The sequence below is a fragment of the Ammodytes marinus genome, assembly GCF_949987685.1.
Source record: "Ammodytes marinus genome assembly, chromosome: 1".
NCBI classification, from domain to species: domain Eukaryota; kingdom Metazoa; phylum Chordata; class Actinopteri; order Uranoscopiformes; family Ammodytidae; genus Ammodytes; species Ammodytes marinus.
In genome coordinates this window covers 28,025,239-28,096,148 of record NC_137230.1, presented here as the reverse complement: position 1 = coordinate 28,096,148, position 70,910 = coordinate 28,025,239, and the positions used below count along the sequence as shown (strand labels likewise).

At 40.9% G+C, this 70,910-nt stretch overlaps 3 protein-coding genes across 3 annotated transcripts; all 3 read left to right on the top strand.

Annotated features, from left to right (window-relative positions):
• Positions 1–13,795: 13,795 nt before the first annotated feature.
• Positions 13,796–28,272, top strand: LOC307251455 (aggrecan core protein-like; the record flags this gene model as incomplete). The annotated part of the gene is made up of 18 exons (XM_080028826.1): positions 13,796–13,886; positions 14,083–14,174; positions 15,858–16,149; positions 16,315–16,489; positions 18,639–18,766; positions 18,870–19,163; positions 19,749–20,051; positions 20,179–20,353; positions 20,441–20,568; positions 20,693–20,986; positions 21,076–21,165; positions 21,271–23,031; positions 24,097–24,210; positions 26,165–26,323; positions 26,440–26,522; positions 27,501–27,645; positions 27,913–28,095; positions 28,205–28,272. 18 exons carry the CDS (start codon positions 13,796–13,798, stop codon positions 28,270–28,272), a joined length of 4,575 nt encoding a protein of 1,524 aa, XP_079884952.1.
• Positions 28,273–32,469: 4,197 nt separating this feature from the next.
• Positions 32,470–50,156, top strand: znf408 (zinc finger protein 408; the record flags this gene model as incomplete). Its single annotated transcript, XM_080028816.1, has 9 exons — positions 32,470–32,580; positions 33,732–34,020; positions 35,534–35,592; positions 36,896–37,104; positions 39,183–39,928; positions 40,130–40,339; positions 44,134–44,257; positions 45,819–46,052; positions 49,477–50,156. The coding sequence occupies exons 2-9, from the start codon at positions 33,736–33,738 to the stop codon at positions 50,154–50,156; spliced, it is 2,547 nt and encodes an 848-aa protein (XP_079884942.1). The 5' UTR covers positions 32,470–32,580; positions 33,732–33,735.
• A 10,833-nt stretch (positions 50,157–60,989) lies between these two features.
• On the top strand, positions 60,990–65,467 carry LOC307251434 (alpha-2Db adrenergic receptor-like; the record flags this gene model as incomplete). Its single annotated transcript, XM_080028805.1, has 2 exons — positions 60,990–61,316; positions 64,319–65,467. The coding sequence occupies 2 exons, from the start codon at positions 60,990–60,992 to the stop codon at positions 65,465–65,467; spliced, it is 1,476 nt and encodes a 491-aa protein (XP_079884931.1).
• Positions 65,468–70,910: the final 5,443 nt, after the last annotated feature.

Genomic DNA, 70,910 nt, shown 5'->3' with positions numbered 1-70,910 from the left:
CACTTCACAGTTAAATTACCAAACCAAACAGAGATTGCATAGCGAATTATACTTTCGATCACCGAACGATAGAAAAGCAGCATCACCTTCCTTTGGACACCAAACACCCTGAGCCTTCGTAAAAAGTGAAGTCGCTGCTGGATCCTAGAGCACACACTATTTACATGGACACTCCAGGATAAGTTATTGTCAATATGCACGCCCAAGTATTTGTACGAATCAACCTGAGCAATGTTAGCATCATAACAGAGTGTGGTCCCCCACATGACCTGGGTCAAACACCATTTCTTCAGTTTTTTTTTTGTGTTAACTGTGAGGTGATGGTCCTCACACCACCGTACAAAGTTGTTTACCTCCTGCTTATAAACAAGGGTGTTCGTATCATTATCCATAAGACACAGAATGGCAGTGTCATCCGAGAATTTAATAAAAGAGACACTAGGATGCCTACTGATAACACTCTATTTTGAACATGTAGATTTGTTATGTTTAATTTCTCTTTTGTACCTTTGAAAATGTAAACCTGGTGCAGACCATTTTGTCTGTATTGATACTGCATATAGCCTAGGGTATTTAGCCTATATATACGGTGGCCCTGAGAACTCACAGCACTGCAACATCAGAAAACACATGCAAGAAGACAAAACGCAAGCCAATTAAGAAAACATCTTCATCAATTTGACAACACATGCGCACCATTTAGAAAACACATGCAAGAAGACAAAATGCAAGCAAATTAATAAAACATCTTCATCAATTTGACAACACATGCGCAGCATTTAGAAAACCCGCAGCAAAGTTCACAACAAAACACATTAGAAAAACGCGCTTCAAAGTTCACAACAAAACACATTAGAAAAACGCTGCAAATAGGCCGAAACACAACGGAAGTGCTCCTGTAAGTGTTTCAAGGGGACACTTAAAAGTGATGCACACGTCCAGACAGGCTTGTTGCAAGCACCGGATTTCGGATTTCAGTCAGTGGTGTTGGAAAGTGTTTTTGATTTATTTTAACATTGTGATCGCATGATTCCAATATTAGCCCATTGAAGTGATCTGCGGTAGGACATGTGCATCACTTTTAAGTGTCCTCTGGAAACAGTTACGGTAGCACTTCCGTTGTGTTTGGGCCTATTTGCAGCGTTTTTCTAATGTGTTTTTTTGTGAACTTTGCTGCGGGTTTTTCTAATGTGTTTTGTTGTGAACTTTGCTGCGCGTTTTTGTAATGTGTTGTGTTGTGGTCTTTGCTGCGCGTTTTCTAAATGGTGCGCATGTGTTGACAAATTGATGAAGATGTTTTCTAAATTTGCTTGCGTTTTGTCTTCTTGCATGTGTTTTCCAAATGGTGCGCATGTGTTGTCAAATTGATGAAGATGTTTTCTTAATGTGTTTTCTGATGTTGCAGTGCAGTGAGCTCTCAGGGCCACCGTATAGGCCTACAATTCTGTATAAACACCAAATCTCAGAAAGGAGGAGGAGAAGAGCGTCAGCAGCCTCTAGCGGTGAAACCCAGACTAATCAACCATCAGTGAGGGCTCACTGAAACGCCCAATTAGAACAGTAGGCTAATTTGTTTCAACTAAATGTTAAGGGTCCAGATACTTATTTAAAAGGCACACTAGGTAAGATTTTTTTCTCAGCTATGTAAACGGGTATGTAAACAATTGGGACCGGCCTGCTTTGTTTACATTCCTTCGTTTACATACCAGTTTACAGAGCCTAGGCATTGTATTAACACCGCCATTCTTTTTCACGGTAAGGACAGGTAGCAGATTGTGAGGAGAAATTCACTTATTTTGACAAAAACTGATTTGTCATCAAACATTCTCCTGAATGACCAAGTATGCCTTTAAGATCATTACTTTTATGTAGGTAGGCCTAACTGGTTTGAATATGTCTTCAACCACTGGACAACTATGGACATTACTTATTATTATAGAATTGTATGCCTACATATTTTGGTATCTATGCAGCCTACTAAGCTATAGCTGTCTTATTTAAAAATATACAATAAAAAGTATTTACATTTGTTTTGTTTGAGAATATAACTAAACCAAATAATCGTTATTATTATTATTATTATTATTATTATTATTATTATTATTATTATTATTATTATTATTATTATTAGTAGTAGTAGTAGTAGTAGTAGTAGTAGTAGTAGTATTATTATTATTATTATTATTATTATTATTATTATTATTATTATTATTATTATTATTATTATTATTGTTGCCATGTTATTATTGGTGGTGGTAGTTATAGTTGTAGTAAGACACCTGAGGGTGTCGCTCTCTTTTTTTGATCTGGTTCAACATAACACATACCCTCGCTCAGAACTAACCGGTATCACGAAGGAAGTTATCAACCTCTTATGTTGAACGAGGGTTTCGGCTTCAGGCTCTGTGCGCGTCCCCATGAAAGGGGGCGTTTGACCCGTCCTTTGACTCTGCATCCGCACAGACTGGACTGATCTTGTGCCGCTAACTTTACACAAACGGACTGATTGCGAGCAGCTGAGTAAAAAAAAAAAAAAAAAAAAGGTGCGTCGCTAACTTCACTTAAGAGGAAGAGTATGTCAGTCTGAATGATCACAGAACAGCAGAAAACAGAGAGCCGAAAAAAAACTCTTACTGCAAATAAGGAGAGAGTGGAATGTTTTCAGAAAATTGGGATTCATTTATTTTACAGATGTTCTCGCAGTGCGTAACGTGACATTATAAAGCAATTAAAGGTTGAACTCGGATTTAAACAGTACACCATTTAGCCTAGTTGATAATCCTACACTTAAGAATCTGATTTAAATCTGACATTGTCCCCTAATGAATAGCATAGCCTATGTGGAAAATCACTTTAGTTTTGGGCCACTGTCCACATCAACATTTATAAAAAATGTATTTTGATTTAGGCTATAGCCCTTTATTTGCATCTTATACACTCAACAAAAATATAAACGCAACACTTTTGTTTTTGCTCCCATTTTTCATGAGATGGACTTAAAGATCTAAAATTCATTCGAGATACACAATTGTACCATTTCTCTCAAACATTGTTCACAAATCTGTCTAAATGTGTGATAGTGAGCACTTCTGCTTTGCTGAGATAATCCATCCCACCTCGCAGGTGTGCCACATCAAGATGCTGATCTGACATCATGATTAGTGCACAGGTGTGCCTTAGACTGTCCACAATAAAAGGCCACTCTGAAATGTTAATTTTTTTGCTTTATTGGGGGTCTGGGGACTCAGAACCAGTCAGTATCTGGTGTGACCACCATTTGCCTCATGCAGTGCAACACATCTTCTTCGCATAGAGTTTATCAGATTGTCAATTGTGGCCTGTGGAATGTTGGTCCACTCCTCTTCAATGGCTGTGCGAAGTTGCTGGAGACGGCTTATGGTGGAGAAATGAACATTCAATGCATGAGCAACAGATCTGGTTGACATTCCTGCTGTCAGCATGCCAATTGCACGCTCCCTCAATGCTTGTGGCATCTGTGGCATTTTGCTGTGAGACAAAACTGCACATTTCAGGGTGGCCTTTTATTGTGGACAGTCTAAGGCACACCTGTGCACTAATCATGATGTCAGATCAGCATCTTGATGTGGCACACCTGTGAGGTGGGATGGATTATCTCAGCAAAGCAGAAGTGCTCACTATCACACATTTAGACAGATTTGTGAACAATGTTTGAGAGAAATGGTACAACTGTGTATCTGGAATGAATTTTAGATCTTTAAGTCCATCTCATGAAAAATGGGAGCAAAAACAAAAGTGTTGCGTTTATATTTTTGTTGAGTGTAAATACCATTAAAATAAATAGCCTATATACAAAACTTGTAGTCTGTATTTTCCGGACAAATATGAATCTACTGTGAGAAGCTTAACCTGCGAGTCTGCAGCGATGTCCGAACTGTGACAGCTGTCACCTGTCACGTCCCAACTGTAATCGCTACTGATGAAAAGAAAGAAGCCCACAGTGAAATAATGTTGCAACCTGTGATTTTATAGAACGCTTCATTAAAGCTCCCATATTATACACTTTTCGGTACTATTATACACCATATTATATGGTCTTAGTGGTCACTAATACGTTTTTCTTTAATTGTTTGCTGAAAAAAACTTTCAGATAATTTATTGTACTATGCTGAAGTTCAGCTAATCTCACAATGGCCTATTTTTTTAAAAGAGCTGCAGCTCCCCTCGTAAATATACAATCTTTGCGCTGCCCCCGCTCCCTGTCCGGAAGCGAAGCCAGATACGCCTCGCCCTCTGTCTGTCAGGGCCGTGGACCAATAAGAAATAGGGGTGTGGGCTGCACAGTGGAAGCTTCTGGCTTTCCAGTTTGTGAGGTCAGAAAAGGGGAAAATTCTGACTGGAGTATATTGGGTGGGGGAGGGGTGGTGGTTTCAGAAAGGGGGATTGTGAGAAAAGGAGAGTGTTATTTAAAAAAATATTTTGGCAGTCTCTAGGCACACTGTGGACCCATGGATATGTTAGAACACATTTAAAAAGTGCATTTAGCATAATATGTGACCTTTAAGAGCCAGTGTGTGTAGATCGCCAGGTAGAATCATTTGAGGTGAGAGCATAGAGTGGCTCTGCATACAGTAGGTCTAGGCTATTTTACATTTTCTGCATCAATAACTATGCATGTGGCAAAAAGCCGCAGCGCGATGTTACAGTTCACTCTGCTGTAAGCCTTATGTCACGGCTTCGTTTCATTCATTAACTTGCTGATCAATAAGTTTACTGATTTAACTAGTTTACTCAGTGAAAAGTATCGCTCAGACATTATAGTCAGGTCCGCGGGATTTCAAAAGGTGTAGTTTCCTTAAAGGGCAGCGCTCTAAGAGCCGAATTTAAGCTCAAACTCTGAAACAAAAACTGGTCTGGGCAGGTTAGCCGTGCAGCCTCTGTTACCACGGTGATCTAGCCAGGTAGAAAGAGAGCCACCTTTCGTGATACTGAAAACTCTGGCTTTAGACTCAACAGACCTCGCTCAGCCCTTAATCTCGCTTCGTAGTATACCCCTCTGTATGTGTGTCATCCTCATACAAGTGTTGTAGTTTGTTGTAGTAACAAAATGCACTTGTATTTTTTAAGCGAAAGTGTTAAAAAAAAGGACTTAAAGTATTCATGGAATAAAAGGAATATACTGATGATCTAACACATGAGCAGAATTTAAATGTCACTGCGTGTGGAGATGGAGCTCATTTTAACTTCTTAAAATACTGTTGCATAGTTTAATGTTTAACACAGTGTAACATTCCACTCACTGATATGTTTTATTTGTAAAATCTCAATCTGTAAGATTATCAGAAATCAATTGTAAGTATGCCTAATGGAATAGAAGTATAAACTTGCTTTATAAATTACTCAAGTAAAGAAGAAGTTCATCAAAATTGTAAAATAAAGAACTTGAGTAAATGTTCTTACTTTCCTCCGCCAACATCAACAAAACAGTGGACAAAGAATTCTTTAATGCTTGATTCAATTTGTGTCTAAACTTATGAACTGAAAGTAATAATCGTATAACCAGAACTGTTTAATTTGTTGTTGTTCTACAACAAATCCCCACTGCTACAGTTATAAACACGCAACCCCTAGTAACAAGCATTATGCTACAGCAACTTTTGCCACTAATACTGGTGGTACACTTCAATGATTGTTTTGTATAAAGCATCCATAAATCCAACAACAGGAAGTTCTGTGGTGGGTTTTCCTACCCAAACTCAGCACTTCTTTAAAGGTGACCTTGCCCTTGTTCAATAGAGAGTCAGCAGAGCAAACAGCTTGCCTACTGCTGCTTCAGAGGTAGGAGCCAACATTGACGTCAGCGTGTCTCTGAGCTTCTCTGTGCAGACCAGAGTCTGTTTGGCCACCCGTACCGTTACATACCTGTGAGCAGGACGGCCTGGGCTGCTGCTGCTGCTGACGTGAACTCTCTGTGGTCATAGTGGGCCGCTGGTAATGCTTATGAAAAGAGCATTTTATAAACAGCAGGGTGACCAGTGTGCAAACAAGGCTCTTCTATAATCAAACTGAACACAGAGGGTAAAAGGTACACCCACTTGCACAAATAGTCTGTACAGAATGAAAATATAACTTTTCCATGTTGGCAAATGATTATTTTTTTAATAAGTTTCAGTTGACATTGAACTCAAATATGGCGTCATCATGTGTGCACTTGAAACAGAATATTGCCACATATCTGAACTATCCCCGTCTTCTCCTTTACTACCTACAGCTCCTGTCACAAAGACCCTCTGTGAGGAGGCCCTCCACTCTCATATGGCTTCCATTTGCCTAAGTCAGGGGTGTTACACTCTCGGTGACTTACAGCAACAGTTCAGACTAGGACAAGGAGTCTACTTATGAATGCAGCTCCAGTCTCTGTACCTCTGGTCTCTGCTGCTACTGCTGCTGTTGGCGGCTCATGTCTCTGGGCCCCTTCAGGAGCTGGTGGGTTTCCAGTAAATGCTATCAGCGACTTATCCCACCTTTGGCTGGATAATACCAACAAGTTGTTCCTTAAACTGCCCAACTGATTAATTCTGACGGCGAAACCAAATGGATTAGGCAATCCTCATCTCATGGGTTAGGGTGTGTGATGGCATGTGGAAATGTTCTCCTAAGAGTTGGATGGGTAATTGCAAGCAACTAAAAAGTATTTGTTGTGTTTCAAAGCTTCATTAATATTACCCACTATGTGTCACTGTTGTCCAAAAACACATTAATAATAAGCCACATGGTTGCACTTATTTATAAGTGGATGGAGAGCTTCATTCCACCATTTAATATTACAGTACTACTACTAGTATTGCAGTGGCTTTAAGTTATTTTAGCACTACATGTGAACATGTCTTGTTTGACCCTGTGCAGTGTGTATGGTGTCAGAAAGCCTTATAAAACATGTACAAGACTTCTTTTATAAGCTGCAGGCACGTGTCACAATCACAACACCCGTGCAGTTATGCGAGAAACGCGGAGCTCAATGACTCTGGGTGTGGAGTAAATGCAGGTGGGCAGTGGTCTGGTTTGCCGTTAGAGATCGTCTTTTAAGTCTCTCAGATGAAGTTTTTATTGTAATTCTGACAGAGGAAAGTTAACACGTGCGTCACAAGATCAGCATAACTGCAACAGTACTTTCAGAAGCTTACATTTTTTCAAGTCACCTTAAAAACTACAGCTTTCAAACCCTGTTAAGAAAACAAGAAATGCTTAGGCATCAATTTAAACAACAAAAAGATTTTCCTTGTTTCTTGTAGAATTTAGAAACATTAAGCATTTACAATAACAAACACTGATGTAATGCCAAAACTAAGATAAACTGCAATTTATCTCAAGAAGTTACTTTATAGACAGTTGATTTGCATCTAAACTATAAGCTGAACAAAATGTCATTGCTAGCAGACAAAGTTGATTTTTTTCCAGATGGGCAAGCAGAATATGATATTTAATGACAGCATCACCAAACTTTTTACTGTTTATCTTGACACGTCTGTCTGTATCGAATGTAATGGCATCCAATAATAATCAATAACTTCTACTTTGTTCCAAAGCTGTATGAAGAACGACTATCCAACAACATGTAGTTTATTTTTTATTTTTTAGATTAACACAAGATGAGATATAATTCTTGTGCTTTTTAATTGTATACATTTCTTTGTTCGGGCAACTTGCATTTTTTCCTAATTCCTATAAATAGATATGCATCGATTAAACATTTCTTGACTACAGCTTAAAGTTTGTGTTTTAATAGGCTATAATCTACTCAGTCAAAGTGCATATAAGTGGGTATTTGTTTTAAATCAAAGATGCCTCCACTACTATGAAAAACCCCTTTCTACTAAACAAACACCATGCAGGAAGTTTGTTTGGTTTTTAGACCCAGGAGACTTGTTGTAGACGTGCAGCAGGAATCCGGAGCTCATTTCTGATCTGATGAAGCTGCAGTCCTAGTGCAGGTAAAGAGAGAGCTGCACACAGCGGCCATTCATATATGTACAGGGCAAGAAAAAATAAACACACTCCGCTTTCAACAAACGTTCTCCTGAGAGGTTTCAAACAAAATCCTTTCAGCAGTGGAAAGCAGACTTCCCGACTGCAGGGAGGCATCTCAGGTAAAAAGTTCCTAGAAGTCCATTAGCGTGGAAAGTCTCAGTCTATAGACAGCAGACAGAACACTGAGAACAAGGGTGGGCTTATCTGTTGTAGCTGTAACAGCCAGTCCAAGAGTGTGAATTCAAAACCACAACCAAATAATTTTGTTGCACGGTAAACAGTTAAGCATTTATCATTTTTCAGTTCTCGCTTTATAAAGTACTTCGGAAAAAGACGAGAGCAGTAACTCAGATGGTTCAGAGTTAATGAAGATGTCAGTATGTTGATTCACAGCAGCTTCTACTTGTGCTTTAATATCATTTTATGATTTCTTAAAAGTTTACTTTTAATGTTACTTTTTTACATGATAATGTATGATGTATCTGTGTCTATTGTTTTACTCGTTGTAATGTACAGCACTTTGGTCTGCCTCTGCAGTTATAAATGTGCTATATAAATAAAGTTGACTTGACTTGACTTGACAGATAATTATGAGCTAATCCCTGTATCCCTGTACTCTGACATCGTCTCTGCTGTTACTTCTTTGAATATATTGTACTGCCTCAGTCAGACACATGAATAACTTACAGTTTACCGTTATTCTTATGTCATTGCAAAACAGTCTGACTTTGTTGACGGGTTGAGGTGGGGCTTGAGTGAAAATTTGTTCAGTTAGTCTAACAATTTAGTCATTTCACCCGACCCTGTGTCCAGTATAAATATCTCAGCTTGTAGGCACACCCTGATCCAAAATATCTGGACAAATATTCCAAACGTGGAGAAACCTAAACATTGCAGAGGAAATATGGGACAATGGCTGACACAGTGAGCATAGCCAGTCTCTCCCCTCCTCTGTGAAGCCTGGTCCAGGTGATTCAGTTACTGTACACTATTCACATTTAAATCCAGTGAGACCAACACACAGAGAACCTTACTAACTGTATACCTTTGAGCTGCCTTCAACTCCTACTCTCTCCCAGACAGAGAGCAGACACTCTGCAGCAGGACCCATATCTACACTGTATCTTCTGCTGCATAACTCCCATGGCTCACCCTGCTGGCTTGATAGACAGTATCATCTTATTGCCATGACTCTCTAAGAAGTCCAGCCTTCATCCCCACGCAGCTTAACATAGTGTTACAAATAGTTACTAGTTGTATCAGAAAACTTTTCACTCCATTTTCTGAACGACTGTATCTACACTGTATCGGTTTAGGTTAAACTACAGTGGTTGTCCCCCACTTAAACCAAAATGGAAGGAACCTCAAGAGCATCATAGGATGATCCTTCCCCTAGGTTGGATAGAAGAGCAGAATTGTGTGTATAGAGAAGACCAACGTACAATTCCGGAATGGATCATTAAGATGACAATATTATAGGTATACTTATGGATCCAAGAGAATTTGCCTCCACACAGACAACTGTGAAAGTGTACACGTTGCCATGATACATATCCATAACTGTTGCTATGGTGTAGTCAACTCTGCAGTTGTGAAACGTATAACATGCCCTGAAAATTACCTAGTTACTTTGCCTAGGTATAGGAACAAAATTGTGCTACAACATAAGTGGAATGTGTGTTGACATGAGAATATAGCGTTAATGTCATTATGTCCCACTTAAACTGCACCTACTAGACTCCCATTATAAGTTAAGTGGGGTTAATTTGTATCCATAGCAACAACAATTTTAGGCTTGTGAACACTGTTTAATTGCACATGCTGCTGTTTTCTGTCAATGTGCACTCATGCGGAACCTAACTGAAAGAGCAGCTTTGTCTCTAGTTTGGAGGGTTTCTTTTTTTCTTCTCCTTTTCATGAGTGAGAGCAGGCGGGTGGAGAGAAGTTAAACGGGCGAGGCGTGATACTCTCAAATGGTACAGGAGCCCATTAAAGAGCCTAAAGGTGACAGCAGGACAACACAGCAGAGGATCATGTGGGATCTAATGCAGTTTTATTGAATATTATCATTATGTGATCAAATATTTTTATCATAATCTTGTTGTTCTGTCACTTTCTTGTAGAAACAGATTGGGATCACTGTAGATGTGATGATAGATTAAAAATACTACACAGAACAATACAGTTGTATGAGCTCTGTACTGAGAAGAATACATTAGTTGAGTCCTTAGTATATTTGGTCAACACTGATTCTGATTGACACGTCTGATCTGATTATTTAAAAAACAACATTGGCTGATCCCCAGAGGAGAAAGGATAATTTCCTCATTTCTGCCAAGTAGGTGGAACAGTACACACCCATTTACATCCACCGCTCTTTCCTCCCTCACCCCCCCCCCCCCATCATGTTTTCTTCAAAATAAAAGCATAACAAATTACAGAACCTACAAGCAGGGGACCAAAACAATACTGATTCTTCTACTACTATACCACAAACAATAATAATATTAATTAACAGAGCACTTTTAAAAACACAGTTTGCAAAGTGATCCACACACGGCAGCAAATAAAATCCAACAATACCTATTGTTTAGCTAATAAAAGTTCAATGAAATAAAAAAATACGATTTAATTATATCAAGTTTAAATTAAGATAAGCTCTCAAACAAAAGTCCTACTAAGACATTCTCACAGAAACCGAATACAAAAAGTGAAATCCCAGAAGCCTGAAAACATGGGCTTTTTTTTTAAATTAATTTTAAATACATTTGTCCATAAGTTTTCAAAGATTTGTGGGATATTTTATAAGTGGTCACTGAGTATTTTAAGACAAAAATGGCAAAATTATCTTACATTTACAATGAATCAACTCTAGTAATGTGAGTAAACTGGATGTGTTTACTCAGCCACCCGTGGAGCAGCTCTGCTTTTATTTTGAAAGCAACAGTCAGAGCACCTCAAACTTCACTATGAAAAGCTAGACTGCCGTGTTTCCCTCTGAGGTTTGAAGCCAGACCTGGTCCCAGCCTCCTTCCTCTGCACACACACGAGCATCCTGCGCTGTCTGCTACTGTTGCTGCTCACTGGGACTTTTAAACTCACCATCTGGAGCTCAGCGGACCCAAAAATACACCACAGAAGAAGAGTTTGACCCTCAACAGGAGTGATCGATTTCTACAAAAGGTGGGCTATATATCTTTTTTTACTGTTTGGCTTGTTTTTGGCTAATTTTATGAGAAAATGTGGGAGTGATGTAGCCTGGATATCAGGGTCTGGATGTTCAGGCTAGGAGTGATGTAGATATATGTAGATATATTTGCACCTATGGGCTTTAGATTAATTAACCACATTGTCACAAAATAAATGAATGTCCTCTTTTAGGATACTATATGCCCTTTAGGAAATAAACAAGTACATTGTTAAGATGCACCTGATTCTAAAAGCTGGATTAAGTGAGTATGAAAGACGAGTTTAAACTCCACTGCTCCTACCTAAGTCTACCTGTGGATTCATATTCCATCCCTGGTCTTTGTGTTTATTATGACATTTCTTCCCTGACAGAGGAAACACATTGTTAAAAAGGAAATTTCATGTGAACTGTATGTTAAACAAGACATACTGATTTAGTCACCATCACTGATTCAGTTTCATATCTGCATACTTTTTGAACAGCAATGACAGAACTGAAATTAAATAGAATCAAATAACATCGAAAAAAGAAACAAAGAAATAAAACCAACTAAAACAACATTTGTGAACTAGACAAACAACAGGCCACAATTCTATCTCAAACATAATACATGATATATTTTCTGATCTTGCCTTAGATATAAAGCACCCCAAAATCATTAGGCCTATAACTAATTTCTTGATATCTTTTATCTCTCTTATGTGGAGGTTGAGAATATTTGTAAACAGATTAAAAAAACAGTTGGTGCTGATTAAGATAATGCAGGAAGTGACTACAGTAGTTCACCAGAATATTTTAAATCCACGTGAGAGTCTTATGGGAGTATAACTACTTCTTTCCATTAGGGAGGTGCTCCCATTATACGGTGCAAGGTTTCTGTATTGTAAATGCCCATATTTGGCTAACCTGTAGCATTTAAACCTGGTTGGTCATATGATAAATGTGCTTCATGCAGAAAAAAACTGATGGACAGGTGAGGATTAAAGCTCCATTATGGCCACACCTTTGGCCGTCAGATCCTCCCATCATGTCCAACACTTTTTCCGAGTGTTGGGCCTGAATGTCCGCAGTGTTGAGACTCTGAAACATACAGCGGGATGTTTACATAGGCCCTGGTGTCGTCAGCCCTTCCATAATACGGGCTTCAGGGGGAACAGATCTGGTGTTATGGGCCTTGGTCTCTCTGGGAGTGGACCTCACCAGCATCTGAATGAGCTCAGTGTGAAGCCGACCACCAGCACGGCTCACACAAAACTCAGCTGCAAATGCACTGTCACTTAGTTCAAACACCACATGTCAGACACTCCCTCCGAGTTTCAGCCTGGTTTGAAGAGGGTTCATCCCTTCCATGACAGATTTGAACGACAAAATCAAATTTTGAAATTCTGTATATCTAGCAGAAGAAGACCGACAGAAACAGAAATTTGTGTAAAATTCTGATGTCCAGTTAGAGATCGTGTAATTAGAACCCGTTGAACTTAGGGGTCAAGTTAAATTCTTTGTCACTGTTCACAATACAAACAAGACAACTAAACCAACAAAAAGCTAGTGAGCAGTGCAGGTAGAAGAATCAAGATATTTTGCTTAAGTCTAAGCAAAAATAGTTTAGACAGTTTAATCCATTACTCTATTGCATGTACATTCCCACATTCAAAATCGTACTCAAGTACAAATTATTTCGCAAAGTGTTTCAAAAGCATTTGCTTATTAGAGCATGTTAGGGTCCACCCTTAAACCATTGGCACTTCCCTGTTAATATAACAAGATTAATAGTTTACGTTGAAAATGACTGTTATTAATGAGGTTTTGCTTGCAGCTATATGCCATTGTAAGATAATTGGCATAACAATGTAACAATGATGGTGATCCATGTTTGGCAGTGCATTCTGGCAGTGCATTCTAATTATTTGCCCTCACTCTGTTTGTAGGGCAAGGTGTGCACTGGGTGTGTGAATACGATATTGCTGAGGTACTCATGCTGAATGGCATGTGTCAGTGTGTGAAAATGAGGGACACACTATTTGCCTGTATTTGAAATGTGAATGTTGCAAATCATAGAGCTTGTTCAAGTCAAGAGAATATCTCCTTACCGACTGCTACCTTTCTGTACTGTGTGTGTGCGCTGAAAAAGTCCAGTGTTTATACACAGCCCAGGCTCTGTAAATGGGTATGGTTTATGCTCCGATTTGATTGACAGTGACAAGACAACCCAGCCAGCACCTAATTGGATTTTAATTCAAGTGTGACATTATCTTTTTCCAACAGAGTCCGCACAAATAAAGAAATCTATCCTATACAAATTGAATTCGGGAAGTTTCAGTCTTTCAGGAAGGAGCAGAAAGTGTTACTCAGGTGAAATAAACAGCCAACATTTGCTTTTGAAAGAGCTGAAGCTCCTTGTTTTCCTGTGAGAGAATAAAAGAGAGATGTGTGGTTATGCTGAAATCCTGTGGGTAATGTAGAAAGGTGGAGTTATGGACTTAATTTGGGTCAAATGAGGACACATTTTGACTTTACATTACTTATGTTCTCTTTTGGATTTTAGTGTTAGGACTCAGAATATTGACCCCCTCTTCTTTTTTAAATTTCAGGTAAAACATGCTTAGGTGGACGGTGTCGCTGTCTCTGTTTCTACATGTCATCTCAGCATCATCATTTGATTACGTTTATGAAGAGCACTCATTCATGGGTAAGAAAGCCTATTCATGAGATGGATCTAAATAATTTCATGGATATATTAAATGAACAACTGTGGACGAAACCTCAGTAATAAAATAACTGGCACTTAGTGTGTAGTCATATATGACACTGCCATAACAGACACCTATGGTCCTTGTGTATTGTGCTCTCACCATTCACCAACAACTCTTGATTCTCTTTCACAGACCCGGAGGATGTGCTGAGTGTGAGCATTCCTCTGGAGGAGCCACAGCGTCCCTTACTAGGTGGAACGTTGGTGATACCGTGTTACTTCGAGGTCTGTAATTATGAGCTTTGACTAAATGGCAGTTTGTTTTGAATACCAGTATGTTTTTCACCATGTTTTTATTATATAATATATTCAGAGAGGGTTTGTGTTTGTCATTAGCTAATATTGTGGACAAAGCCACCATTCACATAATTTACGGATGAATTTAGAATTTGTATGTCTTATATTAAAGCTTCAGTGTGTAGAATTGATTGGCATTTTTTCAGCAAAGACTGGAATATAATATTCATAAGTATGTTTTAATTAGTGTATATAATTACTTAAAACTATTTTTTTTTAAATTACCTTAGAATGAGCGTTTAATGTCTACATAGGAGTGGGGCGGGCCACTATGTTCCACCACCATGTTTCTACAGGAGCACAGTGGCGAAGTGGTAGGGAGACGGGGCGGCAGTGGCGAAGTGGTAGGGAGTTCACCTCTGGTGTGCAGGGTCGGAGGTTCGATCCCCCGTCTCCCCGCCACATGTCGAAGTGTCCCTGGGCAAGACACTGAACCCCGAATTGCTCCCGATAGGTAGCTTAGTTAACTTAGCACCCTAGTGCTAAGCCTACCCTGCGTGGTAGCTGCTGCTATCGGTGTATGAATGTGTGTGTGACTGGGTGAATGTGTACAAAACAATGTAAAGCGCTTTGGGTCTGTGAAAAACGGAGATAAAGCGCTATATAAGTCCATTTACCAACAGACAAACGTAACGGCCTTAAGGCCAGGACACACCAGTCCGACATGTTCCGACTACGCAAAAAATGGAGTCGGCCGTTTCAGGAAGCTCCAGTCTTCCCGTCGCGGCCAAAGAACACACCGAGACGACTGTTTATTTTCCGTACGCTCGCGGGACGTAATGTCTCCACAACAGCAGGCGGCGCTAATCTGTATTGTGGCCCGAAAAAATACGAAAGCCGGAAATGATTGGACATCTCTCTAGAGCATAAACATAGATAGAAATACGTATTTATATTTATGGACCATAAGAGCACAATTTTTAGCAGAGCGTGTCGAGCATGGTGTCGAGCAGTCAACAAGGGTTGATGCATGTGAGTACTCTCAAAACGAAACGAACAAACACATTAAAACGATGGCTAGCTGTTGTTAGCTGTTTGTGCTACCCGCCTCACTTCCGGGCTTCACTGATTCGCTAGCCCTCCACCAATCAAATTGCTCCAAATGAAAGACGGTCGGCCGCCGATTGAACATGTTCAATCGGCGGCCGACAGGCTCAAAACAAGCCCGACGACCTCTACGTCGGCCGACGACCTCTACGTCGGCCGACGTCACGGCACACACCAAACAGATTCGTCTTTTTTTTTGACGACGGCGATTATCGGGCTGGTGTGTCCTGGCCTTTACACGTTTTTTTACATACAGTGGATGTCCACTGGAAATGCACCTGTGGGAGTGTTGCAATCTAGAATCTCACCACTAGATGCTGCTAAATACTCCAATATTACAACATTTAAAACTAAATCAATTTACTATGAAATGTGAAAGACACTGCTCAAAGCTTTAAATGTACAGGTAATTATCGCCTTACTCTGAAGCTCATTGTTTTGGTTATTCAGTCACATCGTTGACATTTATTTAAATTTCTAGCTGCAGGCAGCTGTTTTGAGCAAACAAGCTCTGTTAAACCTAGTGAAAGAAATTTGTGGTGAACAGTGTTGTTTCCTTTGTAGGACCACACTGTTCCAGATCCTGGAGCTCCCACCATCGCTCCCCTTTCTCATCGCATCAAATGGAGCCACGTCACCAAAGACACAGTCACGACTATCTTAGTGGCCTTGGAAGGACAGGTGCATATCAGCAAGGCTTACCTGGACAGAGTTCATCTGGTGGACCACCCCATGACGCCGACAGATGCCACCATCAAGATATCTGGGCTTCGGTCCAGTGACACAGGAGTCTACCGCTGTGAGGTTCAGCATGGCATTGAGGACAGCCACGACATAGTCCATGTGCAGGTTCAAGGTATGCGAATGAGCTTCCAGAAGTGTCACATAACCTCAGAGAGCTCATTGGTGGCCAACTCCTTATTAGTGGACTATTTGACACAAACCCTCTGTTTTGAATTGAACATTACTTTTTTTTTTTTATTCCTTCTCAATTACACAAAATACGTTTACATCTCCTTAGGTATGGTGTTCCACTACCGGGCCATCATGGGCCGTTATACTTTGACTTTTGAAAAGGCAACTGCAGCATGCTCCCAGAACAATGCGGTCATGGCTTCACCGGAACAGCTTCAAGCGGCCTTCGATGATGGATTCCATCAGTGTGATGCTGGCTGGCTTTCTGACCAGACAGTCAGGTCAGTTTGTCGTACAGAGGGTAGAACAATATGAGCAAACAGGGTTGGAACTTGACTTCCAAACATTACAATGTAGTCTGAGCTGATGAAAGCTAAAACGAAACACAAACATAATTGCCATTTGGGTGGCAGTTAAAGCTGCCACCCAAATGGCAATTATATGCTTGATTTATTTACTTTAAGCTCTCATATTATACACTTTTCTGTCAATATTATATGGTCTTAGAGGTCCCTAATACGTTTTTCTTTAGTTGTTTGCTGAAAAAACCATTCAGATAATTTATTGTAGTATGCCTCTATACCCTGATTTTCAGCTAATCTCACGATGGCCTATTTTTGAAACCGAGCTGCAGCTCCCCTCGTAAATATACAATCTATGAGCTCCCCCCGCCCCTGTCTGGAAGCGAAGCCATTGGCGTCTACCCATAGGTCCATAGCTTGCCGTGCCGGCACTGCATGTTACCACGGTTAGGTTTAGCCTAAGAAGAACCATGGTTGCGTTCCGAATCGCATACTCTTTCTTTTTTCTATTCTACATACTACATCCGACAATAAAAATAATCTAGTTAGGATGCAGTAGGAAAACTATTGGGACATACTTTACTCTCTTATTTCATCATAACATTGCGCCTTGATCTTGCCTCTTGCTTTTATATTCGTCGCATGCCTGTTTGTTTTCATATGGAGGCTTCGTTGATGTGACGTCACTTCACGTGCGCAATGGATTGTGGGTCAGAATCACCCAAATAGGATGCAGTTTTCAACACTAACAATCTTGGCCGCATGAAGTAGGACATCCGGGTACTTCTAACCATCCTAAATCTTGCCACAAGAATCGGGACATCCTAAATCTTTTTTCTACATACTATATAGTAGAAAGAATGCGATTCGGAACGCAACCCCAGTCTAGTGCTAGTAACGCAGGAGCTCACCCGCACTTTGAACAGTTTGACATGACCGATCCTTGTCTACATGAAATACTATGTTCATACAGATGCACTGACAGCCACAAGCCAATGGAAACGGCATGTTCACAATAAAAATACAGCAAAAGATAGAGGCTACTGTGAAGCTGGCTCGGAAGCTAACGGCTAAAAATATCACTAAAATCAGTGAAAAAATTAGCTTCAATGTTAGACTTCGACTCTATTACCTTCCAATGCTTTGTCTTGCTAAAAACGAGGCATTTTCAGACTGCTGTGGGGAATATAAACAGCATGTTATGAGCAAAAGCTGGTTGCTTGTCCCAAAGCTAATAGCTATACACCAGTCAGGCAAAAATACCAATAAAAACAATTATTTTAGTTTCACCGTTTAAAAAAAAGCACAATTAGCTTCCTATCCGTTGTGTTATTAAAAACGAGGCATTAATAGACTGCTGTGGTTAAGATAAATTAGTGGGGTATGAGCAAAAGCATTCTGTGTTGGTGTAGCCTATGTAACATTCAGCATGGTTTGCTGTACTACGGGCATCTTGTCGCTTAGCGGGGAAAACAACATGGCTGTCGCTCGGAAAATTTTCCATCGGATCTCGGGGCCTCGGACCAATAAGAAATGGGAGGGTGGGGTTATCATAGACTACTGCACGGTGGAAGTTTCTGGTTACTAATGTGGGGGGGAAGCATGGACATATAAAGAAAATATGGGGAAGTGGCTGTGCCGACTGTGACGTTATAGTCGGCGAGAATTCTGACTGGAGTATTTTGGAGAGGTTTTCAGAAAGGGGGAGGGTTGAGGAAGGGAGAGATTTTTTTATTTATTTTTTTTGGCAGTCCCTAGGCACACCGTGGACCCATAGTTATGTTCCAACACATTTAAAAAGTGTGTTTTGCATAATATGTGACCTTTAATACACTTAAAAAGTGCTGAAATACTTTGATACGTTTTTAGTTAACACTGCAACATTCCCAAACTCAAAGCCAGAGGACAAACAAACAAACAATTTGTTGTTTAAATAAGGCGTTTAAGTTTTTTGTAGGGTTGCTGTATATATTATCAGCACATTTTTTTATTTCAGTGTGTGCTTGAGAGCAAAATATCCCTGTTTGTAGGTTCATATTTTATGTTTGATATGGAAGACATACAGTATATACATATCTATATAGTATTTTATATGGACGCCACCAAAGTTAATTTTCTTTTTTCAAAGGTACCCAATCCATTGTCCTCGTTTGAAATGCTATGGTGACAAAGAGGAGCTGCCTGGGGTCCGCACATATGGAGTGAGAGACCTTAATGAGACTTATGATGTCTACTGCTTCACTGAGAAGATGAAGGGTACACTGCAATCAATTCTGCAATGTCTCTTTTGTTGAATTTTGGGTGTTGGGTATTATAACCTCATTATTTGACTTTAATGAACTTATCTTATCTGATACAGGCAGAGTTTTCTACACCGCTTCTGCAGAAAAGTTTACATACTCAGAGGCTGTGGTTGCATGCTCTAATAAGGGAGCTCAGTTGGCCACTACTGGCCAGCTCTACATGGCCTGGCAGGGAGGGATGGATGTCTGTAACGCTGGCTGGCTAGGAGACAGGAGCGTCCGCTACCCCATCAACATTCGTCGACCACAGTGTGGAGGGGGTCTGCTGGGGGTGCGAACTGTCTGGCTCCATGCAAACCAGACTGGATACCCACTTACTGAGTCCCGCTACGATGCCTTCTGCTACACAGGTAGGCCATCATTTACTGTAGACAAAATTATACTTTAATCATGGTTCCTCTCATAATTACGTACACCATTATTTTCATTGTCAGGATTTTTTTTTGCTAATGGATTGATTGAATATATTGATCTGCATCTATCTAGTTGAAGTGTAAATATGCAGCTGATTGCTAAAATGTTCACCAAAGCAACTCTTTATGTGATACCATGTCAATGTTGTCAAAGTTGTTTGCACTGTCCCCAAGTGACCAACAATTTGTGCATGTATAAACATTGTGAAGTTGAAAACTTTACTTGAATGGTTGGCCAAGCTTGTTAGAAACTACATTTTAATTTAACTTGATGGAACTTTAATATAATCACAATGGCATGTAACATTATAATAATAGAATAGAATATACAGTACGTATTAATATTTGATCATTACAGGAAAATAAAAATCTTGATTTTTGCACCTGTTTTCAATACTGTAAGTGCAGCTTCATTCTATGAAACAGCTTATTAAAAAAATCTGAAGAAATCCCAATTATGAACCACAGCTCCTACAAAACTTTAGCATTCACTGACAAATCTCTCATCTCAATCCCCTCCAGAGTCTCCTGATGAGGAAGGATCAGCCATCATAGAGGAGGGAAGTGGTGTGCTGAGTGTTACCGCAGTGACACAGAGCCCAGAGGTGTTTTTCAGAGGGATTACCACAGAGAGTGAGGCGGTCGGAGAGGTTGTGACTCAGCAGCCTACCGTTGTGGACTTCACCTACACAGAGAGCCCTACCGAGCTGCCACTGCCTCAACCGCCAAACATCACTGAGTTTGACACTGACCTGATAAAGTCAGCCACAGCCCGGCCCAACACAGGCAGTCAGCCTAGCAAAGGCTTTGTAATACCTCCAACTGGTCAGTGATATAGCTGCTGATGAATGCTATGATAACTGTGACATCACACAGAAAGTCAATGAGCATCCCTAATTATAAGGAAAAAAATATTTTGCCACACAATAATTCCCATTGTTTCTCTGTGCAGGTGTTGTCTTCCATTATAGCTCAGGCTCTGCCCACTATGCCTTCACATTTGTTGAGGCCCAGCAGGCATGCCACAGTGTCGGAGCCTCCATCGCCACGCCACGCCATCTTCAGGCAGCATATGAGGCTGGATTAAACCGGTGTGATGCAGGATGGTTAATTGACCAGACTGTAAGGTAATTAAAAATTTATTTTCAGATCAGGTAGAGCTTCGTGTCCAAAACAAATGTGACAAATGTGTTATGATGTTTGCTCTTTTCTAGGTATCCCATAGTTTCCCCTCGAGATAAGTGTGCCGGAGATCTGGGAAATCAACCTGGAGTTCGGTCCTATGGTTTAAGGCCAGCAGATGAGAGATATGATGTGTACTGCTACATTGATGGTCTCAAAGGTAAAATGACCCACTTTTCCATTTTTTACAAAGGTACTCTGTAAAGACATTACAATAAACTAATAGAAAAGGAATTGTTTAAAAAAAATTCTCTCTACCATCATTCTCCTCATCTTCTCCACAGGAGAGGTTTTCCATGTGAGTTCAGCTGAGGGTTTCACCTATGATGAAGCTGCCTTTAGTTGTCAAGAGCAGAACGCCACACTGGCCTCCACCGGTGAGCTCTACTTAGCCTGGAAAATGGGTTTTGACAAGTGCCGTGCTGGCTGGCTCATAGATCGTTGTGTCCGCTATCCCATCAACAACCCTCGCGCCGAGTGTGGAGCTTGGAAATCAGGAGTACACACTGTGTATGCTAACTCTAACCAGACAGGCTACCCTGAACTTGATGCCAAATTTGATGCATACTGTTTTAGAGGTAAATGTTTGACTGTTATTTAATAGGTCCATTCTGCATTTTTATCATTCATTCATTTGTAATTTTCTCATACTGTTGAATTCTTATAGCGGATATTCAGCTTATTACAAATGAAACTGGACCGCACATCCAGGAGGCCCTACTCAACGTAACATCAATTACTGATTTGTTGAGGCCAGGTAAGCTACTGTATATCTAAATCATGAACAAATTACTTTTTTACTTGTGCGGTTGTCCCTTTTTTCTCATGTTATTCACTCATATTTTTCTATGTGCCTCTTTAGCAGCTCCTTCAATCATCCCTCCCATCCATGTGGAGACTTCGGGCTCTGGCTCTGGCTTCGGCTCAGCGGACTTCGGCTCAGGGTCTGCAGTTGATAGTGTCTCTGGGGGTCACTCTGGGGACCTGTCTGGTTCTGGAGACATGTCTGCCTCAGGACACATGTCCGGTTCTGGAGAAATTTCTGGGTCTGGGGCCCTGTCCGGTTCTGGAGAACTTTCTGGGTCTGGGGCCCTGTCTGGTTCTGGAGAACTTTCTGGGTCTGGGGCCCTGTCTGGTTCTGGAGAACTTTCTGGGTCTGGGGCCCTGTCCGGTTCTGGAAAACTTTCTGGGTCTGGGGCCCTGTCTGGTTCTGGAGAACTTTCTGGGTCTGGGGCCCTGTCCGGTTCTGGAGAACTTTCTGGGTCTGAAACTCTTGCCACTGCCGGATATCAATCTGGTTCTGGAGACCAGTCGGCCTCAGGACACCTTTCCGGTTCTGGAGAACTGTCTGCGTCTGGAGACCTGGTCAGTAGTACTGGTGCTGGGCTGCCAAGTGGAGCATCAGGATTCAACAGTGCAGATGGTTCCGGATCAGCTTTTAGTGGAGAAGGATCTGACATCAACGTTGCTTTTTCAGGCACTGACAGCAGCCTTTTCTCTGGAGAGGGTTCAATTTCAGGAGGACTACAAGAAGCTGGAGAGGGAAGCACAGGGATCCTCATCTTCCCTTCATCTGAAGCCAGCTCTGGCATGGTCAGTGGTAGTGGGGACCTGTCCGGAGCTAGTTCTGGATCAGATAGTGGCTCTTCCATGAATAGCTCTGGGGAAAGTGGACAATTTTCCGGAATGCCATCCGGTTTTATCACCACTCAGGACTTTTCTGGATTCAGTGGTTTCCCATCAGGATTCTCCTCTGGAAGTGCTAGTGGACAGTCAGGAGAGCTTTCGGGAAGTGGAGATGCTCAGATTTTACTGATAGACAATGAACTGATCGATGCGTCTACTCGTATTACCCACAAGGAATATGAGCTTGGTGGAGGCCTACTGATATTCGGTAGCTCTGGAGACATTTCAGGATCTGGGATTCTCAGTGGCGATCTCAGTGGCTCAGCCTCTGGAAGTGGCTCTGAGTTTTTCTCAAGCGTGACCTTTGTGGGGTCAGGGTTGACTGAACTTACAGTGTCATCCTCAGGAGAGCAGGAAGCCTCTGGGTATTTATACCACAGCTCTGGACAAGGAAGTGGTGAACATGTGTCTGGATTTGGAAGCTTAAATTTCTTCTCTGGGTCTGGATCAGGAATGCCTGGGTCAGGAATATCTGGATCCGGGTCCTCAACAAGTGGAGAAGAAGGCAGTGTTACATTCTTGAGTGGGGATTTAATGACAGAGGTATCAGGGGATTCTCCACTGCCTATGGAGCTCGGACAGGGATCAGTGGATTACAGTGGAGAAGGAAGCAGTAGCAGCAGTGGAAGCAGTGGCTACTACTCTGCCAGCGGAGACACCCGCTTGTCCACAGCTATTGGAATTTCTTCAGGTGAACCCTCTGGAGATCTGCCACAAGTGGTGCTTGCCACTCCATCCAGTGAGTGGGCACTGACAGAGAACACCACAGGACCCGAGGAGGCCCTTCATGGGTCTGTACAGACCCAGAGCCCGGGTGATGTATTTGGAACTCCGGGCCCTGTGCTGGCCCCTGCAGGCCTGGCTGCTCCTCCCACCGCAGCTGCTCCAGCCTTTGTGCAGACACCAGGCATTGTTGAAGAAACAGGTTCAGTGGAAGGTAGGTCAACCAATTCGTTAATATGAATTATGTATTTGCTGACTTTGGTTTTAAATTAATCTTATCTTTCCGACACTGTGTTGTCCTGTTGTCTGTAAGATTGAAGGATGGAGTGTGTGTTTGGGGCTTTGATTGCCTTTTTTTAGGACCATCATATTTGATGATGCTGTCAGGTAATACAAACACTACGTTGATATGATCATAATTCAGATTCAGAAAGTGCACAACTTCTACAGCACCACTCCAGTTCAGATAAAACATGGAAGACTGAGGCATCTCTCTTTTGAAAGTAGTAGTATTTTCTGATAATTATTTAACAGATTGTGATTATATTTACATTTTATGAATCCGTATCACTAAACTTACAAAATATCTTTCTCTCTCTGCTGTCCTTTCCTGATTTTTTTTCATCATATGTCTTGTGTTCCTTTGATTTCCTTGTGTTCATTTTGTCTGTGTCTGCCTGTGGGTCTCTGTGTTTGTGTTGTAGACTGAATGTAACGGTACTTGTCAAATATGTATCAACTCTGCTCTGAGGTTGTACAGCCTTCTCTGTGTCACACGTGTTATCACACATGTTTCAGTCTATATGTTGTTTTTTGTTTGCTTTGCCAGTATACCGCCTCAGCTCTGCTGTATGCATGCTAGAACCAGGACAGCATATATGCTTTTTGGCATCATATGGGTGCTCTCATCCTGCTGGAATTTAAATACTGACCTTTTGCTGCAACTAACCACAGATTTAAACATACACTTTTGCAGATAATACAATCAATGGATTTGAAATAAACACAGATTTAGCATATTTCAGTATGTTACCATCATTTAGGCTAAATTACCACAGATGTAATATTGATCAAAAACAAAGACAGATAAATTATGTTTAGGTGTGCAGTAAGTCTAATCTGGGTCACTGGTTGCAGCAACATCAGTATTGTTTACTAACTTCTTAGTCCTGATATGTGATAATCTTTTTATCACAGCATCACCTTCCTCCCCCTGCTAGCCACCTCCCATCCCCACCCCATGCTAAAACAGTAGTGTCACCCACCCCCTTTTTTGCAGAGGTAGATGTGTGCCATTCCAACCCTTGTGCCAATGGAGCCACCTGTGTGGAGAGTGCAGACTCTTACAAATGCTTATGCCTGCCCAGCTACGGAGGGGAACGCTGTGAGATCGGTATGGGATCAGCTTCAGCTAATAACTACTAACTACAGCCTCTCAAAATCAACTGAAGAGAGGGAGGTTGTGAAACATGACAAATCACCAGTTGATAACATCATTACTCACCATGGCTGTGCGATGGTACACGTACAAAGTCATGAGAAGTCCTGGTGGCCCAGCGGTTGAAGTTGCACAACATGTAGCTGTGATATACAGTATATGGTTTGCCATTGGACCCTGTTTCCTATACGTGAAAAAAGGTCATAAAATTAACTAAAGGGTCAGTTCACCCCAATAACAAAAAAATATATTTCTCTGACCAGGAGTAGCATCTAATAATGCAGTTTTGTTCAGCATTTAATTCTTCAAAACACAGAATAATTGACCCATTGTTAAACCCATACATACAACCATACCCACATTGCAGGTCTATCAAGTTTGTAATCTTTTCAAGTTATTAGTGATGTGCACGGACTTGCCTACCTGGGGAAAGCCATGAAACAGACCATAAACAATTAATTAGGAACAAACCAGCTTTTACAAAGTCCTTCCAATGGCAAATGGCCTGTTCAGACAGAAAGCAAAGCAAATGTTTACCTTTCATCGTCTGCTTGAATTGATGCTGGTTCATTTGTGTTTATTTGCCCCAAACAAAAATCTTTCAGGTCAAGAAAATACAAGCTTTAGGGCTTTCAACCTTCTCTCAGGGTCTTCATCAGTGCATGGAACTGGTTCAAGTGTCATCACGTGACCTGAGTACTGAAAGTTGTAACACTTTGATGGTGCATCTTTTGCATCAGATGGAAAGTGCTTCCTTGATCTTTCTCCAGATTTCACTGACTCTTTGGGAATGAGGTTTGACAAGTTCATAGTCAATGGTGTAGCCAGTTTTGGTTCGGTTTTCACAAACAGCTGACATTGTGTTGATTCAGTCTCTTTTTCAGGCTTCTTGCTATTTCCCTGGTGTAGTGTAATGTGGTGTGACTCCTATAGTGACTTGTTACTTTCCACTGCCCACTTATGTGAGGGTGTCTCACACTCGTGGTCCCCATTGAGTTACATTTTACATATTCGTCTTATGCTGGGGAAAGAGAGAACTTGCTTTCTTTGTAACCGCATTTAGTTCATAAAAATTCACCTAAGGCGATTCCATTTGCTGATGAAGAGAAAATGCAATACAGGTAAAAATGTTGGAAAAGTTGGTTAGTAGACCTTGAGTTGAGATTTTGTCACACATACTGACCCTAAAGTAAAGGATGGACTTCATGAGAAACAGGCATTGTTAGACATGTTGAGACACCGGCATTGTTGATGAAAGACATCCTGTATCTGAGCAGTGTCAGAAATGAGGGTGAGTGAAGGTGGACATTTCAAGAACAAATAAAGCCAAAGCTTTCTGCCCAGGTATTGTCCCTTGGGGTAAGTGGAACAATATAAAAATATGTTTTTATGTTATTTGGGTGAACCAACACTTTTAATAAAGTCAGTTAGGTGTGTAGCACGAGAATGAATAGAACCTTTCAATGTTACAGACATGGGGGAAAAATAGACATTCACAGGAACATTACTGTTGGGCAGGGCCTGCCCAGCTGAAGTGAAGCATTATGTGTAATTTTCCATTCTGTATTGGGACGTTTGTTTTGTACGTCAGAATGGAAACACAGTCCATCATCAGATTTGTTTTGGATGCAAGAAAAAATATGCTCCACGTTAACTTACAAGACGAGTACAGTATACATCAAACTGAAACACTACATGGGTTGTGAACAATATCAAGCATCGTATCAGCTGCTCAAAAACTAATACCATACCGACAGCAGAAATAATGATAAGAATACAGAAGTGCTTATCATCATCAGTTGCTGTGCATTAGTTTTGCAACCCATTTGTAGTTGTTGATGGTAATTTCAAGTGCATTCAAAATAGCATACTTTAAATGTATGTTGACTCTTTTGTGTCGCGGCTGCAGATGAGCAGACGTGTGAAGACGGCTGGACTAAGTTTCAGGGGAACTGCTACCTACACTTCTCTGAAAGGGAGACGTGGGTAGACGCAGAGCAGCACTGCCGGGACCTAAATGCCCATCTGGTCAGCGTCATCACCCCAGAGGAGCAAGAATTTGTCAACTGTGAGTTTGCTATGGTTTATGTTTGTATCAGTAGAGATAAAGACAGATATAGAAATAAATAAAGGTATATATACTGTATATATTTCTAAGTCTTAACCATTTTATTTCTCACACAGCAAATGCACAAGACTACCAATGGATCGGGCTGAATGACAAGACAGTAGAGAATGACTTCCGCTGGACAGATGGCACTCCACTGGTAAGTGTGTTGCTCCTGTTTTATGTTTTAGACGGAGCATAGTAAGATATAGTATGGTGGTGTGAAGTGATTGGTTTATAACACCTCGAAATATAGTCTACTTGCAACCCCTGAACAGGTAAGGCACAAATGCAATGTCATGGCAAAACAAGCACCAAATTAGAACTGCATCATCCCATCTGCATAAACACAAACTCAGCTGCACCACTCCACCCACATCCACAAAAGTGGGTTTGTTTAAAGGAACAAACTAAGCCAACAGGTGCAAGCACAACAAAAACACTTGACATCCTTGCAGGTGTTAAGATGAAAAACACGCTGTGGTTAAAGAACGTGGTTGCGTTGGTGAAAGCTGGTTCCGTCAAGTACCGGTGTGATGATACACGCCCTGTGTTCTTTATCAGAAGTTATACACGTTGCACAACAGTTTCTGAAACTATGAGACCAAAAAGTTCAAAAGGCAAAAGTTGAGCCAGGATTAACTTTATTGGGTGACCTTGTGTTTATAGCCCGATGCTAACGTCTGTTTCTTAGGAATGTCTACTTATACGAATAATAAGATAAGTTTAAATTCTACTTTCTTTCTTACCCCCCAATTGTTTTTGTAGTTTCAGATGCTGCTTGATGTTCAACTAGACTTTTGCAGCATACTGACACCTTTAGTACTACTGTCAGTTTTGCATCGTGAGGTGTAACATTCTGAAGTCCTGCTGGCCAGTAGAGACTATATGTTCATTACACACCAGTGTGAGGTATTTGTTGTAGATGTGCTAAAACCTTCGCCAGATATACCGGCTGACAACAACTTAAACAACAAAATTCCTAGTGTTGTATGGTATATCACATACTTTAATACTCCAAAATATATCATGTAACATAAAAAAGTGCGGAATGATGAACAGTAAAAGGGATTCCAATGAAAATGTAACTACCTTTACCTTGTGGTAAAGTATATTTCCACCTTCTCCTCCTCTTAAGCAATACGTGAACTGGAGGCCCAACCAGCCAGATAACTACTTTAACTCTGGAGAAGACTGTGTGGTGATGATCTGGCATGAGAACGGCCAGTGGAATGACGTGCCTTGCAACTACCACCTGCCATTTACCTGCAAGAAAGGCCCAGGTATATTGGTTCACACACCTAACATCTGATTCTGTTCAGGTCTGTCACAAAGGATTAAAACCTGTGGTAATTTGGATTTTGGTGTGTGCTGCTAGAGTAACATAAAGGTTTTATCAAAGCTTGTTGAAAATATCTCTGCCTGCTGCTGGGAAGAAGGTCAAACCAATTAAAAGGGCTGCTAATGGTTACAACTTTTCACACAAAATCAATGCAAAAGACACATACAAGTGTGTTTTGATGTGAAGACGTGTCTGGTTCTGTCCTTAGTGTCCTGTGGTGCCCCTCCAGAGGTGGAGAACGCTCACATGTTTGGTAACAGGAGGACGGAATACCCTGTCAACTCCATCATCCGGTATCAGTGCAACCCAGGGTTCAAACAGCGCCATCCACCGGTGGTTCGCTGCAGAGCAGACGGACAGTGGGAGATACCCCAAGTGGAATGTACTGATGGTGAGTGCTCTATGCGTGGACACTGAGTGTGTAGGAAAAACAGGTAGGCACAAGTGTCTTGTTTTTTATTTATCAATAACTCACACTTGTGTTTCTCCCTTGGCTGCAGTGAAATCCAGAAAAACAATACAGCGGAGGAGCAGCAGGAGTGTGGCAGCCAGAAGCAAGCTTCACTAAAAAGGAAACAAAGGAATTTGTTATTTTAAAAGAACATTTGTAGCCCACGAAAAATCTATTTTCCATTTTAGTGAAGATGATTCGAAGGGTTAAGTTGTCAGAAGGGACACATGAAGGGTGCTACATCATGGTAATGTGATATTTGTCTGTTCTATCCCCCTAATATATAATTAATTACATATAATAATGTTATTGCGCTGAGTTTATTTTATTTGTGTGTAATGTAATATAAGTTTGTTTGGTGAAATCGTTCTACTTTGTTCCTTGTGAGTTTTACATTTAGAGAACACAGAATATGTTTGGTTCCCCTGTAGTTTGCCGTTGGTAGATGTTGGCAAGTTGGGATTAGCTGTAAAACAGGTTTGTTGTGTAATGTACCAAAAATTTAGCCTGGCTCCGCCCGCCTACCTTCTTCCGCCCAAATTTAATTTCCCCCTTCTGCACAAGTGAAATGAAGTACGATGGTCTGGTAGCACCAGGCTACCAAAAACTCATATGTCTGTGGATCCATTTGGATAGAAGAATATCTGTCAGAAGACTATCTGCACTCAGTTGGTCAAAAGGACCAGTTTGCCGGAGTTCCTTACTGTGATACAGTGTGAAAAAATAATATATACTGTATAGATAGATATAGATATAAAACATGAAGATACTTACCCCATATTTATAATTACATTGTTCCAGGATCACTTTTAGAAAATGATCTGTGCAAAAATTCACCATGACTCTCTATAGTAGGCCATATTTATGCTATGATATCAGAAAATAAATTATCCACCTGCAAAAGCTGATGTGAAAGCAACAGGGGAATAATTAAACTAAAAGTTAAATTTGGTCTGTGTAGGGTGGCATGAATCATTCAGGTCTGTTGGTTGTGTTGGGAAATTGTAGAATTCCTCTAAAGTGGTTTTATTGGACATGATATCTGATCAGAATAACTTCCCTAGACCAAGTGGAAACAAGAAAAAGACTTTAAAGGCGCTCCGAGGAACTTTTAGTTTGTGTTCATTCTTGTATCCCCTTTGGAAAAAAGCGGTAGAGTTTTACGACAGCTGTTTTTCTTGGGTGAGCCATGACAAAGGCATTAAGAAAAACTATATAAAAATAGCTTTCTTTGCACTGATGGTCTTGTTTGCTGTTAGATGTAATGTTATGATCATCAAAGGAAAAATTTGACTGTTTCAGAAATAGTCAAAGTTAAAAGTTCCTTGTTGCACCTTTAAGTATTTGATATTCAGACTATACACAGTGAAAGAGAGAACGCAAATAAATCCAACAAACATTTGACTTTTATTTATTAGCTTAAGACAGTGAAAGAGTCTCTGCTGGACTGAGCCAGTGAGTGTTACACAAGAGATATTCAGAACTTTTAAGAGACTATAGCAGCATTAGCAACCCTCAGAGCTCCATATGTAATAAGGTTTTTCGTGTTGACTGGTTTCAGTGTTTTGTTTTCTGTGTATAGTTGTCATCATTTCCACGAGGCTGTGCGGTGCATAGTGTTTGTGTGGGAGCAAGTGTCAGTATAATGAACTTGTTAATCTGTTAAATATATTTAATGTAAACTCAGAGGAATATGACATCACTGTAAGCATTACAGTGTAAACTGCCTGTTGACTTCTGACTGCTTTCATTTGTGCACTTGAATTGTTTCATTGTTGCTGTATGGGGGGAGGGGGGGGGGGGGTGAAAGCAGGTGAAAGTCTGCTGCATGACCAAAGACTGAGTATTCAAGTTTTCCAAGCTGTACATGTGTCTGCTGTAGTCCTATATATTCACTCATTTACAGGATAGCTCTGTTAGTATTGTTCCACTTGTATTATTGTCAACAAATCACTTTAATAGACCAAAACCAACACTGAATGTATCCACTACTGTGTATATATCACGGCCAGCTTTATCTTCCTTCTCTGTGCCATAGAGCTCCATTGTTGTTCAGAAATGATTACATAGAAACTACACACATGTAAATGAGCCACATTGTTGTAACGGGTGATATTCATTACCGTGAACACACAATGGAGGCAATAATGAAGAACTAAATACCAGAATCCAAAATAGCGCCCATTCACTTGAATGAAAATTGCTCGCCCAGCACAACTATTAGCCCAAATTGTTTTCCTGCTACCTAATTTGCTTCTGCGTTTTGAAGCCCCTTTCGACTTTCTTGCCAATGGGCTAATTTCGTGGAAAAGTTGAGTGGCCATACCCAGCTTTCTTAATACACCATGTAACACACACACTACAGTTTGTCTAGAATCAACATTACATAAACCATCCTGCTGAAGTCTTCACAGCAACATATTTGTTTTAATCTAACGCAGAAAATAATACAAAAACAAATGCACTATTTCCCTTCAGTTTGAGTAACGTTTGCGAGACTCTTTTTTTTTTTAATCCAATTGTTTGTGAGAAATGGGCTGACACATTGTTTGTTCTGGTCTTTTAACTGTTATTTCTTGTTGACAATAACAAACACATAGATTAACATTAGTATTACCCTTTAAATCGTATCAGTTCAATTTAAAAAATAACATAAAGGACCAAAGCAGTGGTGTTTAAATTCTACTATGGAACATCAGCACTTTCATCATGGGGCAGACAAATGTGAGGAGCAGGTGTAAGAAAAACAAATACATTGGATTAAAATTGGAGAAAACATATATTTGCCTCACATCACAAGGTCTTTTGACTTTTTATTGTTTAATGTTCAATGAAAGTAAAGTGGTGCAGAATTAACTCATGTGTTTGATTGTTATGATTCACATCAAATAATGCCAAATAAAAACACTTTGGTTGTTACCTTCTTTTAGGTTTCCGTCATGACTCTCATTTCTGTTTTTAGAGCACAACTCCCTAGATACATTGAGTTTACTAATGTAATAAACAGGCTACAGAGATCAGTCAACCCTCCATCATTCCAGGAGGGTCAACGCCCAGTATTTTCTAGGTACAGACAACAAACACGTCTTTCACCTTCCGTCTGCCTCTCAGTGAACTCAGTGTTTTTGTGGCAGCGAGGTAAATAGGATACGGCACTGACTCACAGGAATAATACAATTACGGTAAATTTCTTATTTGCCCAAATGGGTGGGTTGCACATGGCGTCAGCATTCCCTTATGACTGAATAGGGTCCTTTTAAGAATCATATGCACCCCACCCTACACACACACACACACTCCTCTCTGCCAGAGTTCTGCTCGCATCATGTTTTCCATTGGGTGCTAAGTGGAAAACAGAACATATTTGGAGCCTGAAAAAGGTTCCTAAACACCTGCTGCTGTGAGCAAATTCACAATTTCAAACTACAGCAAATAAAAAAAACAGAGGTGATATTTTGCAGGTTGAGATCTGAACCTAAAGGACCTTATAATAAAATATAATACCTATGCTATTTCAGAAAATTGTTTTACAAATAACTGAATGAAATAATGGCACTATGGAAAGCTGCTGGATATTGAAGAATATTTTAAGGATAAGGGGTAAACTTGATGAACTTGGAGTCATTAGAGAGCCAAAGTTCGTCTCCACAAAATAAACCACTTTATTACCTGCGTATCTGATCCAAACACACATATTTTGATCCATGATGATCCTTGATCTTATGAGGTAAAACGTGGTTTTATATAAGGGAAGTGGGTAACTGGTCAGCCCAAGTCGCATTTGCTTGGACACATTTATGCATATACATTTGTCCTAGGATAAGGATCCCTCCACTCTTGCTCTTTCTGATGTTCCGGACATTTTTATCTCCATTAATGGGATTTTTGAGGAGTTATTCCTTATCCTGAATGAAGGGGCAGTATATTCTCTAATGATTCTTATAATCCCCTTGTATTGACTTGACTTGCATATGATTGAAGATATACCCAAATGTACTTTCATGATGTAAAACCCATTTTGGCTAACAGGGTTAGACCTTGTGAAATCTGTGTTTAATTAAGATGTGGAAAGGATTAGCCTATTTAGACTTATTTACATTATCACCAGCGTGATGGCCTTTGGACAGAAGATATAGGCTACACTCAATCTACAATTATATATTTTGAATAATTATGATTCATATGAGGTACTGTCATGATAATAGGTAGGCCTACTCTATCATTTCCATGTTATGTCTGGCTCTGCCATTATCTATGAGTGTTTGCGGAACTAAATGCGCAACAACTCTCTTCTCGGTCGGACCATAAACAGCGGGGACTTCCGCCTGTAAGAATTGTACTCGCTGGATAACGATAGCTTTCACAGAGTTAACATCTGAATAGTGAAACTGATATTGTAATCCATAACCACCGGCAACATCCGAAGTACGTACAGAGTTATTATGATTGTTTTAAAAAAAAATTAAGTCGCAGACTTTTGCAAACCGAGGCCACTAGCTAACTCGTGCTAAGTTACGCACTGTTCCCGTTAGCTTTGTCAAACCGTATAAAGGTGTTTTAAACTTTAAATTTAGCATCGTTTTGAACTAAGTCAAAAAGAGGCTAGTTATCCACGTAAGGTTCAATAGGCGTCCTTCAGTTTAAGTGACCAAAACCGTTTAAAGGTAACGAAGCAGCGCTGCTGTGTTGACTGTTGTTGGCCAGAAATACATGTTCCCTGCGTTAAGACAGACAGGAGACAGCTTCTTAAATTGGATGAATCGGGTGGAAAGAGTAAAACAATAGTCTACCCGATTAGAACTAACTAGTGCTGGACTTTAAAAAAATACGTTTGATTAGTGAAAACCTAGTTAATTGAAACGCACTACAAAACGACTAAACCAAAAAAAAAAAAATTGTCTAATTTGACATTTTCATAATGGAAACACTTGAGTGTGTTTCAGAGTCAATGCACATCTGTAGATTTAATTGGAGATAATAGGCACTTCTACTTTTTACATCTTTGGTGAAGGAGGTTTGTGGCCGTAGGCTATGTTTCCACTGCCTCATTAAAGGACAATGGACAATACCTGTTCAGTAGTGTATGGACTTTTGTCACAGCAGATAGTTCCACATGTTGTAGCAGGAAAAAAACAAGTTCCTTTGAAGTCTCACTGTGCACTATACCAGAGCTGGTAAAATGACACCTGTCCAAATGTCTGCTGTGATAAAAGTCTATTCCTACTTTTTACAAAACTTGATACTGTACATGTTACCTCTCATAATTTAAAAACAAACAAATGAATCCACTTCATTGTGAAGATGTATCTACATAGACTAGTGAGAGTATAATAACAGCATAAAATGGAAGATTAAAAAGAAGAACAAAGTGTCTAAGGTATAAAAAAAAAAGATATTAAATTTGACATTTCATATTTAAAAATATTAAGTCAAAGTTAATTTGAAACCTTCATATTCAAGGTGAGTCTAGGCCCTCGTTGTTAATATACAATGAAGCATATACCTGTTGAAAGTAACTTCATCTGGTTAAGTGTTAGTTCTGCATTTAACCTGCTTTTTAAAACTTTTCTATACAGGTCTATGATGGCCAGTCTTGCTCCTCCTGTCCCGTCAGCTCTCGCCTCGTTTCTGGCCGCGTTGATTCCCCATGGTTTGGCCGTGGGGCCGTCGAGGCTCTGCGAGGGCCGGCTGGGGCTGTGGTGGGTCGGCCGCTCGCTGGAGGCCGGGTCCCTGCTGGGAAGGGAGGGGGAAACCGATTGGGCCTCCAGCTATCACACTGACCCAGTGAGTCACAGCCAGGACGGGGAACCTGCAATGAACCATGAGTCCAAAACAGCTCAGACCCACAGCACAGCAGCAGAGAAGGTACTTTTTTTATATACTGTATACTTCATGTCCATATTCTACTATCAAAAGGTGTGTTGGAAATTTGTTTTGTACGGGTGATGTACGGTTTTGTCTATTCAAGTTTGTCTTGAAAAGCTTGTTTTTTCAGTTCACTTCAAATCTTTATTGTTCCACGAAAAGGAAATTCCTTTTGAAATGACGCAGCAAAAAACAAATGATAAAAACACTCATACAATAAAACCATTAGACAGTTGAAGAAAGAGCTGGTACTCACCTTTTTTGTGCCTTGATTCTTTAAGTCTGAGCATTGTATGCCCGTAAACACCCCTGTGTTTCTCCACACAATGCAGATGCCACTCAGGGGGCCATTAAGTGCATGCACTTACATCTCTTAATGGTGTTTTTCTCTGCTTGCTTTGTTTGTAAGTACCTATAATTGTGCGCTTTTCAGGGAGCTGACAAGGAATGATGCATATGTTTGGGACTGAATCATGACCTCACCTGAACACTAATGCAGTACAGAAACATAGCAGCTACCAGCCAACTTCAAAGATATTGTCATATAAATTAGCATCTCAGTTTCAAACTGTAAAAATCCAATGTATTACAGTGCAGTTTCATGCTGTTGTTTTCCCTAATTAGTTTCAAAATGTCTCAACAGAGGCCTTGACAAAAAAGAGGTCTTGCAATTATGATTTCCTATCCTAAAGGCAGTAAGTTAGATATCAATGCACCAGAATAAGGTCCCCGACATGAATCCATCCTGGCTAACTGATGCAAAGACATGTCATTGTTCAGTCTTGGGATTTTTCACGAGTCACCAGCAGCAAAGTCACATATTGTAACATACTTTTGTCTCGGTTTCAGACAGATGGCGTGGGATAAATGAAAGCATCTCTGCTTAATTAAGTGTGACCCTGTTGTAACATAATGAATCAGTCCTCATCATTTCCTCTAGGCTCTCTATAGAAGAAAACATGTATCAGATGAGTAAGAGCTGCTCCACAGATGAATAGATACTGATAAATTACAAGGGCACTGCAATCAATACACATTCAAAGCACACTCTGCCTACCAGTTTATATATGTGCTAAGTGTGACTGAGTCAGACAGGGACAGTAATAATCACTATTATGAACATTCATATGAAAGAACATATTGCTCTGAGGTCGCGCAGACAGAATCTATCTATCTATCTATCTATCTATCTATCTATCTATCTATCTATCTATCTATCTATCTATCTATCTATCTATCTATCTATCTGTCTGTCTATCTATCTATCTATCTATCTGTCTGTCTGTCTATCTGTCTGTCTGTCTGTCTGTCTGTCTGTCTGTCTGTCCGTCTGTCCGTCCGTCCGTCCGTCCGTCCGTCCGTCCGTCCGTCCGTCCGTCCGTCTGTCTGTCTGTCGGTCTGTCTGTCTCTATCAATCAATCCGTTTTGCTTTCTTTCTGTGAATATGAGCCCTGATTATTTAGAAGCATCATAATATATTTTCTAATGTTAACTTCTATTTTATGTTTTGTAGGCACTGATGGAGATAACAGTAAATAAAGAAGCTTTATTACAAGGCGCCATCTGGATCAAGTAAGTCAACACATTTCTTTGAATAATGTTGAAAATCTAGGACGAAGCAAAATGATGAGTTGATAAAAAGTTAAAGGATCCCAGAAGTGATTTGGATTCATCCTTTGAATAACAGTAATACTTTTACCGAATTTCATGGCAATCGCTTTAATATTTGATGGGATATTTTAATCTGCACCACGGTAATGCACTGTGGAGCCATGCCACTAGTGTGTCTAAAAACTTGGAAACCTAATCATTTATAGATAATGAATACATTTCTTAAAGATCTTCTATTATACTACTTTTCTTGTCTTAATTTCTCATTAATGACTCCTATAGAGCAACCTGACACGAATAGCAGCACAAAAAACTATGTAGATTTTCGGGAAATGCTTCCCCTCATCTGGGGCTTTCAGCATTCTCTGTCAACACTCGGCTTTGTCCTTCTCCGTTATATCTGTCAAGGTGGGAGGGTTTGACAGTTTATCCATATGATGGCATTAGAAAACAGTCTTTATCCATGCTTCATTAAAAAGTAATTTCAAATCTTGACATTATAAATGCTTATCTCACCATTTCAAACTGACTTAATACCTTCTCCCAACCACTTCTCCTTTCTTTCCCCCCATATTTGAGATTTATGATAATTAAGGCTGTCACGTTTTGTCAGCGCTGTGATATATGTGTTCGTCTGGCTGCGTGTAGTGCCAAGACTTCTACTGCTCCAGGCTGTGTGCCGGGTCGTGCCTATTTGTTCTCTCCTAGAGAGTGTACCTGTTTGTATACGCTACCAAGACCCATAGGGGACCGTTTTTGCATTTATTGCAACTGGTAAATGGTAAATGGACTTATATATCGCTATATCTCCGTTTATCACAGACCCAAAGCGCTTTACATTGTTTTTGTACACCTTCACCCAGTCACACACACATTCATACACCGATAGCAGCAGCTACCACGCAGGGTAGGCTTAGCACTAGGGTGCTAAGCTAACTAAGCTAACTATCGGGAGCAATTCGGGGTTCAGTGTCTTTCCCAGGGACACTTCGACATGTGGCGGGGAGACGGGAGATCGAACCTCCGACCCTGCACACCAGAGGCGAACTCCCTACCCACTTCGCCACTGCCGCCCCCAAAACAAGCTGTTATGTATCCCACATTTTTATTATATGTATTAGACCTTGAGTGGATTATATGCATTATGAAGGTACTTTATAAACCTCTGCAAAGCAAGAAAAGTAAGCGTGTAATTGAGTGCAACACATTTAGATTCACTATAAAATCTGTCTCTTTGCATTCATTTGTGTTTATTTCCACACAGATTTGCCTGTCAGGTGCACAGCAGGGCGCAGCAGAACGTGGCAGTGCAGTGTGCTTGTGGAGAGGTGTGTGTGGTAGAGTGTGTGGATGCGTGTCTGCATGTGTGTCGGGACATCCAGCCAGGAACAGAGCTGCTGTTGTACACTGACACTGTGGGAAAAAGTCAGACAACAGACAAACCTGACAGATACAACTCCGCCGAACAAACAGGTAATGGCTGTAGACAAGCAATGGAGTGGTTATAGGCAGATTAGCCAAACAGGTAAATACACAGGGTTAGGGTAGTAGTTACACTAAAATCTGATTAATTAATAATTAATCAGTTAACCTGGTTGAACCCCCAGAAAGGTGATGGGATTAGGCAAATTTTGCCATATCTGGGTATCAAAATCAGTCATGTAGTTTAAATTAAAAGAAAAGAACAAGTTTTCTCATGATACAATCAAGACTGAAGAATAAAATCCCTACAATGTACGTGAGCTGAAAGATGCTTTAACAATTAGTTGAGGAAAACTGCAGTCTGGTGAAGATTCTCCTTTTACGTCCCACATAGTCATTTTAATCACTGTTTATATACAAACGTTAACTAATGCTGCTTTCATATTCTTAATCTGAACATAAGTTTTATTATTTTAGTTTGAATAAATTATCGATATCAAGAAAGTGTTGTAATAATTTTATTAGCTTCAATCTACTTCCTGTTCATTCATTGTCTCCACCTGGCGGAGCTAGAGGAACATTTAACTCCAGTGGATTGGGGAAAAAAGGTAAAATTGACCCCAGAAAACCTTATTTATTTACCATCCACTATTACAATGACAGTTAAAGTTATGGTCAAACTAGACAGCGTGTATGTACCATAGACTGTATATGAAAAAGGTATATAAACAGAAAAGTCTGATGAATGGGCGTAAAGTTCCCTGATCAGCTCAATGATCAGGGATCCACGACATAATTATTCATTGTTAGTTTCAGCTGAGAGCTTTGTGAACAAAAACCTCTCTAGTCAGCTGAAATACATTGAGAATGAGGATGAAAACGGCTGGAGAATAATTAGAGGATGAATCATTTCTGGCAAACACACAATACATCAGATGAATGAAAACACCAAGCAAGAAAACAAAATAATTAAAGCACATTCGTTATAGAGGAAGAATATGCTCTCTCCAGCTCTTGTGATCATTTATTATTCCTGCTTGGTGGAGTATTTATGCGCTGTGATTGATGGGACATGAAGGAGGACCTTCATGCAGAAAATACCCGCCAGCAACAGACTGTAGCTGCACTGTGGATATCTTATTAAACTCTTGCCTTTCGTTGAGTGCTGATTTAAACTGATTGACCCTATGAATCCTAAACACATCACCAAAACAATTATGATTAAATAGATGTAAAGATAAAAGGCAATTGATCCCTGCAGGGACATTAGATTGTTGTGGTAGCAGATATTCATTAGATCCAGAGGGAGAAAAGAAAGCTCTCACATGAGCAAGAAATACTATTTAATAACATGTTGATCAAATTAACATAAAATTAATCAAAACAATAAAAAAGTAAGCAATTAAGCAATTATTAAATAGAATATTAACAAGTGGAAATGCTACCCGAGGAAAAACAGATGTAATCAGATGTTAGACTTGCTTGGAAAACTGTACATACATTTAAAGCTAATTAAATATTAATTATATATATATATCTATACTATGTATCTACATATACTGTATATTTTCTAATTGCTTTGCAGATTTACATTTAAAAAACAGTTATGTGCTTGGAAATCCAGAACATTGTTTAACAGTACAACTAGCTAGTTACAATAACAGCTTAAAGTCTACAATGCTGCTGTGCTTCCACAGTAATGCATCAGTAATTGTATTGAATGTTCATTATTATATTATAACGCTGACAGGGGCTATTCTGCATAATAATTCTACTTTGGGTACTTTATGAACATTTGCTGCTCATACTTCCCTTAATTGTACTTGACAATTTCTGAATTTCAAGATCAAAAAGAATCAAGAAAAAAAGAGAGAAGATTGACTGATTTTTTACTTTTTGATATGAAACTGCAACTATTGACTGATGATGTTTTAATCTTTTGACAATTTTTGATGAACCCTTTAATCGTTTTTTTTATTAAATACTGAAAAATGCCAAACACAAACCCTTATTGCTTGTTTTGCCAATAAAACAAATGTATAAACATCCTGACATGTGAGAGACTGGAAGCAGATACAATATCTATAAATCAACTAACCATTTTGCACTGTAACCTTTTTGTTGGACAGATAACAAGGTGGAACAAGAGGAATCCCTAGAGACTTCAGCTATGAACATATTCATCATTCAAGAGAAGGTAGAGGAGCCCGGGGAGAAACAGGAGAAAGCACAGGATGAAGAGGAGGATGAATGGAACAAAAAAGCACGCAGATGCATCAAGAGGAGTCATCAGAACACACACACCAGGAAGAGGAGAGCTCAGAAACTCCTGGACAGTCACACAGACACAACCGCACACACAAACGTTATTAATGTCACAGCAGCAGGTGGACACACGGACCGTACAGCTAGTGGCCCCGCTGCTGTGGACACACAGTCCCACTGTCAATCCCCAGACAGACAGACAGAGTTCCTTGGCCCCTCTGCAGCTTCTCCCGTCCGCTGCAGCTCCCGCCTGGCAGCTAAACCACGACGTGTTCACTGTCTGACCGGCCGGGTGAAGCAGCCCCCTGCCAGCCCCGACCCGCCCATACAGAGAGTGGGAGAGAGCAGCTCCTCTGCTGAGGGGACCACCCGGTCCACTACAGAGAAAACAGTCTTCATTAAGACACTAAGGCCTGGCGCTGAGGCTACCACAGCCCTGTGTCATCCAGAGATCAGAGAGAGGCGCTACAGGTGTTCCAGCTGTGGCAAAAAGTTCTTCCAGATCGGCCACTTAAAGAAACACCAGTTCAGTCACACGGACAAGAAACCCTTCAGCTGTCAAGAGTGTGGGAAAAGCTACACGTCCGCAGAGAGTTTCAGAGCCCATCAAGTAAGTCATGTGGTTGGATGATTGAGAAGAAAAACTAAGCCTATGGTTTTTAACATTGGGTGTGTGGTAGGGGGAGTTTTCCCTTCACTGACTGCTCCCTTACTCATCGTGCAGAGTAGCAATTGACTCATCCCCATGAATAGAAAACATAGCAGTGGTAATAGTACATTCTGTTTCAAATAATAGTGGCGTTATTTCTAGATGAGTCATCGCGGGGAGCGTCCGTTCTCTTGTCCCCACTGTGAGAAGACCTATGGCCTGAAGAGGGACTTGAAGGAGCACATGGTGCTGCATACCGGAGAGAAACCTTTCGTCTGCGAACACTGTGGCAAGGCATTCGCTCGCCGGCCCTCCCTACGCATCCACCGCCTCCTTCACTGCAGCAGAATGATTTACACGCAGTCTCCGAAGGTAGCTACGTGTTTTTTACTTACTGTTAAAGTTTGCCTTTGGAGTTTAAGACCTCTAGTAGCTAGGGCTGAACAAAGCTCGCTTAAATGTGAATCATGATTTTTCTCCTCTGGAATTTATATCAGGATTCTATAATAAAGTTCTTGTTTTTATCAACAAAAATATTTACTGACACTTAAACACCCTAAAAACATAGAATGTAAAGTAACAGCTTTAGAATACACAATATAAATAAATAAAACCTAGCACACCCAGTCCATTTGGACAACCATCCACTGTATATTAAGCTTCTTGGTTAAAAACCATAGATAGTATATAACATGGATATAGCATCCGGGCTGACCTCAGTTATCTCAACTGCATCCAATGGTCCTGGCCTATGCGCGCTGCCATCTTGTCAGATTTTTACTCCACCTTATTTCCTCTTACTGAAAAAGGGCATTGATATGACGTTGGCAGGACGGAGATACACCCATTTTAAAATCCAATAGAATACAAAATAGCGTGTTCCAAAAAAATCCCCCCCACCCCCCTCAGTGTTGTCATGGAGATAGGACCTAAACATACAGACTAGAATGTTTTTTTAGACCAGGCCTTAAAGGGGTAGTTCAGGATTTTAGACATAGGGCCTTATTCCCAAGTTAGCCTTGGTGTTCTTTATCAGTGGAGACAGTTTTCAACACATTTAATTCAGTCCTTCTAGTTGCAGAGTGCGCTCGTGCTAAGCTAGCGCACGGCATCGGGGGGATACCTAGCCTGCTACTAATGCCTCGTTTCCACCGAGTAGAGCGGGTCGGATCGGAGCGGTTCGGTCCGGGTAGTTTGGCTTTTCATTTGCCAAAAGTTGGGTAGGGTACGGTTTAAGCGCACCTAACCGCTCTGAGCCGCTCCCGATCTCAGTACTCCTCCGTAGGGGTACTAGCCGCCTGAAAGCGGACCGAAACGGCGGAGCCGTCATTTGATTGGTCGAAATAATAATTTCCGCCATGTGTAGTCATCTCGGCAAGAGTGAAGAGAGTCTTGTGTATTGGCGAAAATGTGAGCACAGCAATGTTTATTGTGTAGTGTTTTTCCTCGTCAATAAATTAATCAGTTGGTTACACTGTGTCCCACTAGTCACGTAGCTGCTGCAGCCTCTATCAGTTGCAACTTGCACCGAGCCGTCTCTGTGTGTTTTCGCCATAGATAGCCTAGTAGGCTAGTAGGCTATACACGCTCACAACAACACGGGGGGAATAAATAAAGAAACGGCTGGTTTGACCAAGCAAAAACGAGAGATCGCTGGCTTGTGAGCGCGGCACTGTTTATTGTGTGGTGTTTTTCCTCGTCATTAAATGAATCAGTTGGCTACACTGTGTCCCACTGCTACGATGTCACGTAGCTGCCGCAGCCAGCGCTGTTCTCTCACTGTCTCTATCAGTTGCAACTTGCACCGAGCCGTCTCTGTGCTCACAACAACACGGGGGGAATAAATAAAGAAGCGGCTGGTTTGACCAAGCAAAAACGAGAGACCGCTGGCTTGACCACATTTGTTCCACAGCCCGATAGTTTAACCCACATTCTGGCGGCGGCTATCGCAGTCCAGCCTAAACCCCGCCCCACCAGTAAGGGTAGGGTCCGCGGTGGAAACAACACGAGATTCTTAAAAGTGAGCTGTCCCGCTCTGAGCCGCTCTGATCCGACCCGCTCTACTCGGTGGAAACGAGGCATAAAACAGTCTTACCCACTCCACAGTACACCCGAGGCCAATCAATTATAACACCAGACTATCGATGTAAATGTCTGTGTTGATAGAATAATTTTAGAAATAAAACCAACCTCGCATATTGCATTTTGAGGGACTTTATTCCTTGTAGGCTGCGGCAGCGGCGGACTAATACCTAGGTTACAGGCTCTATAATAGTTTGTTTACCTGCTGCTGTCTTACAGACGCAGAGTACAGTGCACAAAGGAGTTGTATTAGCCTATGCAATAAACAAGATATGGCCACGTTTGGAGGACTTAGCAATGCGTCTGCTTTTGAAGACGATTATGAGGAATTTGTTGTATCCAACGAACCGTACCTGTACGAGCCGGAATACACTGATGAAGAATTGAGAGGGATGCTCAAAGGGCAGAAAGAGAAAGAGCGTCTGTAGAGACAGCCCCCGCTGGAGCTGCAGCAGAGAACCGGGACAGAATGACGGTAGACTGGTGGCAGTGCAGTTTCAGTTTCTGTCCCACGCTGCTCTGTTTACTTTCTGCTGTAGTGATTCGGTTACACAGCAAAGTAAAAGTCCGCTGCTGCTAAGAAAGTAGTCCCTCAAAATGCGATAATTCATGCGATGCGAGGTTGGTTTTATTTCTAAAATTATTCTATCAACAAAGACATTTACATCGATAGTCTGGCGTTATAATTGATTGGCCTCGGGTGTACTGTGGAGTGGGTAAGACTGTTTTAGTAGCAGGCTAGGTATCCCCCCGATGCCGTGCGCTAGCTTAGCACGAGCGCACTCTGCAACTAGAAGGACTGAATTAAATGTGTTGAAAACTGTCTCCACTGATAAAGAACACCAAGGCTAACTTGGGAATAAGGCCCTATGTCTAAAATCCTGAACTACCCCTTTAAATAGGTTTAATAATGCTGTGAAAACGGCCTATTTAACTTGGGAGTCAATGAGAAATTGCTCCGTTTTGGTACCACCTCATAGTGGCCACTCGGTGAACTGCATTTTCTGTCTGCATTTTAGAACTCGCTGTGGTTTTTTGCTTGTTAAAAACACAAGTCTAGAGTAACAACTTCTATTGAGTTGTTTATGTGAATGATACATTCATTGCTTGTTTTGTTTTACATTGTGTAACTAATAGTCATTTATGTAGCAGCTGGAATTGTTCCCAAACAAAAAAGTGAACATTCAGTGTGACCTCAATGCAAAGGGGATATGAGTGAGAATTGTCATTATTTAGAAATCAGATCATCGCATAGATATATGAATACATTTTTTTTACGATCAATTGTGCTGCCCTACAAGTAGCTTTGTGCAGCTTTTTCATTCTTTGCACTGTTCCACTAAACTACAGGTGTTGGTAACATGTCAAGCTTCGCAGCAAGTTGCTAATAAACGAAAGGAGAAGAATAATGAAGCAAAAGGAGCACATACATAATGCTGGGTTTAGTAAACTCAACCAGTAAGCTTTTACATGTTTTTTTTTACGAGGGTGGAAATTACATTCGAAGCATAACTCCACAGGCTCCGCTTAAGTGATTGCTCTCTCGTCTGTGTTGACCTTTTCAAATGATTGCTGTTTTAATGGGGATGACAGTGGGCGGTTTAATAGGTTCATTTTTCACTCCCAGTACACTGTATTTCCTCTGAAATGTGCATCACCAAGGAGGAATATTTATGAATTGCTGCTGCTGCTTGACCTTCCACTCAGCTTCTTCAGACTTTAAAAAAAAAGCTTCTCCACACCGCTCACATTTGAATTTGCATTCTGGTCTAGTTTTTTCTCCTCCAAAAGAAGATAAAAAGGTGCTATGATATTTCTGAAACAGTCTAATTGTTCCTCTGATGTTCATAAATTAAATGTGAAAAGCAAACGAGACCATCAGTGCAAAGAATGCTATTTTTATATAGTTTTTCTTAACGCCTTTGTCCAGGTAGGCTCAACAAGGTACAACAGCTGGCATAGTATAAACACTACCACATTTGTCCAAAGGGGGTGCAACAATGAACGCAAACTGAAAGTTCCTTTAGGTATTTAAGGAGATGGGGGGGGGACATGCTGTGTTTGATTTTGGTCTGGTCTCTCAGGTGCAGTGTACTGTTTGTCCCAAGCTGCTAGCCAACGCCGGCTCCCTGAGGAATCACATGAAGCAGCACACGGGGGAGAAACCTAACATCTGTCAGCACTGCGGGAAGTGCTTCAGTCAGAAAGGTAACGTCAGAGGCCCAAGTCTGATCCTGGAGCTGCAACCAACCGAGCACACCTGATCACAACAGTCAGGTGCGCTCGGTTTTAACATTCTGCTGTGGCCAAATGTTGTTAAATAGTGGCAAGTCGCACTGACCTCCTGACCTGACCAATCTTGCAGCTGTGGGATGTAAATTAGTGATGGTAAAATGAATGAATGAATTAACAATGCTCAACTTGTCAAAATGTAATCTCGATATATTTCAAACTAAATATGATAATGATGATTAGATTCTAAACGTATCTGCTCCAGAAATATGATGTTAAACACATCAAATAAAAAACATATTAATTTGAGTTTGTTAAACGTTAGAAATTGAACAGCTGGTTATTATCAAACTAACTACAGCCTGCAATGTCTGGCCTGCAGTGCAGTTCACCACTTGACTGAGACTTACTAAGCTGTTTGCCTCGACTTGTGCTATATTTCAAAACGTTTATTTCTTCTGATGTTTTCTGAGTGTAGGCGCAAAGCTGAGAACACTTTCTTGACACTGGGGAGTGGGAACACATATTAATAAATATGTGAAATATTAAATAATAAAGTCTAATGTGTAGCTTTGATTTTTGCTTCAGTAGTTTAGTGCTTATGTTTCTTTTTTACTAAAAAGGAGACTATCTGTAGCTTTTGATGCCCAAAAAAACAAACAGATTTCCTCATGAGAATTAAAACAAATTTGTGCTCAGTTCAATGATGATGATCATCCGCCATGGATGTTAGCAAAAACTCCAAATAAGAATTCCTGTGCAACCGACATTATTAGTGCTTGTAGCCACTTTGTTACATGCTCTCGCATTTCATGATTACTCCAAAAAATTTGGGAAAAAACATGTTTATGTTCTTGCCTGCCATGTGTAACGTGATATAAATTTCTTCTCTATGCTTGCAGAGAGATTGTTCAAGGGCATGTTGAGTATTAGATTTTGAAACTTTGAAGAACTCTTTAGCATTTTTATTTTTTGGGGGGGAATCAAATGAAATGCAAATTTATGACCACTAACATTTCTGATGCTGGACCAGCTGCTCATTCATAGCTCCAATGTCTAATCTAACTTCTCACAAAGCACAATCATCTAAATAGGACAGGAGTTAAATTGAAAGAGCTAGCTGTTTTTCTTTTGCTCTCTAAGGTAATTACGTCCCAGAGCCAATTCCTTACCAAACACACAAAGGTGAAATTGATATTGATCCTCTCATCTGACCTTCAGTTGGAAAGTAAACATGTTTCCAAAAAAAGTATTCCTTTCATTTTGAAATCTTGTTTTGATCACATTGTTGAGTTAAGCTGACTTGATTATTCTCGACAAGAGACTGTTACATGCTTGAGATAAGACTTGAGAGGATGTCTCCGACTGTGATCCTTAATTTCCTCCAATTTATTTTGTAATTTGTCAAACTGACAACATAAATTTTGGGAGAGAAGATAGTCTTCACGCATTATTGGACAAATGCATATTTCTCTGTGTCCTGCTCCCACAGTGTAATCTATAGTCCTGTCCAACTGTCTGTCTGTCCGTCCCTCAGGGAACCTTGAGGGCCATCTCAGAATTCACAGCGGAGAGAAGCCGTATCCTTGCACTGAGTGTGACCAGAGTTTCTCCCAGAAACCAGAACTGCGTCGGCACATGTTTTCCCACACCGGGGGAGGGTTCCTCTGTAGCTACTGTGGAAAATCACTGAGAGACCCACACAGCCTCAAGTCCCACGAGAGACTGCACACTGGAGAAAGGCCCCACCGCTGCCCAGCCTGTGGAAAAGGTTAGATGAAGGCTAACATTCAATAACACAATAATTTACCTACTGTTGATTTGTGCAGTGTTTTCTATGCTATATATTATGCTGTAGTCGTGTATCACATTGTCAGTCGATCCTGTCGCACGCGTTTGTAATAACACTAGAGGTAGCGTAAATCAAAATAGATGCAGCCGAACTGAATCTTTTTTTATTCACAAATTCTTCTAGCCTGGCATTCCCAGACCTGCCACTAGGCGCTGGCAAATTAAATTTGCTGCACCTGTTGGTCAATAGAGCTGTTAAGCGGAAGTCCCTTACTTCCGGGACATGGGACCTCTCGGCTCGAAAAATTACAACGGTAGTCAATGGAAAGAAATGTATTATTTTCTGGTCCCAGTCATGAAATGCCTTCGATTACACATATGTTTTGTATGGATTTAGATGGTATTTTTTCGTGCAAAGAATGGAACAATTTAGCGAGTAGAAGCTGGATACGGTCAGGTTTTGTGCAGAGCGCTTTTGTGGACTACAGCTCTTCGCTGCTCTTGACGCTTATGATATACGTCACCACCACTAGCACCCGTTTAGCTCCGAAACATGGCTCATAATGCACTTTACTGCCTTCTTTCAAGGACAAGACAAAAGTCTTCAGCGTGGCGAAAACCACTACAAAAGTGGACATGTGGAGAGTTTCACTTTCTCGAGTGGGGAGATTGTCGGCGTCACAGAGGCGACAAGACGTGTAGTTTTTCTCGTTACATTTTTTCAAAAGCCGTCAGACGAATAATCATACAACATACCGTCAAACTCTTCACATGAAACATTATCATTTAGACCCATACAAAACATATATGTAATCCAGGGCATTTAATGACTGGGACCAGAAAATAGTAGATTACTTTCCATAGACTCCCATTCATTTTTTTTCAGCCGATAGGTCCCATGCCCCGTAATTCCGCCACTTCCGCTTAACAGCTCTATTGAAGCTTTTTCAGAAAGTCCAAAAATTCCAGACTCAAGTTTCAATTGGTTCTATCTAATATGGGCGCGCCAGAGCCCTTTGTATGGTGCTCTGGGGCGGACGTAACCGGATGACGACAGTGATGTGCATGCGACGTCAAAGCCGTGATAGTAAACATCAGAGATGGCTGCGGATATGTTGTGTGAGTTTGAGACTGCTTTGGCCTCGACCCTTTACGATTTGGAAGACGGCACTCAAATCTTTCATTAGCAAGTAAGTGGAATGTTCTGTTTTGCCGACCGACCATGGCAAACGTTTAATTTAACAGTTTAACAGCTGTTCGCTAAACGAATGGGGCTTAATACGTCACCTTGTGCATCGCTCTGATTGGTTGTAGTGCTATCCAACTGCGTGCAGTGGCATTTGAAATGCACAAGTAGGAGCCGAGTTGAGTTGGAAATTACTATTGATCGTGGCCAGACCCTCTATCGTTCAAGATATCAGGGTCTGGATTTCCAGGCTAACATTCTTCTTCTTCCAAATTAAAACCTGCCGCCTACATCACCCACAATGCATCTCAGCAATGGACAATTTCAGTCAAAGATTCAGGTGTGTTATGCTAGTTTTGGCTAATGGGGGCCGCATGGGCTGGGTGAACTCACTTATTCCTAACTCCACATCCACAGATTATTTTCATTTTCAAACTTGTAGTCTTCAGATCAATACCGATTTCATTACATTTTACACAGCTCCCTCTGGAGCCACAAACGGCTTCATACAACTTCTACCAACCATGTATTAACGTATAACTCCCTAAGGACTGTAATCAGTTCCCATTTAATTTCAGAATGGCCGACTCATCTATAATTTTTATTTCTATTTAATTATTGTTTGTGACATTCTGCATAACATCATTAACGGTTTTTATTTGTAATATTTTAACAGTTGTTATAGTTATGTTCACAAAATGCTCCCACTGCAGAAATATGACTCTGTCAAAGAATTAGATTGAGAGTTGGATTAGATTTTATTTTCAGAGTGAAAAGCAAAGTGCAGCTGCTGAAAATTTAGTCTGTGAAAAAGCTATTCGGGGGCATGAAGCACGCTCTGGCCAATTCCCCTACAACCAACCTCGTTACTTTCACTCAGTGGGCTGCAGATGTTTTCCCCTGCATGCATAATTGGAAATAACAAATTGTTGATTATGAGGTCTCCACATACACTTTTTATGAAAAGTTATTAAACATGTGTGCTGAGTAAACTGGTTGCATTATTGATGAACTCAAATTTATAATAACAAGCTTACAAGTGCCATTGTGTCCCTCGTGGCTGACTAACAGGCACATATGGCATATTTTTTATAGAATGTGTTGACAGGGGTGAATATTGATATTTTTAAACTTAAATTATTCACAGTTATTGGCGAGGCAAGTTTATTTATTCGGCACACGTCATGCACTGAGGCAGTTTCCAAGTGTTTTACTTACAATTGAGCTAAAAGCACAAGTTGGATTTTATTTTCTTATTTCTAAAATTCCAGAAAAAGTCTCAAAACAAACTGTGTGTCACAGACTGATGCATCGTTTTTCTCTGAGCCATAGAGCTCCATTAAAAACACATCAATAAGACACACTTACACTGGTTGACATGTTCCTTAGTCACCATGAACACATACACTGTAGATTATTTTGACTCAGTCCCACATACATACTGTATATAGCCTGCTGCCACAATTACTTACTAGAGAACAAAAACTAAACGAAGCTGCTGTTTAGGACATCACTGGGAAAGTAATATGACACTATATTTGTGATGCATTTTTAAAGATTTATACAGTATGTTAGGTAGACACCAAGCCCCAACCACAGCGAGTTCTACCAGCATCCAATGCAGAAAAGACAAACATTGCAGTTCACCGAGTGGCCACTAAGGGCGCGGCCTCTTGAGTGAAAGCTAACCGTCGGTTGGCCCTCACTTCGACTCGGAGGTATACGTCAGCTAGATAGACATATCTTCCTCCCACCACCGTCACATTAATGCCCCTTCTCGGTAAGAGGAAATGAGGCAGAGTAAAAATCTGACAAGATGGCGACGCACATAGGCCAGGACGATTGGATGCAGTTGGAATAACTGAGGTCAGCCCGGATGCTACATCCATTTTATATACTATCTATGGTAGACACCCATGGACTGAAGCACACATTGTTGATTTGGGTCTTTTGAGGATGCCAAATCGAAAAATGTACCAGCCTTATCCTTTATATTTAAAACAAATTAAAACATTAACATACGAGATGTGGATAAACAATTCTAAAAACCTTCTGTTATTAAGTTAGAATCACTTTTTTTTTAAACAGTCTTGTTTTTTTCTAATTTGTCATTTGGGCAGTGAGTTGTCTCCATCTGTTAATTGATGACAGATATGCAGAATACTGTTTAAAGGGGTATTGTGGTTCAGATTATGTATTTTTTATCTCCATACCTCAGGCTACACCCTGGCCACCAAGCTGAGGAGACACATCAAATCATCTCACATGACGGAGAAGCCGTACAGCTGCCACTGTGGCGCTGCCTACACCGTGAGACAGAGTCTGCTGAGGCACCAAGCCCAGCACAGGACAAGAGCTGAGGAGGAGGAGGAGGAGGAGGAGGAGAAGGAGGGACAAGGAGAGGAGACCGACAGCAGCAAGAAAGAGGTTGGGAGAGATTTCACGCCTTTAGGATCCAGTCACCAGAGGCCCATCAGAGGCCGTCCCAAGAAGAATTCACTCCCTCAGGGCGAAGAAGAGAAGGTGGCAAGTCGAGTGAAGCGGAATAGGGGGCGAAGGAAACGGCAGGGAAAGGAGGTGATGCAGGTAGGGAGAAAAGCTGAAGAGAAGCGGACCTCTAGAGTGGAGATGGGAGGAGACGTGGAGGCCTCAGGTGACATCCAACATGCCGTTGTCTATGTCCACACAGACGGCCTGGCCCCGCCCGGTTCTGCCCCTGTTCTCCTCACCACGGAGGGCTCGGGGCAGGAGCTGGTGGAGGTGGTGATATCGGAGGGCTCAGAGCAGTGCATTGTGGTCCACGATGGGCAGCAGACAGTAGGAGAGCTGCTGATCTTACAGGAGGAGGGGGGCGGACTCTGCTCCGTGGCCCAGACAGTCGAGATTAACACAATGTAGACTAAAATCCAGGGAAACTGTCTCTGGGGACTTCAACAAGACAGATGTTTCAGTGAGTCCAAACAGTAAACAGATCAGATCATGTCACATAGTCGACATCAACATATTATGTTCAGTACATCTCGGTTAACTTTGATGTTTCTTGGTTGAACTGAACTCCCTATCAAACTCCCTCCTCTCCATCTTCTGCTGCTTATTATTATTGGCAAGTTGAAGATTGCCTTAGAACAACCTCTACAGAACAGAACAGAACCTTTGGAGATTATTTTTATACATGTAAAAGGGAGAGCAACACCAATATCAACTGTGAATGTTCCCAGTCGACAAAAAAGTAAAAAATCCTTCACCTTAATCGGATGCCAACATGTTTTGCAGCATCCAAGTCTATTTTTTGCTTGTTTGTATGATTTTATCTATGCACAATGTTTGATTCTGATTGACTGACATCAACTATTGATGCTTAAGATAAAACAAACACTTAGGCTGTCAAGTGTCAATTGAAGTTGAGCATGCATCTCAAGATTCTATAATTAGCCAGTTATTCCCCAGAGCTTAATTTAATAAAACCAAGCAAGCAGACTACATCCTGAAAGGCAACCTTTTTTCTTTTCCATGTTTTAGTGTTTAATGGTGGACTTTTGCTTTAATCTGATGTGTGCTGTGAAGGGCAGAGTAATATTTGAATGTATTTAATACTAATAAAATAGATGATTATAATTGCTTCACTAAAGTGCATCGATTGAATTCATTCACAGGACCAGCTGACATTGTATGGAAGATGATGTTTTCTTTTTTATACCTTGGCTTTATCTCTCTGTCTGTGTACAGGTGTGCAAAGACCAATGACTATGCACAACTGACAAAGTATTGAATATTCAGAAGCACATATATTGTTCCTTAAAGTAAAGTAACCAGCCTGTCCTCTCTTTTCCAGCAGTGAGTGTATTCACATTCATCTGAATTGTGTTCTTATTTGTTTTCTTTACTTGCACGGCATTGAAAGGGAACCGGAGAGCCGTATTGATATAATGTGTATTGATCAAATCCTAATGATACCCGTTGCCACATGCCGCATTCAATTCCGGCCCATATAAAACTACCTCATTGAAAGGTCAGCCAGATTTCAGGAGTACGACAAGGGGACCATTATTGCATGCCATCACCCAATCCCCCAATCCCCCGCCTAATATCCTGCCATCTGTTATCTAAAAAGGGCATCAACAAAAAACGTTAAAAAAAACAAGTTAAAGGTGAAGTCAACGATTATGGAGAACGAACGATCTGCTTACTGTGTGTGCTGAAAAAAATCAGGTGTTAATACACAGCCTAGGCTCTGTAAACTGGTATGTAAAAAAAGTTGGCCTATCGTAGCTAGCAACATGCCAGTTTACAGAGCAAAGGCTGTGTATTAACACTGGATTTATTTTCTGTGTGCACACGTACAGGTAGCAGATCGTGAGTAGATATTCACTGATTTTGACACAAAAAATGACAACAAGTGTTCTCCATGATCGCTGACTCCACCTTTAAGTCTTCTGTATACAGTCACCATGTGTTTTTTTTTTTTGCATTACCACATAAAGACATGAAACCCTGCTAAAGTATTGAAGGAGGCTGGACCAATTTTACAAAGTTCAAAACCAGACTGTTACTCTGCAGTTTTGTTTATTTTCTTACATTATCTAGACAGGGACATTGTGAAGGCTTAGTCATGGTGAAAATGGAAAGCATGGGCCACAGGAGAGCCACAGGCTGAGAGAAATTAGCATTTGTTAAAGGCTCAGATTGCAAAAGCTGCCAGACGTCTGACGCACACAAAGAGGTAGTAATAAAAAAACTAAATCAATTTCATATTACTTTGCTCAATAAAAAAAAATCCAACCTATCAAGAATGCCACTCAGATTATCCGGAACCTAAAATAGGTTTGTTGTTTATGTGCAGAGGAATTGAAAAAGTCTGTCAAAATGGTGCGGTTGCATTGAGAAGTTTTCAATCGAAGTTAGCTTGTGTGTACTCTGAGACTTTGCCCACCAAAGACACATTTTCGACATGTGATCTCTGCTTGTATTGGTCTGTCAGAGTAGTATTTGGTTTCTGTGAAATTGGTCAATGTTGGTGAAAAATAATTAAAATTGTACTGCAATCAGATTACACTCGAGCTGCTAGAATGATACCCTCGATGTCCATAAAGTATATAGACACACCTTTCTGCATATGTTATGTTGTGGCTGTTTGAGCTAGAGAGGCTTGGCTCCAATGAAGAGAAATCATAGTGCTATATATGTTTTAACTTCTCTTAAGTTCACTATTTTTCATTCTTCAAACAACTTATTCAATGAAGTGTTGCATTTTTTTTTTAAGATATTTTTTTGCCATTTTTATGCTTTATTGATAGTGTAGAGACAGAGTTGAAAATGGGGCAGAGAGGCGAGTGACATGCAGAGAACGACCGCGGGCTGGAATCGAACCCGGGTCCGCTGCTGGCCGAGGTCATGGGGGGGACGTCCTACCAACTGCGCTAAGGGCGCCCCAAGTGTTGCACTTTTGAACTATTATCACGTTTCACCCTCCTCTCTCATTGCTTTTCAGCCCACATTCGATTGTGGCCTTTCAGAACAGCCAAGTCATAGAAACAAGTGTGTTTTCCTGGCTTGTATACACATAGTTATTGGAATGCTCAGCAGTCACATAGTGGTGTATTGAAGGTACTGACCAACAAGGTGCAACCCCCTCTGTAAAACAAGTTATGGCCTGAAAAAGTTTTTGAAAAAATAAAAAATCCTCCTACGATAAGATGACCTGTGCTTCCTACTATTTGTAGTGGATATTCTTGCACTGCGCTAGGTTAGTCCACAAGGGGAAACGCACTGCAACTGCCCGAAACATTTCCATTAGAAGAAATGTGCTGCACATACAGAAATTAGGCAAAGTCAAAAACACATACGAAAATCCTAAACAAATACAACAGGGGAAAGTGATCCAGAAAAGCCAGAGGAAATACATAAGCAAGAAACACACTCAAGTCAAAAACACAAAAGCCCGGAAAAAAAATGCAAAGAAGACGCTGCATATCCAATCAACACAATGGTGGTGATCCAGGGCTCTATTGGGAGCGATAATTTGAACCGTTGATTTTTCAACCAGGGAGAGATACAAAGGTGTTGTGACCAGTGTTATAGAAACACAATGAAGACTACATGATGTGAAACAAATTTTTGAACGAAGAAATGGTTGAAATTGAAATAAAATGGCTCATACACAATTTTATTAGGTTTTAGTTCATGATTGGTTTGAGACATGCCAAAATAGCTGTGGGTTCACACAACCCCCCCCCCCCTCTCCCCCCTAGAGGCCATGAGTACCACCGTAATGTATTGTATTGTTTTGGCTTACTGCAGTACATGCAGTTTTTCATTTGCAGCCCATTTTAGTTGTACAACTTGTATTTGGGTTAGAATGTAGTTGTCTTTTTGACTTTCTGTATTTGCAGCGCATTTCTCTTAATGGAAATCTTTTGGGCCATAACAACTCCTTTGCCTTTGTCGGCCAACGTACTGAGCCTCTGTATTGGTTGATATTCAAAGACAGTGTTCCTCAAATGTTTTGTTAATCTTTATTTGCTTGGCAAGACTTCACTTTTCACAGGCTGGCTTTTGGACTTTAAAAAGAGGGATTTAAACAGCTTTTGCGAGATATTGCACATTTTCTAAATTGATAAGCCTCAGAGAAATTATGTTGGCCCGTACCCAGAGCTTTCTCGGTGCAGCTCTTGCCGCCTGTTTGTGTTTATCACCTTTCTATATTGTCTGCATCTCTCTCTCACTCTTCTTCTCTCTCTCACTCTCTGTTAACTTACCTCCCCTCCCTCACTTTCTGTTATTCTTTCCATCAGATGACTCACCCAGAGGGTCCAAATACATCACTCCTCAATTCACTCGCCAGGCTATTACAAATGGCAAAAGAGAATATATATATATATCTTTTTTTTTCAGGAAGATATTAAGCTTCATTCTAAGAAGATGCCACTGAGCTGTCAAACAGGGTTCTGACTGTTTTGGTAAACACAGCTGAAGCAGCTCAGTGAAACTTCAGAGTGGTTTAGCGCTGCAGTGGCTACGTGCTTCTCACCATAACACATCAACACAGTCACTCCACCTGAAACATTTTTGGCTTGAGCTGTAAACCCTGCAGAGTGCGCAGGGACATAAAATCCATCAAATTTCATGCTTTTCTTGAAAGTTATAAATGCTTCCACAATGTATTTGGCTGTTCTTTACACTACAGGACAAATATTTTTTTGGTGTGATTCATTCTTTTTGAACTACTGATTTAAGCTGAATAACCTGCAATCACTCACCTTAAAAAAATTAATTCTGTTCCTTTCTTCCTCATTACATTTCCTTAATTACTTTAATGTAACACAACACAGTCATTACTTTTCTGTAATTGTGAACATGATATATTCAATTGTATTTCATTACATTTTTTCAATATGACAAAAAGGAAAAGATTCAAAACTTATAAGATGACAGACTTAAAGAAAACTACTCTCTGCATGTACAAATGATTTTAATATATCCAAATCTCAGAAAAATTACTAGGCTTCGCTGAAAGATTTTGAGCCAACTGTTCTCAGATCAGCCCTCTGTATGGGGGGGGGGGGGGGGGGGTCTGGAGAGATAAAAACAGGATCAATGTTGTGTCCTCCCTAAAAAAGTAAGACTCATATGTGCCCTTGAGCAATGCCGTTTCTAATTAATAGGCGGCACTGACACTGCTCTGTTCCAGCTGCTCAGTTTACGATGATAAAGCTGCAACCTAAAATGTGAAATAGCCCGCACTCAACTCATCCCAGCACAAGTAGGTCGGTTCCATCAGGAAGCTGCCCGCTCCATACGCAGCCTCTGGCACCACCCACACACAAGCCAATGTTAGCTGAGGTAGATCTCCTAGTGCAACTCAAATCCTAATTCTCCAAATAAAGGATCCGTTCTCTTAAACCTAACATGCAAAGTAACACAAACTGAAACGATATGCAGTATAATGCAGATAGCATGAGAAGTTATTGGAACATCTAGCAGCTAAAGATAATAGTTAGTGAAGAAGACAGAAACAGGGGAATGGATATTTGATTAAGATTGCGCAGGTAGACATAGATAACATAACATTACATTTAGCTGATGTTTTAAGGCAAAGCAACTTACAATAACAGCATCCACTCATGTGGATACAACCTCAAACCTTTACCTATGCCTCAAACCTGCCTCAAGTTAAACATCTAAACATACATGACAAAAAAAAGGGGGCGGGGGGTTCTTATTAAATTTTTACGAGCCAGGGTGCTGTCTGACTAATTGAGTTGTTAGTCTTTGATGAATTATGTGTAGATTTGTTCTGTCCTGATGAAAACAGGAAGCTCATTCCAACATTGTGTGTGTGACCCTTATCCCCCACTTTGTAGTGAAAGAAGTAGCAAACCCATCAGCCGTAGCAGAGCGTAGTGGAAGGGATTGGGTGCATGGTTTGATAAAGTGTTGGATGTGGCATGGCTCTGAAGCAGTCACAGAACATATGACAGGTACCAGTGTCCTGAATCGGATTTCGAGCAGCCACTGGTAGCTAGTGCTGGGTGCAGAGGAGCGGTGAAGGGTAGATAGACATGCCTTCAAAAGAAGGTGTATTTTGTCCACTGTCTGTGTACGTATAGGCAATTATTTGCTAATATCTTCACTGCAATAAGGTGAACGTAACATTAAATCATCACACAATTAAATGACGTAAATTAAAGCTCCCATATTATACACTTTTCGGTTCTATTATACACCATATTATATGGTCTTAGTGGTCCCTAATACGTTTTTCTTTAATTGTTTGCTGAAAAAAACTTTCAGATAATTTATTGTACTATGCTGATGTTCAGCTAATCTCACAATGGCCTATTTTTTAAAAAAGAGTTGCAGGTCCCCTCGTAAATATACAATCTTTGAGCTCCCCCCGCCCCCTGTCCGGAAGCGAAGCCAGATACGCCTCGCCCTCTGTCTGTCAGGGCCGTGGACCAATAAGAAATAGGGGTGTGGGCTGCACAGTGGAAGCTTCTGGCTTTACGGTTTGTGAGGTCAGAAAAGGGGATAATTCTGACTGGAGTGTTTTTGGGGGGAGGGGTGGGGGTTTCAGAAAAGGGGAGAGTGAGAAAAGGAGAGATTGTTATTTTTTTTGATATTTTGGCAGTCTCTAGGCACACCGTGGACGCATGGATATGTTGGAACACATTTAAAAAGTGCATTTAGCATAATATGGGACCTTTAAGTCAGTATAGGATCCTTCACAGTTTGCAATGCAACCCCATAATCCCTTAATTCTTTCTATCCCCAGATCTCTCCCCTTTGTGTTAAGTGCAAGAGAGAGGTTGGGTCATATATGCTCTGGTTCTGGAGCTACCCTTTGATAATCAAATTCTGAGAAAGAGTCTCACAGGGAATGAACAAAAATTTTGGTAAAAACATACTGATAAATCCTGGTCTGCTTCTGTTAAATCTCTCAGGGTAGGGGCTTTCTCTGTTTAGTTTTTATACAGAGGAGATGCATTCTACTTCTATGGATTAAGTTCAGACCTCCAACTGTAAACCAGTGGTTTGCAGACATCTTTTAAATGTTGCAGATGGAGCACCTAAGCTCAGTTAACAAGGGGAATGAGTGGGGTTTTGAGAATAAGATCACTTACCGTTCTGCACGTCGGACTTAGGACTCAGAGAGCGTTGCAACATTGACTGGCGTCCCTCCTGCACCACTGTGAATGCCCAATGCTTTCTCCTGGATATCGATCCATTTTGTTTCACTGTCTTAGTTGTGTATTCATTATACATGTGAAATATCCCACGTGAGCACTCGAAGGAAAATCTGTGTTAAGTCCTATGTAGTATTGCATTATGTATGTATATCATGCTGTTTTTTCATATTGTATTTAGTAATAATAATAATAATGATAATAATAATAATAATAATAATTCACATCATATGATATATTATATGGTATTTATGGTAAAATGGTATTTCTATCGCAGTCCCACATTTACCGTCCTGCTGCTCCAAATATTATCCACTAAAGCACCAAATGTGGATTCATCCAACACTGAAAATAGTCGCTAATAAATAAAACAAATGACATCCTATTTGTTTGATAAAAAACTGTACCACACCACATGCCTGTCTGAGTAGCCACACATCCATTCAGGGGAGACTGAGGAAAACTAACGAGGAAACCGACACACTGGATGTAAAGAGTCTTGTGGGGACTGTGCTGGCAGTTTTAATGGCTTTGAGCATTGGAATGCATGTCTGAGCCCCGTAGACCCGACAAAGGAAATACAGACAACCGAGACACAGCCAAAAAGGCCAGAAGGTCTTTACAGCTTGAACTTTCCATGTCGAAATACATGTTAGTGCACCCTGACACTTGAGTGTATGCCATTGACTAACAGCAAGACATCTTAACATTGATCTTTAAGGGAACGGAGAGCAGAAGGGTTGACCGCTAATAACTACCGGTCCAACACAGAGCTTTTCTAAAGCAAGTACTAACAGTTTGTGACCTTACTTTTCCTTTGTTGCCGTTATCAGGTCAAAATGTCCTTAGTGAAAGATTACTGTACCTATTTAGCAAAATTTTAAGTCATCCATTTATTTGAGATACTTTAATACTATATTTTAGTATTTAGTCTTTGCTCATCTCAGAATCAACCAAAGATGTTTACCCGGTCTTGTGTCGATCTCTGACAAAGAGGTTTTGGATTTTATTTCCTGAATCATCAAAAGTACAACTCTGAGGATATAATTTAATACCAATATGCAGTACTTCAAATTGCAAAAAAACAGAATGAGGCAATCCCTTTTTTTTCTTTTTTTTTCTTTATTGAAAATAATACAAACTAAATAAAACGAATGAGCAGTAAAAAAGGAAATAAATGAAATAAAAACAAACAAATGTGATCCTCAGGATCCTAAGCAACATATACAAAGCCTAACTCATATAATATAGATCATGTTAAAAAGGGATAGGAAGAAGTTAAAATCGTTTCTGGTACTACCTCCTCTTATTTTTTTTATTATTACCTGTCTGTTTTTCTGTGGGTGTGTGTATGGGAATATTGATCTCTGAGACAAATTTAAGGAGAGCCTGTGGTTTTCATGTTCCATATATATGTGTGTGTGTGTGTGTGTGTGTGTGTGTGTGTGTGTGTGTGTGTGTGTGTGTGTGTGTGTGTGTGTGTGTGTGTGTGTGTGTGTGTGTCATGCAATGGGCTGCCAGAGATGTAGCAGCTTATTAGCCTATTATTACAGCATTGTTTCCATACATGTGTGACGTGAATGGTGTGATGTTTCTGAGAATTGTTTATGGTCCTCCTCGTCACCAGGCAATTTCCTTCTTCCCACTGAAACGATGCCCTGCTGTTTGTTTGTTTATTTCTAAAGAGAGCGATAATTTCATTTGCCTGGCTCTTTTTTATCCTGTTAGTAAGCCCCTCATTGTCGCCTCACAGACCGTAATTCAATTGGTGGGGACGTGCACATTTTCTGGCATCAGGCTCCATTGTTGCCATCGACCTAGAGCCCTGAATGCTCTTTAGGCCGAATAGTCAGCTCTGCATATGCCTGCAGGTAACCACTCTCTTAGGAGTCTTATTGATGTTAATCCAAACTCTACAGCGCCGGCGCGTGTCAACATCCACTCGGCCTGCACTGTTATCAAGTATACCTAAAGGCTGTTGCATCATGGGATAACCCCCCCCCCCCCCCCCTCCCCCGGATTCATGGTCCACTGGGGTTTTTGTGATGCCTGATCTAAGCGGCCGTCTAACCTCTGAAGCTCACATAAAAGGCGGATGAGAGTTTCACAGCGTGCGCTGCAGTCAGATTCAGGAGGAGAGTAACAGCACTGCCTACATGTCATCGTTCGGCTACAGGAAGAGCATCATCATTGGCTGATGAAATAAAGGGCTTCTCCCGCTCTCTCTGCACGTCTGAGGATAGATGAGAATTGATTGATGACCACTCCAAAGTATTCTCTCTCTTAACAGTCATGTAATCCACTCTCTACGTGTCCGCTCTTTGTTTCCTCCTATCCTACCTATCTCATTCCTTCGTTTTCTTTACAAGTTGGGCATCTGGCTGACACCAAGGAACCGGGCCAAGGAAACCAGTTGCTGTGGAGGTGTTGGTTGGACTAGTCAGACTGAGGGTGGAGCACACATAGTACCACATGACGGACAATGTGGAGGCTTTCAGACACATATGGGCTGCAACCCTTTGTTCTTGTTTTCTTGGTGGTGATGCAGTTATTAAATAAAGGGTCTTTGAAAACCAAAAGCTCTCTCTCACTCTTTTTTGTTCATCTCTCCCTTTCTCCTTTAGTTTTCTCCCACTTTCTCACATATTGCCCTCCTCCTCTCTAAAATCTCATTTAGTATCCCCTCTCTGCTTCCCCTTCCCTTTTGCAATTTCTTTTAAAACTTTACCAATTTGTGTGCCCGTTTCCGCTCTTTGTTTTTATTATCTCTTAAATGCAATTCAATTTTTTTCCTAAGTCTAATCTTGATGTATTTGTATGCCCCTGTAAAGCACTTTGAATTACCTTGTGTCTGAATTGTGCTATATAAATACATTTTCGTCTTCTTCTCTCACCCTTAGCTTTATCTCCTATTTCCTCCCATCTTCTTTCATCTTCTCTCTCCTTTTCCTCTCCTCATCCCTCTCCCCTCTCTCTCTCTCTCTTGCTCTTCCTCCCACTCTCTCTGAAAGTGCCGTCCTCTCCTGCCCACTCATCTGTTAGTTCAACCACCTCTTCTCTTCCACCTCTTTCCACTAGTTTCCTGACCTTTTCCATGCCCTCTCCTCCTTCTCACATGTCTGCCTCTCTCTGCCCCTCCTCTCAATGCATAATATGCTACTCCTTTCATCTCTCCCTTCAGTCTCTCTCTCTCTCCTCCTCCTACTATTCCAGCAGTAGAGAATCAGCAAACAGCAGCGGCGGCAGCAGCAGCAGCACTGCCACTGAGAACGACAACGACTCGCATGAGGACCTCTGCTTTTCTTTATTTTTCTTATTTTCTTTATTTTTTTCCCTCCTCTTCTTGCCATTCAGTATTTATTTTTCACACTTTTCCCCTCATTTCACTTCTCTACTGTTCAATCCTTTTTCCTGCAACATTGATCTCTTTCGGAGTACAGCAGCATGAAGCTTCCATGCATTACGAATAGGGTTTCTGTCTTTGGTCTAACTCAAGTATGTAGCCATACCAATTTATTTGATATGATTTTATTCCATCTCATTGGAAATAAGTAGACTGGTCTTGTAGCTTCAATACACTATATGGCAACCTCTGGACTCAGATGTGCTTATGAATGTATACCATAAGGTAACTTCTATAAAATCCTAACTTAAATCATGCAAATCCTTCTTTCAGATGTGTTGCAGCGTGAACACTGAGAAGTAGCCGAATGTTATAGGCTACAATCTGATGAAATATTCATCATAGTTGTAGTACGTCAGAGGATTTGAGACATGCCTGGGTATGTTTTATTTACTCAGACATAGGTGATATGTTTTTAAAAAAAACATTAATGTTAGGCTGGTGGGGATATGTTTTAGATGGTTCTCTCCTGTAACCAAATATACAGGTTTTATTTATTTTTTTGTCAAATTCCTTCACTGGCTTTCCTCATTCCTTTATGCTCATGTTGGTACTTTCTGTTATTTTATCATTGGCTGGCATAACAGCACTCTGTCTGCAGTGGAGGTTAAAAATGGGGATAATTTTTTCAGTCATTTAACCAGGATGGACTTTTCGGATGTATTCACTCCTGTAATGGCCGTGGTGCCGGCTACTTTATCACCAAACTATTCTTTGGAGAATGTCAGCCAGACGTCCTCTTCCTCGCCGAGATCTCCTCCTCTGCCTCCTCACTCCCATGTGGCATCTGTGTTCATCATGCTGGTGGTGACAGTCATCATCCTGGGCACTGTGGTGGGGAACGTGCTGGTCGTGGTGGCTGTGTTCACCAGCCGAGCCCTGAGGGCGCCTCAGAACCTCTTCCTGGTGTCTCTGGCCTCAGCAGACATACTGGTGGCAACACTGGTCATCCCCTTCTCCTTGGCTAATGAGGTGAGGAAACTACTTGTTCACACTTTCCTCATAAGACATCTTTTTTTTGCATCTGGTATTCACATGTACCTAATGACACAGGTGCAAATGTAGACGGAACACACAGACTGAACTTTTTTCAGCCTGATCCTGTTTATCAATGGAGCCTGGAGGCTCACATTGTGATCTGATAACAGACAGACATACATTGCGTCTGTTCAGTTTGGCCATATGCTTAAGCTATATATGGAATTTGTACATTTTCAAAAGTTTGAGGGACTACCTTCAGTTGCCACTGCAATACTTCATGCAAATTGAGCATATAAGAAATTCAACCAAGAACAGAACAGGAGAAAATAACAAATTAAAGCACATCCGTCTTTATTCAGTGGTCTTGCATCTGTGTTGTTAAGCAATATCTGAACAAACCAAAGTTCTTTTGTACATTTAGTGTTCCCCATGACATTTAGGGTATCTCGTTTTGAACTATTATCCCTGACTGTAAGTCTAATGATGCTGAGTATTCAACATCTCTGAATTGTCTGAGTGAATGTAATGAACAAATGATGGATGCAGTTTGGAGAAATGCTTGTTTTATTCCCAATATTTTAAATTAATTCTAACCCATTATAAAAAAGCAATAATTCTAGACAATGTAATTATATTTCTGCATTCACCAAGTTGGTGGCTGTCTGCTGTTGTGTGGCCGGTGTTTACTTCCTCCAGTTCACTGATCCGACCCCGCTTTTCATCAGCCACAAATCTACTGGGCATCTCTTCTGCCCGTGACTTTAGATGGGCCGGTGCTGTGGCTTCATCTGGGTGACCCTCCCTCTCTGGAGAAAAACATTTTATTGATAAAAAAAAAATTATTGATCGACTTTCCTGGTCCTCCTCTCTGGTTAATTACCTCATTTGTACTTCAACTAGTTTGCACCGTGTTTTTAGTTCCCCCCTTTTACAGCTAATGGACTGTTGTTAGATTTATATTTCCACATAAAGGTAGCAAGTCATTATTTCAATTGTGCTCTCAAACCACAGAAGCTGAAAGTGGAGTGAAAACTAAGACATTTTACCACAGAAACATTGTGCTACATTCTTGCCATTAAGCATCTTCAGTTGGATCAGTTGAGGCTTTGCTCTAGGGATGTCATTGTCGATCTGTCGGTCTTCAGCTTTTCTCCAGACTGAACTATTTCAACTAATCTTGCATGGATTGGTGTTTCATTTTGTCCCTCACATGAATGATTCCCAGAGGAATTAATACTGCTGACTTTATCATCCACTGTCCTTATCTCTAGCGCCACCATGAGGTGGACATTTGGCTTGTGTAGACAAGTGAAATGTCTTTTGTGAATATCTTAGATTGCACCCCAGAGATTGAATCCTGGTTACTTTGCAGATGACTAAATATTTCCTTGCACCATCGTCAAAATGTATTGTATTATTATAATTTTTTTGTATTTATATATACTTATCAAATACTTTGGTTTACTTGCACACTAAACTAAGATGTTGACCATGGTTAACATTATACCTGCTTAACATCAGCATGTTACTGTGAGCATGATAACACACACACACACACACACACACACACACACACACACACACACACACACACACACACACAAACACACACATTTAGCTTTAACTATGAACTCAAGAATATTTCTAGAATATTAAAAGCATTAAGAACAAATTCCCATAGACAGCTTCAGGTTGCTTGTTTTGAATGACAAACAGTAAATATTTAGTTAGAGCTCAACAGATAAATCCGCTGGATCAATATCAGACAATAGTAGCTAAGTCTTGAAGTACTGATAAAAGTATTTATGTTGGTGGCTGAAGAAAACTTGTTTGAGGTCTTTTAGAAACAGTATCGCCATGATATAGTTTTTCCACCAAAACTATTGTTCACAATTCTTTAATGACATTTTTAAGACAAGGGATCTTTATCAAAATGTATGTGTTTATGTCAAAAAACAATATATTGTTTGAATATGCTTACTGTCAAATATTGAAATGCCTTCCTTAATAAATGATTGGAGTTTAATTGATGATCAAAATTATTGCTGAATAACATTTAGTTAATTACAGTAATCAATTAATTGTGTCAGTAGTACTCTGAGCTTCGGCGAATGTTTATTTCACAACTCCAAACCATAAACTGAGAATGAGGTTCCACAGAAAAGCTAATGCGACGTAATCCAATATTTTTGTAGCCAAGCAACTGCACTGCAGCTGAGAAAAGCCCATTTATCACCTACCAGGGAAGAAAATAGAGGTGACAAACAGGCAAATATTGGGCTTTTCTCTTCAGAGAGATTTAATTTTGACTGCAGGAGAGCACTGGCTGAAGGTGGTGGAGCTTCACAGTTTCTTACAGCTGTGAAAAGATGGTCGGCTTAAATTACTGTATTTTCAAGAGGCCGGATGAAACCTATTGAGAGGTTTTCCTTCAAAACTAATACATTTGCAGCCAACATGGCAGCAATGAGATATTGACTGAATTTTTATTTGAAGGTGAAGTTATCCTTTAGGTGCCTCGCTCAAGGCCGCCAGTATATGAACAAACACTCCACTTTTCCTCTGCAGGTCATTACTGCTGCTTAGTTATTGCTCCATAGGCTATTTCACTAGCAAGGATCGCACCATAACAGCTGATTTCAGACCCCCCTGGACAGTACCCAGAATAGAAAATGAGAGAGGTATGCATCGGGTTGAGTAGGAAGGGAAGAAGAGATGAAGTGATGAGGCCGGGGGGTGTTGAAAAGTCTGAGAAAAACATCACTGAATGGGTTGATGTGGTATATGGCGGCTTGACATGTGATTAGAGATGTTGTTGAGGCGTGGCCCTGCTTACGATCCTAAGTTAATTCAGTTACTTCATATCTCTCTATAAAACCTATAACATTTTGTCTCTCCTCTTTCCAAATCAAATCAAATCAAATTTGATTTGATTTGATTTGATTTGATATTTCTCTATAAAACCTATAACATTTTGTCTCTCCTCTTTCCAGGTCATGGGCTATTGGTACTTTGGTTCCACCTGGTGCTCTTTCTACCTGGCCCTGGACGTGCTCTTTTGCACTTCTTCCATCGTCCACCTTTGTGCCATTAGCCTTGATCGCTACTGGTCCATCACTAAAGCCGTCAGCTACAACCGCAAACGGACGCCCAAGCGGATTAAATCGATGATCAGCATTGTGTGGCTCATATCTATCGTCATCTCCTCCCCGCCGCTCCTCATGACACAGAAGGAGGAGCTTCTGGAGACCAAGGAGGACGGCATGGATGCACAGAGGCTGGAGTGTCTCCTCAACAACCAGACATGGTACATCCTGTCCTCCTGCCTTGTGTCCTTCTTCGCCCCTGGAGTCATCATGATTCTGGTTTATTGTAAGATCTACCGAGTTGCCAAGCAGCGGGCCTCCACTGTGTTTGTGGCAAAGAACGTGTTGGAGCGGCAGCCATCGCAGTCAGAGACCTGCTTCGTGGGCACCCCCAGGACTTGCCAGAGAAAGGGAGCGGGCTGCGGTCCATCCCAGTATGAGCTGGCCAGTCCCCGGCCTGCGAACCGACGCAGCTCCTCCAACATTGACAGCAACAGCAGCAGTCAAAGGAGAGAAGAGCTGGATGACATTCACTTAGAGGAGAGGAGTCATGAAGCTGACATTAAAAGATCCTCCTCGTTTTCCTCTGCTCTCCGCTTCCCCAGGAGAGTGGACAGAACTGTTAAAACCTTGGAGGGGAAGGATACAGAGGGAACCACAAACAGGTTGAAGCCTCCTCCGTCCTGCGCCTCCATTTCCTGGGCGTCATCAGACCCATGTTCCCATCACTTCCTGCTTCCCTCTCCAGTACTTCACCGCAGCAGGCGAATGTCTCTGTCCAAAAGCAAAGTGGCACAATTGAGGGAGAAGCGCTTCACCTTTGTCCTGGCTGTGGTGATGGGGGTGTTTGTCCTCTGTTGGTTCCCATTTTTCTTTACGTACAGTCTCCAAGCTGTTTGCAGAGAGAACTGCATGATCCCAGATGAACTCTTCAATCTGTTCTTCTGGATCGGATACTGCAACAGCTGCCTGAACCCCATCATATACACTATCTTCAACCGAGACTTCAGGAGGGCCTTCAAGAAGATTTTATTTGAGACTCATAAACAAATATAGGATTTGAATGTACACATTAACAGACACACAATCAAACACAAATGTGTGTGCGACTGTGCGCACAGTTTGAATTCTGATTTCCACTTGGCTGTCATAACGACATTAAAGGGCTTGTCATGCAGCCTGAGTTCTGATTTATTGTCCAACTACTTACTGATTCTGGCAGTAGTCACTTTCTTGGTTGAAAAAACTGCACCAGTTGTGGGACGTGTGGGAATATAATATAATGAAATGATACAATTACGGTTTACAGTTACTTTCTAACAAAACATTTCACATCCATCAAATAACTAATTATTGTAAGGGAAAAGTCCAAAAGCACTCACATCCATTCTTTGTTCTGGCTGGTGTTGGACCCAGAAAGGGAGTCACATGTCTCAAGGGCCGACCTGTATAGCCTTTGGGGGGGAGTGGCAGAAGAACATGATTACGACACACTGTTGCTGTGACTGCTGGTGTTTCCAATTCTGCTTCCTTGTTGCAATAACAGTTTAACATTACAACTTTGCCTAAACCGGAATGTTAATAAGAGAGAAATAGCCGCAGGGCAATGAAGTATAGCCCCCCAGAGCTCTGAGATGTCCGTGCAAAGTAGCAAGCACCAGCAAGCCAACTCTGCAATCCCATAATGGCAAAGAGGATGAATCAGACAATCATGCACCCCAGAGAAACCAAGAAAAATATACTGTGCTTTGAAAAATATACAAATATTTTTAATGAATCGCTGTGTGTTCGGGTAATTAAACACCAGCAGCACTGGACTTTAACTTTGAGTTTAACAATTTCTCACTCAGTGTTCTGTTGACAGTGCACAGCTCAGGGGTAGATATTAAAAATTCATGTGCAGCGAGCAGATGGGCTGAGCTGCTGTATAGAGACTGGGAGAAGACAAAAGAGGGAGGACAAGAGATTACTATACCCAAGCCTTTGAATGAAAATAATTAACCTCAGGCTCAGGCAACGATAGATGACTATCTTCTAAAGCTCAGGACGCGTGGGCTGAATGACCCATAGCTCACGTCTTTATTGTCTCTAGAGAGCAGTCGGACCTGGCCGGACCGAGTCCTCAACCCTGACCTGGACACAGCCACACACAACACTTTACTTTAATAAATGTAATCAGTCATTTCATGCAGATGTAGCCTGGCATCGCCCGCATACCTACTTCTGCTCAATTTTCATTTCCCCATAGTCAGTCTGGGTCCGTGGTATATTAGCGGGTTTTCTCCTGCAGATTTTCTACTTGTCCAATCATCAATGATGTGCGCCGCCAGTTTCAGTTGAAGTCAGAAACTGGAGCACCAAACGTTATGCGATTGTTTGGCAGATCCAGAGTGGCACTGGGCAGATCCAATAGTTTTAAACTTCAACAGACACCCGCCTTCAAGTGAGTTTACGTTTATCAATTGAGCGATTCTAAACCTTCTGTACAAAGGAAATGAAGTACGATGGTCTGGTAGGACCAGGCTAATGCAGATGATAGAAAAGGTCAAATAAAAAATCAAATCAGTTTTATTTATACAGCCCAATATCACAAGCAGGTTGCCTTAGTGTGCTTTACAATCCGTACCGCAATATGACACCCCATGTCATTATACCCTAGACTCGGCTGAGGAACAATACCCCAAAATAACTTTAATAGGTAAAAAATGGAAGAAACCCAAGAGATGGTGGCACGTGTTTCTTTTCAATTTGGGAAGAGACGATAAACAGGCCGAGATGCTTTTATCTTCTTTAAACACAAACCACACACACAAGTTTCGGTGCTGAAATGGAAAGCGAGAAGCCCAATGCCGAAAGCAGTGTTAATGTTAATTCTGGTTGCCAAGCAACATGGAGTTTGAAAACAATTCGAAAGCTGTAATTAACTTTCTAACATGAAAATATTGAGATGTTGAAAACAAGAAACAAAACAGCAGAAGGAGCGTGCGCTGCACAAGCTGGAGTGCAAAATCACGAACAACATGAAATCATACACGTCAACTGATTACAATGCTGCACACTGCAACGTGATGTCGCAATATTAAAGCACAGGTTGAAACTTGTATAAGTCTGCCTTAAAGCCACTACGAGTAACTTTGTCCGTTGGCGGCCCCTTTGGACAAAAGCGGTAGTATTTTTACGACGCCAGCTGTTGTAAAGCTGTTTTCTAGCGCGTGCCGGGCGTGCAAGTGTCAAATGGTTAGGGCGCAATATAGTGCATGTCCGTGTGTTGGAAGTGTGAGGGCACAGACTCTTTTCGGCTCCGTGAGAGTGGTTAGTTACACTGCATCAACTAAGTCAGTGCCACACACACCTGATTGCAATGAGTTGATGCAGTGTCACCTACTCTCACGGAGCTGTCCTCACAGAAAGCGAATGAACGAGAGACGGCAGTTAGTATGGATCACAATGAGGTAATGTGTTTATGTTGTTGTAAATAATGACTATTTCAGATGAATAATGGTAATCGGATGATGGTGAAGCAAAGTAAACTTTGTGTTATTACCGCTCATTCATTTAGGAGTAAACACTGCAGTCTAGTTCGCTCCCGTGAAATTGTGTACATGTTGCTTGGCAACGTCCTCCTCCCGCCTGTATATCACTCTCCATTTTAGCTTTTCTTCATTGCATTCTCTTTGATGGTTCAGCCCCGTTATCAGTCATTATGACAACAAATAACTGTCTCAAACAAGGCTCCCGTTCCCCTACCCTCACCTGGAGGGATAGGCTTCTCAAATCGCGTTGCTGCGCCACACTGAAATCTGCGACCAATATGAAAATGTGACCATAGAGCCTGCCTGCGCAAACCGAAAATCGGACTGGGTGTGCGACCAGACCAAATGCAGTAATAAAAACTAGGCCTATATAAAAACGTCTTTCTTTGCAGTCATAGTCTCGTTTGCTGTTAAAGGTAATTTATGTAATATTATCAGAGGAAACATGAGGCTGTTTAAAAGATATTTAAATGTTACTCCTAGCTGCTTTAAAGTAATACTCACATTCTCATATGTTGATTGACACAGTTATTTCTTGCTGTTGTCATGCCTCCTGCCGGCCAATAAAAGATCTCTTCTAAAAGACTTCAGTGTGTATGAATATATTCCAATGTTTATCCCAATGTAACATAAGGGCTTCATAGGTCTGAGTCAGTCAAGCAGAGCCGGCCCAAGCCTTCAGGGGGCCCTAAGCGAAATATGATTAGGGGGCCCCTCTCCAATGTTAGCGCTGCTGAAACTATAGATCTTTGTTAAATATCATTCACACACCCAGTGTTTTCCGCTAGTGCCTCCACTGTGCAGCTGTGCAAAAATATTAGACAGCCTCGATTCAGACCCTCCTAGGAGGGTCCGGGGGTATGCCCCCCCGCAAGATTTTTTTAACCTTTTTAAAGTGAAATGCATGAATCTGGTGCACTTTGAGAGGAAAATTAAGAGGCTAAATCTGAGAAATTTTGTGTGAACAAATCATTTGGAGACACTGGGTTAGATGAATTAGAAGCTATTGAAGAAGTACACATGGATTTTCCATAAAAATATTAATATAAAATAAAATATTATGGAGGGTCCTCTGGGTTGGGCTTGGAGCTCTTTTTCTTTTACGGGACACATTTCTCTGTAATATAATGAATGCATTTAAATGCAGTGAGAGGAACGAAGCAGAAGAACTCTGTTGTCCAGCTACTGTATCTTTTTTTCCACAGACGAGGCTGAAATAGGCTATAGACTAAACACAGTGCATGGGCAACTGAGGGCAGCCCCATTTCCAATTGTTTTTAAATAAACTCAATACACACTGTGCATGGATGTGAACGTGACATGATCAGATAATTTCGGATTACCTCCCAGATGAACTGATTACATATTTAGGCTATTAATTATCTAGACCAAAACATTTTATTCCTTTTTTGTATGATAACTCATTTGCATAATATGATGTTAATATCAAACACACAAACTAAAAAATAAAATAAAATAATAATTCTTTTTTGAGGGGGCCCCCCTGGCGGTCGGGGGCCCTAAGCGACCGCTTAGTTCGCTTATGCCTCGGGCCGGCTCTGCAGTCAAGTCAAGGGTATACAGTATGTTCCAAGTTAAAGTCTTTTATTACAGTTTCCTCTTTGTGTTTCCATTCTGAGCTGTGGTAGATAGAGTATGTCTGTATAGAAAAATGCTGTGTATTTGTTCTAGTATCTCATCTATAAGAATACGTTAGTAGGAACAGGAATAATTATTACAGCAAGCAATACCTGATTCAGTCGACAGTACATACTGTATGAGCATAGGGGTATTGTTCTAAATGTAATTATCCTTTTGTTCGTTTTTCCCTGGCTTTCCATTGCTCATTGAGTAGACTTACATGTGTGTATTCAGAGATTTAAAATATACCTCTCCTAACATTTTTCTCTGCTGTAAAACTTATTTCACTCCCTGCCATTGCCAGAATACTATTGGATGAACATTGTGTAGGTCAGAGTATTTGGCATTAAAATGTGAATTAGATTAACTTTTGCACACAAACTGATGTTAAATCAAAATAGGGCACCCATTATAGCACAGCACAGATGCGCATTAACTTTGAAAATAATAGCTTTGCTTTTCATAAGGTTGGACTTGCGCTTATGGTGGGAAAGCTTGTTTGTGATATTTAGGGTTTTCTAGGCTTTTTCATTTAAAGCAGGTAACCTATTCAATGATTTACACACAGTAAAACCAATGCTGATGAACACTGCCAACTAAAAAAAGAATGGTGGGTCAACGTTGAGGCAAATAATGGTGCCTAAACACTGCCACAACATTAATCTTGTGTGTCATAACATCCAAGATAGGTCTTCTAAAATCTTGGTTGCATTCTGGGTCAGACTGTACAATGGCAGCTTTTAATAATGTCAGATGGTGCAATATAAGCCTACTGAATCATAAACACTAAGCATAATCCATCTTGTGTTTAAAAAATATGGCAAACCAGTAAAGAAGTTCAGGCCAAAGCATATTGTGCATTCAACAACCTAAACAAATTGAGCTGTCTCCAGGGGAAATAGCCACTTATGCAGAGTGAGTTTAGCGTTATGCTAGCTCATCAGGCTTTTCTGCAAAATTTCATTTGATAGGTTGGTGTGTTAACGTGGGTAATAGTCGCAGCACACATTCAATAGTTTCTAAATCAGCTGTTGACAGACGTCACTAGCTTTTAATTCTGATTGACCAGAAGATTTCCCCACACATTTGCATTATGAGATGATTGGCCTCATTGTCACCTTTGTGACACACATCACAATGAAAGGCTCATTTACAGAGTAGCTAGTCACAATCATAATCATCCAGTTGTAGGGCTGACGTTATGAACTTAAAGGTGCTGTAAGCGAAATGGTGATTTAACTAACTTCCTGTCAGTGACTGCAGTTAGCAGTCCCCTCGCTCGTCCTACGTCACCACATTAATGCACTGCGGTCTTCAAGCAGCGA